Source organism: Syngnathus scovelli, chromosome 7 (assembly GCF_024217435.2).
Source record: "Syngnathus scovelli strain Florida chromosome 7, RoL_Ssco_1.2, whole genome shotgun sequence".
In the NCBI taxonomy this organism is placed as follows: domain Eukaryota; kingdom Metazoa; phylum Chordata; class Actinopteri; order Syngnathiformes; family Syngnathidae; genus Syngnathus; species Syngnathus scovelli.
The window spans coordinates 19,377,989-19,428,732 of NC_090853.1; the positions used below are offsets into that span (position 1 = coordinate 19,377,989).

Genomic DNA, 50,744 nt, shown 5'->3' on the forward strand with positions numbered 1-50,744 from the left:
CATGCCGCACTGAACTCCTTTGTCCCCCAAGCCATCAAGCTATTCAACTCCTCACTGGGGGGGAGGAGGTGACATGGACATGAACAGGGACATGGAGATGCTTGTAATAACTGTACGCATTCTTCACGTCAATATACAATGTGCAATATTATGGCAACTACTGTGTAGTGTTTTTACCTCCCTCAACACGACGCCGCACTGAACAACACGACGCCGCACTGAACAACACGACGCCGCACAGAACAACACGACGCCGCACAGAATAACACAATACCGCACAAAACAACACAATACCGCACAAACAGTTTTAGATAATATTATGTCGCAGTCATGTGACGCGGACATGATGTCAATAGGCGGAACTCACGGCAAAATTATAATCCGTGGGCGTGACTTGCAACAGGAAGTAGGAAAGCGGCAATGCTGGCAAACAAGACACAGCGGTTAGTAACACGACGACTAACAAGACAAATATTTTTGTTTTCAGCTTGCAACTTGACCGTCTAGAGCACATATGTCAGAGTCAAGGCCCGCGGGCCACATCCGGCCCGCGAGAAGGTTTTTTACGGCCCCTGGGATGATCTTGATTTATTATTAGAACCGGCCGGCAGACCGCAGCAAGCCGGAAGTCCGCAGATCTTTTACACGCACCAATACTACATTTCCCACAATGCAACGGTGACGCACCGAGCAGTACGCTGCTTCATTTCAGTGTTTATTATTAGCACAGCAGTCGTCAGCATAACTGTAAAATTAACTTTCAGATACCCATCAAAAATGGCAAAAAGGAAGGTGGACACTGAGAACCGGGGGGTTTCAAACAAGGTGGGAGTTGGAGTATATGTTCACGGAGGTAGCTGGAAAACCTGTGTGTCTTCTGTGTGGAGAAAGTGTGGCGGTACTGAAAGAGTATAATCTGAGATGACATTATGAAACGAAAGACGCAGATTTTTTTTTCTTTGAAGTAAATTTAGCCCACTTTTGCTAAAATAGAAAGTTTAAAAGTTAAAGTTTAATATTTGTTTTCACTGCATGTTACTTCTCCTTGAGGAAAGTTGTTTTTGATTAATAGATTTTTGCACTTTATTTTATTGTATTTCAATCCAATTATATTTTAAAAATATTTCAGTTGAGTGGATGATAGAAAATTGCTATTATTTTTTTCTTTGAAGTAAATTTAGCCCACTTTTGCTAAAATATAAAATATAGGTTACTGATGGTGCCTTAAACAATACAGGTTTCTTTCATTTAATGTTCATGTTATGGGGATTTTTTATATAAAGGAAATTTGTCTTTTTTGTCTGTTGAAAATGAAAGATTACTGACAGAGCCATAAGAAAATATTGCTTTATTTATCTGATCATATTGGAATATATTTGTTAGGTTTTCAGTAGGTTCAATTAGGTTCACTAGACTATATGCGTCATTTAAAAACATTTCAATGAACATTCAATCAATCCGGCCCTCGGCTTGTAGCTAAATTTTTTATTTGGCCCTCCGTCCATTTGACTTTGACACTCCTGGTCTAGAGCGTACAAGGTAATTACAACTCGTTGTTTTGAAAAATATGTTTTTTTTTGTGTAGCCCTGAAAAGCGAGGGAGTGTGGCGTTTGGGAGGAACGTCGAACTCGGCGTCTGCTTCCAGCCACAGACGACAAATTTCGACGATTATATCGACTGGTCAACGGTTGTAAATTATTGCGTTGATTAAAAACTTTAACTCTACTCTTAACTTTGCCGTTTCAGATATGCGGGTACTACACCGCGGAAATGACGTCAATAGGCTGAACTCTCGCCAAAATTCAAATCTGTGGGCGCAATGGCCTTGAGCGAGACAACGGATACAAACACGACGATTATCAACAGAAATATCTTTATTTTCTGCTTGCAAGTGGACCGTCTAGATCGTACACGGTAAGTACAACTCATTGTGTTTAAAAAGATTTACGTTTGTGAATGTTGGTTGAGGCTAAATGTTAATGTTTAATTTCATTCCTTTAGGTTCCACGGTGTTTGTTGGCTGTATGTTTTCCACTGCAAGAAGAGGCTCATATCATTGACCAGCAGGAGCTACAATGGTGAGTACCCCTTTCGTCGTCCATTTATGTGAAACACTTCCTATTTCATGTCTAACAGTACTCGATTTAACAAATAACCATAAATAAATACAGTGTGGGCAGTCAAGTTAACATATGTGATTATCCTGCCTAATATGTTTATTACAAATATGTCACTAATCACTAAAGTGTTTATTTGTTTATCACAACACCTTTGGACCTTCAGCAATCGATTATTTCCCTTCATCTACATAGAGACAGAACGATGGTGTCTTAAACATCTCATTCATTTCACCAAATAACTTCACGCAGGTGGATAACGGCCGTCTCGGTCACGCTATGTTGCGTGATGCAGTTTTGAAGAACCAAATGCATTTATTCAATGAATAAGTCAAGCTAGATCTATGTTTATGATGTTGTACGTTACGGTACCGATTGAAGTTGAGTCCGAAGCCAGTGGAAAACAGCGCTGCGTTTGTGCTCTCCAGGTACAAATGTTGTGATCTCTGACTGACGACCGGGCGAGATTCGAGTAAGAGATGTCCAAACGAGCTCCGGCAGGGCGGGTCAAGGCGGAGCGAACGGACGCCTTTCAGGCCGCCAATGACGAGCTGAGAGCCAAACTGATGGACGTCCAGTTATAACTTCAGCAGGAGAAGAACAAGGTGAAAACCTCAACAGACAGACACTGCCTTCCTCCCTGCCTGCTTCCCTGCCTGCCTCCCTGCCTGCCTCCCTGCCTGCCTGCCTCCCTGCTTGCCTCCCTCCCTCCCTCCCTCCCAGTTTCCCCGATGTAGATTTGACATGCGTGTGCCATGACTGTGTCAGCCTACGTCAACAAATGCACGGAGGACGTCAGCACCACTAAGAATATCACCCGGGGCAACCAACGACCCTGGATGACTGAGGAGGTACGTCAAACGCCACGAGCGCGGAACTCTGCCTTCAAGTCTGGCGACAAGGAGACACTGAGGACAGCGAGAGCCAACTTGAACCGTGCCATCAGGGTAGCGAAGCGAGACCACAGTCGAAAAATTCAGGATCGTTTCCACGACGCCAACAACACCAGGAGTATGTGGCAAGGCATACGGGCGATTACAGACTACAACTCACCCTCCCCCCCCGGTGGGTGAAGTTGATGCTGACTTTCTAAATGGTCTAAATAACTTCTTTGGGAGGTTCGAGGCACTAAATGGCACTCCAGCAGTTAAAACTGTCCCCCATCAGGAAGAGGAGGTACTCTGCCTTGACTCCGCCGATGTGTTGAAGACCCTGAGGAGAGTCAACCCCCGTAAGGCCCCTGGCCCCGACAACATTCCTGGGCGTGTGTTCAGGGAATGTGCAAGTCAGCTGGCTGGGGTCATCACAGACATTTTTAACACCTCGCTGGGCCAAGCCACAGTGCCAGTGTGCTTTAAGACTGCCTCCATCATTCCGGTGCCGAAGAAACCTCAAATCACCTCATTTAATGATTACCGGCCTGTTGCACTGACTCCGGTCAAGATGAAGTGCTTCGAAAGGCTGCTTAAAGATCACATCGTTTCCAGACTCCCCCCATTATTTGACCCGTTCCAGTTTGCCGACCGGCAAAACCGCTCCACTCAGGACGCCATCTCCTCCGTTCTTCACCTGAGCCTGGCTCACCTGGAGGAGAAGAACACCCATGTTCGGATGCTGTTCCTGGACTTCAGCTCAGCGTTTAACACCATCATCCCACAGCATCTAGTAGGAAAATTGGAACACCTGGGCTTCAACACCCCCCTTCGCAACTGGCTGCTAGACTTCCTCACCAACAGACCTCAGTCAGTCCGGGTCGGACAGAACACCTCTGATGTCATCACCCTCAGCACAGGCTCCCCTCAGGGCTGCGTCCTGAGCCCCCTGCTGTTCACCCTGATGACACACGACTGCGTCCCCAGGTTCACCACCAATCACATCGTGAAGTTCGCAGACGACACAACGGTGGTGGGGCTCATCAGAGACAACAACGACCTGGACTACAGAGAGGAGGTGGAGCAGCTGGTGGGCTGGTGCAGAGACAACAGCCTGATCCTGAATGTGGAGAAGATGAAGGAGATCATCGTCGACTTCAGGAAAAACCAGCCTCACCACGCTCCACTGATCATCAACAGCTCAGCTGTGGAGGTGGTCAGCAGCACCAAATTCCTGGGGGTCCACATCACAGAAGACCTCACCTGGACTATGAACACTACGGCACTGGTCAAGAGGGCACAGAAGCGCTTGTACTTCCTGCGGAGGATGAGGAGAGCCCACCTGCCCCCACCCATCATGAGGACGTTCTACAGGAGCACCATAGAGAGCATTCTGACAAGCTGACTCTCTGTGTGGTGTGGAGGCTGCACCGCCTCCGATTGGAAGAACGTGAGGAGAGTGGTGAGGACAGCAGAGAGGATCATAGGGGCTCCTCTTCCCTCCATTCAGGACATTTCATCTCAGCGCTGCATGTCCCGTGCCCGTAACATCATCAATGACCCATCACACCCCCACCATGGACTGTTCTCCCTGCTGCCCTCTGGGAAGAGGTTTCGAACAATCCGCTGCAGGTCCACCAGGTTCTGCAACAGCTTTTTCCCTGCTGTCATCAGACTGTTGAACATTAGAACTGTTGAGCTCTAAACTGAACTCTGCATCACACATTCACAAAACTGTACTTTATGACACTACGGACCTCTATCTTGCACTATCTCGCACTACCAACTTTACTGAACTTGTGTAAACCCTTTAAATAGAAGTTTAATACATGGTTTAGCATTCCTCTGCACACTCTTGAATACTGTTTTGCCTACTTGCACTATTGCATAATTAGCACTGCTGCACTTTATACTTATTTGTAATATATATACACAGTATATGTATATATATATTTTCATAGGATATGTTACTTCTATTCAACTGCAATATCACTACTTTGTTGTAAGCCGTGTGCAACAAAATTTCGTTTTGTATGCACCATGTGCAGACAAGATGACAATAAAGTTTGTCTAAGTCATGTCAGGTCAGCTGTCTGGAGAGAGAGAGAAGTCAGGACCTGCGGGCAGAGCACCACCGTGCCACCGCCGCCATGACGGAACTCAAAAGCAAACTCCATGAGGAGAAGCAGAAAGAGTTAGCCGTTACCAGGGAGACATTACTGCGGCAGCATGAAATGGAGCTGATGAGAGTGATCAAAATCAAAGATGGAGAGATCCAGCGACTGAATGCCTTGGTCCTCAGCCTGAGGGACGGCTCCATGGACAAGGTGATTCGCTCAATCCGTGTCTGACTATCCGCACGCCACGTCGGACTCCGATGCGGCCGCTACCGTATTGTGTAGCTTGTCCCCAGTAAGCGTCGCGGCGCTCCGTTGCGGTCTCAAGCCCCGATGTGGCGCAATGTCTGCTCAGGTGAGGAGCGGGGGCGCTTTGCTGGCGGAAGTGGAGGAGACGCGGCGGTGTCGGGAGACCGAGCGGTGTCGCCTCCACCAGGAGCGCGGAAGAAGCCCTGGCAGCGGCCCAGCAGGCCTGGCAGTCCCGAGCGGCCGAGCTCCGATCGGCTCATCACCAGCATCGGGAGGAGCTGAGCCGAACCAAGAGAGACTGCGAGAGGGAGATCCGCCGACTGGTAGGACTGATCAGATGCGCGGTGCGTGGCTATGTTCCCAATTTCGTTGTATACCTGCAGTGCAATGACACCTAAGGCATTCTATTCTATTCTATTTCACAAGAAGAAAACGTCCGGTTGCTCGCTTCGCTTTTGTCACAGCAATGGTGTTCTAGTCGATTCAAGATAAAAATTGGCCGGTTGCTCTCTTTGTTTTTGTCACAATTCTGGCAAATGAGTTTGCCCGCCTGCCTGAGCGCTCCCCGTTTGTACATCCAGATGGATGAGATCAAGCTGAAAGACAGAGCGGTTAGTGTTTTGGATAAATCCCTGGGGCCGGCCACGTCCACCGCCTTCAGCTGCAGACTCAGGCTGCCGAGCAGCAGATCGCTGCCCTGAGGGATTCCCAAAGGGCGGGCCTAAACTACCCTGGAAGTGGGGTCAACGGCGCTACTAGCAATCCTCTTCATAGCGTAAGCCACCTCATCACACACTTGCAGTACGCATGACTTAGTTCGTTGCTGGAGGAAGGTAGCACAAAAACAGTTTTGAACTTTGAACGAGTGGTTGTGTGTGTGTGTTGCGGGGCGTTTTCAGTCTCAGGAGGATCGGGACACGCGAAGGTTTCATCTGAAAATCGCTGAGCTCAGCGCAGTCATCAGGAAACTGGAGGATTGAAACGCCCTGCTTTCTGAAGAGCGCAATGAACTGGTAATTTATTGACGGCACGCTTGAAGGTTTGCGCTACGTTTGATGCGCGCCATCCAGCGAGGCACCCATTGCGCTTTCTTATTAGTTGAGCGGCGCGGCGAGTCGGTTGCCTGGTAGATGTCTTTTATTGGAAGCCAAAGCCACGATTCCGTTCAAACCGATGCAAAAGGAATGGATACGTTCTGGCCCGCGTGTTGTGCGTCTTTCGCATCCCGCACTTCATGCTTGCAGCCTAAGCGACTGAGAGAAACAGAAAGCCACTTTCTGCCACTCCTGTACAAAAACAAACGCCTGAGCAGGAAGAATGAAGAACTCTCGCTGGTGCTGTGTCGCCTTGAAAACAAAGTGCGCTTTGTCACCCAGGAGAACGAGGAGATGGCAAGCTTGGTAAGTCGACGCGGACAACGGCGGCGTGCCAACAGAGTCCACTGCATTTGTGTTCCACAGAGAAGGCCTAGTTCGCTCAATGACCTGGAGCGCGGTTGCGGCCAGCAGGACGGTGAAATGGAGTTCCTTCAAGTTGTGGAGCAGCGGCACATCATCGACGACTTGTCCAAGGTCTTCAGGCAGGCGACTCGGTGCACGTACGGCAGCGCCGCGCTCGCTCGCTGTCGCCAGGAAACCTTTTCCGTCCAAAGCTTGGCCGGCGGCCGCCATCCAAAAAATTGGCCCCTTAAATTCCGACCTTTCAAGCAGGAGCATTGTGCGCACGCGTTTGAACACGCTTTAGACTTGTTTTGCCGTTTTCAGCAGCTCAAAGCTCCCGTTTTGTCAGCGCCTTTGCCACTCGCTGTGCGCTGAAAACGACGGACTCGCCCGGCTGCTCAGCCCGTCAACCATGAGCCGCGAGCGCAACGTCATTGTCCGTAGGCAGCTAGTGGCAAAATGCACCCTGTTAGAGTTGCGCTCGCTCCAACTTATTTTGCAAGAACCACACGGGAGACAAGTAAGTTCTTTTGGACACCTGCAGGTGGAGAGTCCATCCGTTGTACGAATGATGGTGTGACGTTCCTTCAAAGTTCTGAAACACTTCCGGGTTGTTCTGACAGATCGTCGCTCTTCGGACACAAAGTATGGCAGCGGACCAAGAGGTATGTACGGCTTCGTGCACCAACTGCACCCTTCTCTTAGAGAGGTTGTCTCTGCTAGAGGGACGTGTCCGCCAGTTAGAGCAGAATAGTGCGATAACAGTAGTTGCGGCGGACACAGACGCGGGCTGTAGTCAGCCCGCTAGCCCGGTTAGCATTAGCCCCAAGCGGCTTGCTAATCGCGATGAGCCAGGTAAGACGCATAGCCGTCCAAAGTCATCTCGGTCTGCTGGCCCTCGCACTTTGGTCATAGGCGACTCCATTACCCGCAACATTACGCTTAAAAATCCAGCCACGGTAATGTGTATTCCTGGGGGCAGAGCACCCGACATAGAAGCTAATCTTAGGGAGCTGACTCGCAATAGGCCTAGTCAACAGCGTAGTTCCAACAACACTAGCTACTCGGACATAGTGATACACGTCGGCTCCAATGATGTTAGGATGAGACAGTCAGAGATCACAAAGAAAAACATAGCGAGGACTTGTGATCTTGCCAGAAAGATGAGTCGGCATCGAGTATTTGTCTCTGGCCCCCTGCCTGGGAGAGGCACTGATGAGAGGTTTAGTAGATTAGTCTCCCTTAATCGATGGATGGCTGGGTTCTGTAAAAAGCAGGGACTGTATTTTATAGATAACTGGTCCTCCTTCTGGGGCCGCCCCGACCTGCTGAGGAAGGACGGCCTTCACCCTAACCGTGAAGGCGCCTTCACTCTTTCTAGGAATATAGATTACTGTTTGAGCCACTCATGACAGGTCACTTTAGAGCAGGTCAGGGCACAGGTGATTAGACCACCTGTGAGGATGGGTTTGGAGTCTGTTAAGTTAAAGTTAACTAGCGCTAGGCTAGACTTTCAGCATACACATAGCTCCTCGTGTAGACTGGAGCGCGACAGTTTAAATAGTGCTGCAGTACACATAAACACACTTTCTACTGGGGTAGTAGACAAATCCAATCACTCCGTCCCGACCGGTCTTGCTGATGAAACGGTGCCTGTTTTAGATAACTTCACATGTGTAACAAATACTCATCATCAAATTCCCACGGTCGTTTCATCCCACCGCCCTAATAAACTTTTGAGAGGTGATATTAGGCCTAGAGAACACAATTTTACTCGCATCCCGTTTAAAAATCCTTCGATAGATACGCACCCTGATCAACCAATTACACTTAAATTCGGTTTTATGAATATTAGATCACTTCATACGAAAGCAGTTCTCGTTAATGACCTTATCACGGAACATAATCTAAACGTTTTTGGTCTTTGCGAGACCTGGTTAAAACCTAATGAACTGCTGCCACTTAACGAGGCCTCGCCTCCAAATTTTGTGAGCTCGCATGTGGCTCGTCCTCGAAAAAAGGGTGGGGGTGTCGCCCTCATCTCAAATTCTGAGCTTAGATTTAGGCCTCGCTCAATTCACGTATTTAAAACATTTGAAGTTCTCATTGTGCGATCCACTGCGTTACCGTCATTCTATCTTGTTGTTATTTACCGCCCACCCGGGGCTTACTCTGGCTTCCTGGATGAATTTTCAGAAGTTGTGGCTGATCTAGTGACAAATGCAGATAATATAGTTATCATGGGTGATTTCAACATCCACATGAATTCACCGTCGGAACCACTGACTTCGGCATTTCAAACTTTAATCGATACGTTTGGTTTTGCGCAAGCTGTACAGGCAGCAACGCATAAGAATGGAAATACCTTAGATCTGGTATTATCCCGAGGACTAACAACCTCAAATATAACAGTACTGCCATACACTACTGTTCTGTCTGATCATTTTTGAATAAAATTTGAAATTTTAGTTCCTTGTCAAAGACAAGAGAGCAATCAGAATTATAGCAGCCGTAATTTTAACTCCATGACTGCAACTGTGCTATCTGAGTTACTGTCGCCGGCAACCGCCATGTTTCCCGCGTACAGTGGCTCTATCGATAATCTTACAAATGAATTCAATGCGACATTATTAAAAGCCATCGACTCTGTGGCACCGCTACGTCTGAAAACTCGCCGTAGATGGCCAACTCCGTGGTTCACAGATGAAACACGTACGTTTAAACAATTATGTAGAAAGCATGAGCGCAGATGGCGTTTAACCAAACTTGAAGTTTTCCATCAGGCATGGAAGGACAGCCTCCTGAAATATAAAGATGCGCTTATTTTAGCAAAAACTCGTTATTTTTCGCAAGTCATTAATCTTAATAAAAATAATCCTAAATACTTATTTGATACAGTGGCAAAGCTAACTCTGCGCCAGCCGACCCCCGATAGCTCCTTCCACTCAGCTGACGAGTTTATGAAATTTTTTGCTCAAAAGATTGAGTCCATTAGGGACGAGATCAAGAATACCATGCCAATCGCTCCGCCGGTTACTAGCGCTGGGGATCATGCAATAACCCTCTCAAATTTTAAAAGCGTGTCCCTTGAAATGCTTACAAAATTGGTTAGTACGGCTAAACAAACAACATGTTTACTCGACCCGCTTCCAGCCAAACTACTTAAAGAATTATTTCCAATTTTAGGACCGTCCATCTTAAATATTATCAATCTGTCTGTTTCCTCTGGGATAGTGCCAATGGCCTTTAAAACCGCTATTATTAAACCACTACTTAAGCGAGCAAATCTTGACCCGGACTGTCTCAGTAATTATAGGCCAGTTTCAAACCTCCCATTCATAGCAAAACTTCTCGAAAAAGTAGTAGCACAGCAGCTTATTGATTACATGGTCGATAATAATCGATATGACTCTTTTCAGTCTGGTTTTAGAGCCAATCATTCTACAGAGACAGCACTTGCTAAAGTGACTAATGATCTCCTCATAGCTATGGATTCAAATACGTCGTCTGTATTGTTACTACTTGATCTTAGTGCTGCCTTTGACACTGTAGACTTCAATATTTTATTAGGGCGTCTTAAAAGTTGTGTTGGTATCTCAGGGTCAGCACTAAGCTGGTTCAATTCCTATCTATCAGGCAGGACGCACCGAGTGGTCCATGGTAATACGTCCTCTGAGCTTTATAATGTTACTTGTGGTGTCCCACAGGGATCGGTACTCGGACCGATTTTATTTAATATTTATATGATTCCGCTTGGGGGCATAATACGTAAATATAATATTAGTTTTCAATGCTACGCGGATGACACCCAATTATATATGCCGTTATCGATGACAGATCCACAGGACTGCTGTAATCTCGAGGCGTGCCTTGCGGAGATTAAGCAATGGATGTCTCTCAATTTCCTTCGTCTTAACCCGGATAAAACTGAGATGTTGATAATTGGTCCTACTCGTTATCAACATTTATTTAAGCAAACCACTATAACTATAGATAACCGTACTATCACTCAGAGTGATACGGTAACTAATCTCGGGGTAATATTTGACCAAACGCTCTCCTTTCAAAAACACATTAAGAATATAACCAGGATTGCGTTTTTTCACCTTCGTAATATTGCTAAGATTCGTCCTATCCTCTCGACTGGGGATGCGGAAACTATTATACATGCGTTCGTCACGTCGCGCCTGGACTACTGTAATGTATTGTTCTCTGGTCTTCCTAAATCCAGTATTAAAAGTCTACAGTTAGTCCAAAATGCCGCTGCGAGGCTGCTATCACGGTCAAGAAAATTTGATCACATTACCCCAATATTAGCCGAATTACATTGGCTCCCGGTCCATTTAAGATGTGACTTCAAGGTTCTTCTACTAACCTATAAAGCACTGCATGGCTTAGCGCCTTCATATCTCGTCGACCTAGTCGTTCCTTATGTTCCGTCTCGTAACCTTCGTTCGCAAAACGCTAGTCTTTTAGTTATACCGAGGGCCAAGAAAATGTCTGCAGGGTCTAGAGCATTCTCTATTCGGGCTCCAGAGCTTTGGAATGCCCTACCAATGGATATTAGAACTACTACCTCAGTAGAAACATTTAAGACACGTTTAAAGACACATTTCTATGAGATGGCCTTTAACTAACTTGTGATGGCCGATTTGGCCGGAGTTTGTTCTGTTCTCTCTGCCCACCTCCTCCCCGGCTGGGGAGGGGGTTAGGTGGCTCGAAAGCGGATAGCGGCTGGCTGGATTCTCGGGGACCAGTTCGGGATGGAGGAGCTGCGGCTCGGCCCCCTTGAGGACACTGCCAGGACAATCGAGGACACCTCCGACATCCATTTTTTTCATTGATTTTCATATTATGTATTACTTGTGTACTCTCTGCATCCATTATAACCTGGTGATCCTGAAAGGGGGATCCTTCCATCTGTGGTCCCTTCTCAAGGTTTCTCATTTTCCCCTGGTAGGGGTTTTTTGAGTTTTTCCTTGCCCTTTTGGGAGTTTATGATCAGGGGATGCTTTGAGATTAATTGTCAATTTTGGCTATGTGAAGCCCTTTGAGACTGTTTGTGATTTAGGGCTATACAAATAAACTTGACTTGACTTGACTTGAAGTCTGACTCTCGGCTCCTGCACGAGCATTTTTATTAAGAGAAACAGGGTGGGTGTAAGAGTGGATTGAATAGAGAAAGCCCTTGACCTCTAGTCAAAACATAGCAAGGGATGTTTTACGACTTTGTGTAGGAAGGGATAAGCGATAGGGATAAATAAGGGATAAATAATATTATTTATTACAGGTTGCAGTCAAAGTCAAAGCAACATAATCATACGATAAAGATAATCTGGAAAACCCTGACACACCCTGTAGTTGTCACTTTTGGAAAAGACGAGCGTCCCTCCAATCATCGCCGGTGACGGGTTTTTCAGGCTCTGGAGACAGGAGCTCATGTCAGAAATGTCATCGTGAGTCGCGTTTGTTTCTGCGCCGGAGCCGTTCGTTCCCTTTGCATCCAAAGAATCTCAAAGGCGGATTATTTGTGTCGACAGGAGAGAGATTTGCTGCTACGATACCGACGTCGAGAATCTCTGAGGAGGAACAAAGCGTGAGGTCCTGCAAGGTGAGTCTGTTTGTTTGCGGCTGCTTGGTGTTGCGCAAGATGAAATGGCCTTTTTCTCGCTATCGTTCCTCTCGTCGATTCATCGTGAGGTGTCGCTTCAGTTTGTTCAGAGAGATGTTTGCTTCCGCGCCCGCAGGTCATCGAAACATTATACGGCTACGACGAAGACGTGTTGGTGGACTCGGACGGATCGTCCTTGTCTTTTCACACCGACAGAACCCCCGACACGGAACCCGAAGAGGTAGCCCGCCATTTCTGCCAGCGTATTGGCGCCAAACATTCCTCTTCAGCCTGGAATCGGACTCGTCTTTGCGTCGCGGGTGCTTTGTCGCCGGTCTGACTGATTCTGGTACTAGTGCTGTGTTGCATTGGTGTGTGCATGAGGAGGCGGAGCTTCGCTACCGCCAGCTGACGCAAGAATATCAAGCGCTGCAACGAGCCTACGCTCTGCTAGCCCAGACCAGCGGAGGGGACTACGACGCCGAGAAGGAGATCAAGGTGGCGCCCCTTCCCGCAACCCCCGGCCGGGTCGCAGCCTCCCCGTTCTCACCCAGCCTCGGGTGTTCTCTGGTCTGAAAGGAGGAGGAGGAGCCTCCCTCCTCCTCCTTTCAGACCAGAGAAAAGCTGATGGTAGTGTCAAACGCACCTCTTTCAACAAGGTGCCCCCGGCTTCCCGGTAACGGGTTTGTCTTAGCCGGGTTCGGAGATTCGTCCGTAATCTAACCACCCGAGTTAAATTAACTCCACCGGAATCAATCTAATTTCTGTACGACGCCAATCCCTCTCAAGTCACCCTAAGCTCGAGCCGAGTAACTCAATTCGAGGCAAGACTTCGAAGTGACCGCATCGTATTGATGGCTCCCCGCTAATGTTCGAAGTTCTTATTATGTTACGGATATTTTTAGATGTCTTTGTTAAGACCTCAGGGATTCGTTTGTATAGCGCACCCTAGCACTAGTTTTGCCGAAGTAAATGTTGATATGGGTCCGTTCTACTTGGTCGCTCAAGCAGCGAGCCGACCAACTTGTTTATTCGAAAGAGAATCGAATTAATAAAAGTGTGACAATAATAGCATTTAAGGAGAAAATTAATGCACTTTACGTTATTAATTCTAACTTCTTATATGTAGATCTAGCACTTAACTGTCGGTGTGCTTCACCCCACTTGATTGCTTTAAAAAGAATAACAACTTTCTTAAAACGAATAAAAATGTCTTACTCTATTTAGATTTGCCCAGTAATTAATTTGGAAGGCAAGTCTATTTTTCGATCGTGTCCTGTTTAACTTTTGACGCGGCCCGACAAAATTAAGAACTGGGCCGCGCCCGACGGACAATCGAAATACTTTTATCCTTCACCAACTCAAATGATCTATTTTAACCATCGTCGTTATTTTATTTAGAGGAAGTAAATTTTCAAACGAATTCACTTTTGACGAAATTCACTCTTCCCTTAAATATCTACGAAAGTTATTTAATTCTCTAACATGTTCGGAGTTACTTTTTACTTTTTACTTTTTACGCGGCCCGTCAAAAGGGGAAACGGGCCTGCGCCCTTCAAATAATTAAATTACTTTCAGTTCTACACCAAACCAATAATCCGATTCAAACACTTCCGTTAATTTATTCAGACGAAGCAAACTTTCAAACGGATTGAAATTCACTCGTGTCTCAAATAACTACGAAAGTTATTCAATTCTCTAAAATTGTCTGATGTTACTTTTATTTATTACGGTCCTATGTTATACCATAATAACCCCCCGCACATTAATCAAATTGTCAAATCAACCCCGAACCATCGATTGTACATTCAGTACAAATCAGCGCACAACAAAGTAGATGAATATACACAACACATTTATTGAAGAAACATGAAATAGAATTACAAATCTTAATCACTCCAGAAACCGAACAATTTCACCCACTGATACCCGTGTTAATAAAATCATTCAATCCCAGAACAATTCGATTGCAAAACACAGTTCATGAAAGAGGGAATCAATTTTTAGCCAAGCAAAGAAATCAAGAAGTAAAAATCACATTTGTGCTTCTCCAAACAATTTATGTCACGCCACTATTCTCATAGTGACGGGTCCCTTGATCGAATTGACTAACAATATTGCTTTAAGCTGTTACAGAATACATTTTTAGCCAAGCAAAGAAATCAAAAAGTTAAAATCACATTTGTGCGTCCATGAGTGACTCACAATCCGACACCGTGTTCCTGTTTTATTTCTATTTTAACTTGCTTAGCTTATTTTGGCCCCTTTTTTGGTCTCATGTTTTGGTCTGGCGCCATCTTTTGGACAAATTTGGAATTTCAGCTCTGCCAATTTATTCCTGTGAACAATCCATATTTTACCATTTGCACCATCTCTTCCCCCCATGTTACATGACAGTAGAAATGGGTCACTATCAAAGCAGAGTAGCAGATCTGGAGTCAGCGCTGAAGCAACAAGGACAGGTAAGCTTATCAATGAGCACACCTTTTTCTCAGACAAAATAGCTACATTCTTCAGTCACTCATTCGTCTGGCATTACTGGACCAACCCCCCCCCCCCCCCCCCCCCCCCCCGAACGTGGCTGGGAAAATGCGGAGAAAAGCAAATGTCATTTTCCAGTCAACCAAAGAATTTGTGGATGAAAATGACACAACATTCCAAAGCTGTCCACGCGTTTGTCTCTTCTAGAATGTCAAGTGGGTGGAGGAGAAGCAGCTGCTGCGTCAGAGCAATCAGCAGTTGGCCGAAAAGGTGACGGAAAGAAAGGCGCTGGGCGGAGTCGCTTGGCGTCACACCCGTCCGGAAGCCCCGCAGATGAGGTCTGACTGTCTTTTCAGGTCAGGCGGATGGAGGCGGAAGAAGCGCGTCTGAAAGAGCACATCCAGGATATCCGAGACCAAAACGAACTGCTTGAGTTCCGCATCCTGGAGCTGGAGGTGGGAAGACTCGCACAAGCGTGTTGAGGCCAGAGATGTGACAGACGGACGGACGGCCGGATGCATGCCTCTGCCTTTCAGGAGAGGGAGTGTTCATATCAACATTTGTGTGTGTGTTTGTGTGTGTGTGTGTAGGTGTGTGTGTGTGTGTGGGGGGGGGGGGGGGGGGGGGGTGCGTGTTGGCTTCACTTGAGTTCAATTTAGTATTTTCGTCAAAAGCGCATGTGGTGAAATTCCACAAAGTAGGATGGGCAAACACATTCCAGTAAACTATTAGTGTCAATTGGGCTCTCGAAATGGCAGGGAAAAGATGCACAGCAAAACGAAAATATGTAGATGAACACAGGACGTTTTTATCAGAGTGGGAAAGTTTCTATTTTTTGTTGAACGTGATGGCAAACCATTCTGCCTGATACGTCAGACCTCAGCGCATTTCAAAGATTCAAATCTTCAGCGCCATGCACTTCAGCTCACTCCATGCTAACATTGATCAGGCGTCGAACCCGCAACATCATGCTTAAGAGGTGGACATGCTAACCAGTGCGCCATTATGTCAACGCATAACAACTGTAAATCTACTAAACAAAACAGCGGTTGCTATATGACATCTGCCGCGTGTGGTCACGTGACAGACGTCACGTGATGGGCAGAACTTCCGCCGGAATTCAAATCCGCGGGGAGAGTTAACTTGTTTAAAAGGGAGTGGGCAGAAGAATTATTTAATTTATTTAAATCTATTTGGAGTGTGCGCCATTATGTCAATGCATAACAACTGTAAGTCTACTAAACAAAACAGCGGTTGCTATATGACGTCTGCCACGTCGTGGTCACGTGACGCGGACGTGACGTCGACGCCTACTTTACATCCCACCGATCACAGGACCCCTCGGCTGCATAACCGCGCCCCCTTCCCAACCAATCGGATTTGCTATACGCGAAAACTACGCCAATGGGCGGAACTTCCGCCAAAATTTAAATCCGTGGGCGTGGCTCGCAACAGGAAGTAGGAAAATGGCGATGTTGACAAAGACACAGCGGATGGTAACATACGACTAACAAGAGAAATATTTTTATTTTCTGCTTGCAACTGGACCGTCCAGAGCGTACACGGTAAGTACAACTAATCGTTTTTAAAAAGAAGTACTTTTGTTGCCCTGAAAAGCGAGTGAGTGTGGCGTTTGGGGGGAACGTCGAATTTCGACGATTCTTTCTGGTCAACGGTTGTAAATGATTGTGTTGATTAAAAAAGAAAACTTGATGTAACTCTACTTTTAACTGCCGTTTCAGATAAGCGGGTATTACTTCGCAGTCATGTGCCGCGGATATGACGTAATTGGCTGAACTTCCACCAAAATTCAAATCTGTTGGCGTGATGGCCGTGAGCCACTGAGCAACGACGAATATCAACAGAAATATCTTTATTTTCTGCTTGCAACTGGACCGTCTACAGCGTACACGGTAAGTAACACTCATTGTGTTTAAAGAGATTTACGTTTGTAATAGCAACGTGTAGCTGAGGCGCTAGCAGAAGTGTAGCCGCGTTGCGTTGTACGTGTGAATATTGGTCCAGGCGAAATGTTAATGTTTAATTTCATTCCTTTAGGTTCCACGGTGTTTGTTGGCTGCAAGTTTTCCACTGCAAGAAGAGGCTCGTATCATTGACCCGGAGCGAGCTACAATGGTGAGTAGCCATAACATTTATGTTAAACACTTCCTATTTCATGTCTAACAGTACTTGATTTAACAAATAACCATAAATAAATACAGTGTGGGCACTGAAGTTAACATATGTGATTATACTGCCTAATCTGTCACCGAGTATATTGTTGCAAAGTAATATAAGATCCAAAGTTGTAATTCAGATTAGTTTTCAAAAGAAGGCCATTAGAATTATATACAAGTCTGATTACCCTGAACATAACAACAAGCTATTAATTAAATCACAAATTCTTCAATTCAAAGATTTGGTAGATTATCAGAATAATAATGTCTAACAGTAATTGATTTAACACATCACGATAAGTAGATTGAGTGTGGGCACTCTCAAGTTAACATATGTGATTATGCTGCCTAATCTGTTACAGAGTATGTTGTTGCCAAGTAATGTAGAATAGATCCAAAGTAGTAATCCAGAATAGTTTTGAAATGGCCATTAGAATAATAAACAAATCTGATTACCTTGAACATAATAGTTAAGTGTTGAATATGTCCTATGAAGTCAAAATTGGGCACCATCATGTGGTGAAATTTGGAATTGCATCACATCCAATTTTGCCTGGGAACAAACAGATTAAATAAATCTTAGTCTTAAATAAGCCACTCCTTCTCAAACAAGTAAACTCTGCCCATTTTGCGCAGTAGATGTTCTGTTAATATCTAGTATTTATACAAAGTCATAATTTAAATTGCTTTTAACCTTCATTCATCGCTTCAACCAACATTACTCGCTCTTATTACCAACTTGTATCGATTTAACTGAGCGTTTAATACTTCCTATCAGGTCTCAAGTCAAGATTTGGCAAAATACAATTTCAGCAAATACAATTTTGCCAGGCAACAAAAATAAATTAAATAAACTAAATAAGTCTTCTTCCCATTAAATAAATCAGAAAAGTCTGTCTTGTAACCAGTCCTCTTCAAACAAGTAAAGTCTGCCCGTTTTGTGCCGTAGATTTTGTGTCTATGCCTAGTATTTATACAAAATCATAATTTAAACGACTTCATTCCTTCATTCACTTTGGAAATTTGGAATTGCAGCAAATCGAATTTTGCCAGGGAACAAAAATAGATCAATTAAACTAAATAGTGTCTTCTTCCCATTAAATAAATTAAAAAAGTCTGTCTTGTAACCAGTCCTTTTCAAACAAGTAAAGTCTGCCCATTTTGTGCCGTAGATTTTGTGTTTATGCCTAGTATTTATACAAAATCATAATTTAAAAGATTTCATTCCTTCATTCACTTTGGAAATTTGGAATTGCAGCACATCAAATTTTGCCTGGGAAGAAAAGTAGATTAAATAAATTTAATAAGTCTTACTACTTCCCAATAAATAAATTAAATACGTCTTACTTGTTCCCACTCCTTTTCAAAAAAGTAGTTTAAAACGAGGGCCCTTCACTCAACCTTTAACCTCAACCCCGCACGTCACATTGTGTTGTATCTGTGAATGTTGGTTGTGGCCAAATGATAGTTTTCTTTCATTCGTTTAGGTTCCACGGTGTTTGTTGGCTATATGTTTTCCACTGTCAGAAGGATGAAAATACAAAGTACAACGCTTGGACGTGGGCGACGACGTCACCGGTGAGTCCTTCCTTCCTATTTATTTACCTTCTAGGTGCTAGAGGCTAAGTGTTAGAAGCTAAGTGTTAGAGGCAACACAATACGAACAACACAACACAATACGAACAACTCAACACAATATGAACAACTCAACACAATATGAACAACACAACAAAATACGAACAACACAACACAATACCAACAACACAATACGAACAACACAACACATTACGAACAACACAACACAATACCAACAACACAACGATACCGCACTGAACAACACCATGCCGCACTGAACAACACCATGCCGCACTGAACAACACCATGCCGCACTGAACAACACCATGCCGCACTGAACAACACCATCCCGCACTGAACAACACCATGCCGCACTGAACAACACCATGCCGCACTGAACAACACCATGCCGCACTGAACAACACCATGCCGCACTGAACAACACCATGCCGCACTGAACAACACCATGCCGCACTGAACAACACCATGCCGCACTGAACAACACCATGCCGCACTGAACAACATTATGCCGCACTGAACAACACCATGCCGCACTGAACAACACCATCCTGCACTGAACACCATCCCGCACTGAACAACACCATGCCGCACTGAACAACACCATGCCGCACTGAACAACACCATGCCGCACTGAACAACACCATGCCGCACTGAACAACACCATCCCGCACTGAACAACACCATCCCGCACTGAACAACACCATCCCGCACTGAACAACACCATCCCGCACTGAACAACACCATGCCGCACTGAACAACACCATGCCGCACTGAACAACACGACGCCGCACTGAACAACACGACGCCGCACAGAACAACACGACGCCGCACAGAATAACACAATACCGCACAGAACAACACCATGCCGCACAAACAGTTTTAGATATTACGTCGCAGTCATGTGACGCGGACATGATGTCAATAGGCGGAACCCACGGCAAAATTATAATCCGTGGGCGTGGCTTGCAACAGGAAGTAGGAAAGCGGCAATGCTGGCAAACAAGACACAGCGGTTAGTAACACGACGACTAACAAGACAAATATTTTTGTTTTCAGCTTGCAACTTGACCGTCTAGAGCGTACAAGGTAATTACAACTCATTGTTTTGAAATATGTTTTTTTGTAGCCCTGAAAAGCGAGGGAGTGTGGCATTTGGGAGGAACGTCGAACTCGGCGTCTGCTTCCAGCCACAGACGCCAAATTTCGACGATTATTTCGACTGGTCAACGTTTGTAAATTATTGCGTTGATTAAAAACTTTATTTAACTCTACTCTTAACTTTGCCGTTTCAGATATGCGGGTATTACACCGCGGAAATGACGTCAATAGGCTGAACTCTCGCCAAAATTCAAATCTGTGGGCGCAATGGCCTTGAGCGAGACAACGGATACAAACACGACGATTATCAACAGAAATATCTTTATTTTCTGCTTGCAAGTGGACCGTCTAGAGCGTACACGGTAAGTACAACTCATTGTGTTTAAAAAGATTTACGTTTGTGTAGTTTGCGTTGCGTTGTATCTGTGAATGTTGGTTGAGGCTAAATGTTAATGTTTAATTTCCTTCCTTTAGGTTCTACGGTGTTTGTTGGCTGTATGTTTTCCACTGCAAGAAGAGGCTTGTTAGAGATTTGCTCACTCCAACTTATTTTGCAAGAACCAAACAGAAGACAAGGAAGTTCTTTTAGACACCTGCAGGTGGAGAGTCCATTCGTCGCTGTCTGAACAGCGATTATCGAATGAAGTCTGAAAGGTCTCCTTCCTGCAAGGGCATATTTATTAGGAGGAACAGAGTGGGGGTATGAGTGGGCTGAATAGAAAGCCCTTGTCCTCTAGTCTAAACATCTCAGGGGATGTTTTACGATCTTGTGATAATGAGGACAAGGTAAGGTATTTATTACCTGTTGCATTCCAACATAATCCTATGATAAAGATAACCTGGAAAACCCTAACAAGGCTCGTATCATTGACCAGCAGGAGCTACAATGGTGAGTACCCCTTTCGTCGTCCATTTATGTTAAACACTTCCTATTTCATGTCTAACAGTACTCGATTTAACAAATAACCATAAATAAATACAGTGTGGGCAGTCAAGTTAACATATGTGATTATCCTGCCAAATATGTTTATCACAAATATGTCACTAATCACTAATATGTTTATTTGTTTATCACAACACCTTTGGACCTTCAGCAATCGATTATTTCCCTTCATCTACATAGAGACAGAACGATGGTGTCTTAAACATCTCATTCATTTCACGAAATAACTTCACGCAGGTGGATAACGGCCGTCTCGGTCACGCTATGTTGCGTGATGCAGTTTTGAAGAACCAAATGCATTTATTCAATGAATAAGTCAAGCTAGATCTATGTTTATGATGTTGCACGTTACGGTACCGATTGAAGTTGAGTCCGAAGCCAGTGGAAAACAGCGGTGCGTTTGTGCTCTCCAGGTACAAATGTTGTGATCTCTGACTGACGACCGGGCGAGACTCGAGTAAGAGATGTCCAAACGAGCTCCGGCAGGGCGGGTCAAGGCGGAGCGAACGGACGCCTTTCAGGCCGCCAATGACGAGCTGAGAGCCAAACTGATGGACGTCCAGTTATAACTTCAGCAGGAGAAGAACAAGGTGAAAACCTCAACAGACAGACACTGCCTTCCTCCCTGCCTGCTTCCCTGCCTGCCTCCCTGCCTGCCTCCCTGCCTGCCTGCCTCCCTGCTTGCCTCCCTCCCGCCCTCCCTCCCAGTTTTCCCGATGTAGATTTGACATGCGTGTGCCATGACTGTGTCAGCCTACGTCAACAAATGCACCGAGGACGTCAGCACCACTAAGAATATCATCACCCGGGGCAACCAACGACCCTGGATGACTGAGGAGGTACGTCAAACGCTGCGAGCGCGGAACTCTGCCTTCAAGTCTGGCGACAAGGAGACACTGAGGACAGCGAGAGCCAACTTGAACCGTGCCATCAGGGTAGCGAAGCGAGACCACAGTCGAAAAATTCAGGATCGTTTCCACGACGCCAACAACACCAGGAGTATGTGGCAAGGCATACGGGCGATTACAGACTACAACTCACCCTCCCCCCCCCGGTGGGTGAAGTTGATGCTGACTTTCTAAATGGTCTAAATAACTTCTTTGGGAGGTTCGAGGCACTAAACGGCACTCCAGCAGTTAAAACTGTCCCCCATCAGGAAGAGGAGGTACTCTGCCTTGACTTAGTTTAATTGATCTATTTTTGTTCCCTGGCAAAATTCGATTTGCTGCAATTCCAAATTTCCAAAGTGAATGAAGGCAAGAAGTCGTTTAAATTATGATTTTGTTTAAATACTAGGCATGGACACAAAATCTACGGCACAAAATGGGCAGACTTTACTTGTTTGAAGAGGACTGGTTACAAGACAGACTTTTCTGATTCATTTATTGGGAAGAAGACTTATTTAGTTTATTTAATCTATTTTTGTTCCCTGGCAAAATTGGATTTGCTGAAACTGTATTTTGCCAAATCTTGCCTTGAGACCTGATAGGAAGTATTAAACGCTTAGTTAAATCAATACAAGTTGGTAGTAAGAGCGAGTAATGTTGGTTGAACCGATGAATGAAGGTTGAAAGCAATTTAAATTATGACTTTGTATAAATACTAGATATTAACAGAACATCTACTGCGCGAAATGGGCAGAGTTTACTTGTTTGAGAAGGAGTGGCTTATTCAAAACTAAGATTTATTTAATCTGTTTGTTCCCAGGCAAAATTGGATCCTCTGGTCCTCTGCACCTCCATCACTGTCTGGTTTGGATCGGCCTCCAAACAAGACAAGCACAGACTGCAACGGACAATAAGGACTGCAGAAAAGATAATTGGAATCAACCTCCCATCTATCCAAGACTTGTACCTGTCCAGGACCAGGAAACGTGCAAGTAACATCTCAACAGACCCTTCGCACCCAGGTTGCAGCCTGTTTGAACTACTCCCCTCCGGACGCCGTTATAGAGCTCTGCACACTAAAACCAGCAGACACAGAGACAGCTTCTTCCCCCAGGCTGTCGCTCTGATGAACTCACACCACTCTTAGAGTCTCAGAGTCATTACTGTGCAATAACATCCCGCTTGCCACACCTTTTTTGTCTACACTGTTTGTACTATGTGTCCTCTCTGCATCCATTGCAGCCTGGTCATCCTAGAAGAGGGACCCTCCCATCTGTGGTCTCTTCTCAAGGTTTCTCATTTCCCCTAGCTGGAGTTTTGAGTTTTTCCTTGCCCTCTTGGGAGTTTAAGGTCAGGGGGTGTTTGAGAATATCTTTCGTTCTTCACATGTCCTGAGTGTTGTTGTTAGTCACCTAAATGTTGAACAGAGGCTGTGATTTACCGAAGTCAAATTCCTTGTTTGGCACGCTCAAACATGGCGAATAAAAAACTCTTGAACTCTTGAACTCTTGATGTGATGCAATTCCAAATTTCACCACATGACGGTGCCCAATTTCGACTTCATAGGACATATTAAACACTTAGCTTGTTATTATGTTCAAGGTAATCAGATTTGTTTATTATTCTAATGGCCTCTTCAAAACTATTCTGGATTACTACTTTGGATCTATTCTACATTACTTGGCAACAACATACTCTGTAACAGATTAGGCAGTATAATCATATATGTTAACTTGAGAGTGCCCACACTCAATCTACTTATCGTGATGTGTTAAATCAATTACTGTTAGACATTATTTGTCTGATAATCTACCAAATCTTTGAATTGAAGAATTTGTGATTTAATTAATAGCTTGTTGTTATGTTCAGGGTAATCAGACTTGTATATAATTCTAATGGCCTTCTTTTGAAAACTATTCTGAATTACAACTTTGGATCTTATATTACTTTGCAACAATCTACTCGGTGACAGATTAGGCAGTATAATCACATATGTTAACTTCAGTGCCCACACTGTATTTATTTATGGTTATTTGTTAAATCAAGTACTGTTAGACATGAAATAGGAAGTGTTTAACATAAATGTAATGGCTACTCACCATTGTAGCTCGCTCCTGGTCAATGATACGAGCCTCTTCTTGCAGTGGAAAACTTGCAGCCAACAAACACCGTGGAACCTAAAGGAATGAAATTAAACATTAACATTTCGCCTCGACCAATTTTCACACGTACAACGCAACGCGGCTACACTTCTGCTATTACAAACGTAAATCTCCTTAAACACAATGAGTGTTACTTACCGTGTACGCTCTAGACGGTCCAGTTGCAAGCAGAAAATAAAGATATTTCTGTTGATAATCGTCGCTGCTCAGTGGCTCACGGCCATCGCGCCAACAGATTTGAATTTTGGCGGAGGTTCCGGCAATTACGTCATATCCGCGGCACATGACTGCGACGTAATACCCGCTTATCTGAAACGGCAGTTAAAAGTAGAGTTACATCAAGTTTTCTTGGAACCTAAACGAATGAAAGAAAACTATCATTTGGCCACAACCAACATTCACAGATACAACACAACGTGCGGGGTTGAGGTTAAAGATTGAGTGAAGGGCCCTCGTTTTAAACTACTGTTTTGAAAAGGAGTGGAAACAAGTAAGACGTATTTAATTTATTTAATGGGAAGTAGTAAGACTTATTAAATTTATTTAATCTACTTTTCTTCCCAGGCAAAATTTGATGTGCTGCAATTCCAAATTTCCAAAGTGAATGAAGGAATGAAGTCCTTTAAATTATGATTTTGTATAAATACTAGGCATAAACACAAAATCGACGGCACAAAATGGGCAGACTTTACTTGTTTGAAAAGGACTGGTTACAAGACAGACTTTTTTAATTTATTTAATGGGAAGAAGACTTATTTAGTTTAATTGATCTATTTTTGTTCCCTGGCAAAATTCGATTTGCTGCAATTCCAAATTTCCAAAGTGAATGAAGGAAAGAAGTCGTTTAAATTATGATTTTGTTTAAATACTAGGCATAGACACAAAATCTACGGCACAAAATGGGCAGACTTTACTTGTTTGAAGAGGACTGGTTACAAGACAGACTTTTCTGATTTATTTAATGGGAAGAGGACTTATTTAGTTTATTTAATCTATTTTTGTTCCCTGGCAAAATTGGATTTGCTGAAATTGTATTTTGCCAAATCTCGATTTGAGACCTGATAGGAAGTATTAAACGCTTAGTTAAATCAATACAAGTTGGTAATAAGAGCGAGTAATGTTGGTTGAACCGATGAATGAAGGTTGAAAGCAATTTAAATTATGACTTTGTATAAATACTAGATATTAACAGAACATCTACTGCGCAAAATGGGCAGAGTTTACTTGTTTGAGAAGGAGTGGCTTATTCAAAACTAAGATTTATGTAATCTGTTTGTTCCCAGGCAAAATTGGATGTGATGCAATTCCAAATTTCACCACATGATGGTGCCCAATTTTGACTTCATAGGACATATTAAACACTTAGCTTGTTATTATGTTCAAGGTAATCAGATTTGTTTATCATTCTAATGGCCTCTTCAAAACTATTCTGGATTACTACTTTGGATCTATTCTACATTACTTGGCAACAACATACTCTGTAACAGATTAGGCAGTATAATCACATATGTTAACTTGAGAGTGCCCACACTCAATCTACTTATCGTGATGTGTTAAATCAATTACTGTTAGACATTATTTGTCTGATAATCTACCAAATCTTTGAATTGAAGAATTTGTGATTTAATTAATAGCTTGTTCAGGGTAATCAGACTTGTATATAATTCTAATGGCCTTCTTTTGAAAACTATTCTGAATTACAACTTTGGATCTTATATTACTTTGCAACAATCTACTCGGTGACAGATTAGGCAGTATAATCACATATGTTAACTTCAGTGCCCACACTGTATTTATTTATGGTTATTTGTTAAATCAAGTACTGTTAGACATGAAATAGGAAGTGTTTAACATAAATGTTATGGCTACTCACCATTGTAGCTCGCTCCTGGTCAATGATACGAGCCTCTTCTTGCAGTGGAAAACTTGCAGCCAACAAACACCGTGGAACCTAAAGGAATGAAATTAAACATTAACATTTCGCCTCGACCAATTTTCACACGTACAACGCAACGCGGCTACACTTCTGCTATTACAAACGTAAATCTCCTTAAACACAATGAGTGTTACTTACCGTGTACGCTCTAGGCAAAATTGGATGTGATGCAATTCCAAATCTATCTGAAACGGCAGTTAAAAGTAGAGTTACATCAAGTTTTCTTTTTTAATCAACACAATCATTTACAACCGTTGACCAGAAAGAATCGTCGAAATTCGACGTCCCCCACAAACGCCACGCTCACTCGCTTTTCAGGGCAACAAAAGTACTTCTTTTTAAAAACGATGAGTTGTACTTACCGTGTACGCTCTGGACGGTCCAGTTGCAAGCAGAAAATAAAAATATTTCTCTTGTTAGTCGTATGTTACCATCCGCTGTGTCTTTGTCAACATCGCCGCCGTTTTCCTACTTCCTGCTGCGAGCCACGCCCACGGATTTAAATTTGGGCGGAAGCTCTTTCCATTGGCGTCGTTTTCGCGTATAGCAAATCCGATTGGTTGGGAAGGGGGCACGGTTATGCAGCCGAGGGGTCCTGTGATCGGTGGGATGTAAAGTAGGCGTCGACGTCACGTCCGCGTCACGTGACCACGACGTGGCAGACGTCATATAGCAACCGCTGTTTTGTTTAGTAGACTTACAGTTGTTATGCATTGACATAATGGCGCACACACCAAATAGATTTAAATAAATTAAATAATTCTTCTGCCCACTCTCTTTTAAACAAGTTAACTCTCCCCGCGGATTTGAATTCCGGCGAAAGTTACGCCCATCGACGTCACGTATGTCACGTGACCACGACGTGGCAGATGTCATATAGCAACCGCTGTTTTGTTTAGTAGATTTACAGTTGTTATGCATTGGCATAATGGTGTGCACTCAAAATAGATTTAAATAAATTAAATATTTCTTCTGCCCACTCCCTTTTAAACAAGTTAACTCTGCCCACGTCCATTGACGTCTTGTCTGCGTCACGTGACCACGACGTAGCGACGTCATATAGTAACCGCTGTTTTGATCAGTAGACTTACAGTTATTATGCGTTGACATAATGGCGCACTGGTTAGCATGGCCACCTCTTAAGCATGATGTTGCGGGTTCGACGCCTGATCAATGTTAGCATGGAGTGAGCTGAAGTGCATGGCGCTGAAGATTTGAATCTTTGAAATGCGCTGAGGTCTGACATATCAGGCAGAATGGTTTGCCATCACGTTCAACAAAAAATAGAAACTTTCCCACTCTGATTAAAACGTCCTGTGTTCATCTACGTATTTTCGTTTTGCTGTGCATCTTTTCCCTGCCATTTCGAGAGCCCAATTGACACTCATAGTTTAAAGAAATGTGTTTGCCCATCCTACTTTGTGGAATTTCACCACATGCGCTTTTGACCAAAATACCAAATTGAACTCAAGTGAAGCCAACACGCACAACCCCCCCCCCCCCCCCACACACACACACACAAATGTTGATATGAACATAAAAGAGCCGCATGCGGTTCGGGAGTTGCGGCTTGGCCAAACCTGTACTATACAACTTTATTTGTATAAAATTTTCACAACAGCTGTCACACAAACAAAGCGGGAAAAACCGAAGACGTGCGTGTTCCGCCCACGCTGGATTTATTTGCACCTTTGAAAAGACACCGTATTGCCGCAGATGTGGCAAAGAGTACTTTTGGGCATCTGAGACGGAAGGATGTCCAAAGCATCACGTCACCTGCTCTGGTAGGCATGGTGGTGGGACGTTGAGGTCAACCGCTTTGGGGTTGGCTGAATCTTTGATCGCAGGATGCCACACACTTGAAGACAGAAGCAGAAAAGCAGAGCTAAATGCAAAATGTACTCACCGGTGACTCCAATTTTTTTCCCCCCTGAAGAAACAGCTGGACGGGTGGCCCCGGCTGGCCAGTGGGACTCTTGTTATTCTGACCCTTTTTAGTGCGCGTTTGGGGCAACAACCGTTTTTTGTGGCGCTCTCTTCTGGTTCAAAAGTGCCCTGCATGTGAATTTGCTTTTCCTGCCTTCTGATTGGATGAGCGCCGGTGTGACGCGGTGCCTCTGTCACCGTGGCGGGGGGTATACGTTGGCATCGGAGCGTCTGCCAACGTCTGAGACCGGCTGGCAGTGTATCGGAGGTGTCGAGTGCGGTGCCGCTGGAGCTCACTCACCAGCTGGTGTTAGGGCCACAGAATGAAGGCCAAGGAGAAGAATAGAAAGAGAAACAGAAACTTCTCCTCCAATTGTTTGATTTGTCTCTTCTGAGCTTCGATGAATTCTTTCAGCTCTTTGTTCCTCTAGGACGGACAAATGGAAAGTGGCATTCAAAAGCCAGTAAGCGTGCAAGTAAGTGCCGGGCTGGCTTTGGGCCCTTACCTGTTGCGCGCTGTGCAGCAGATCCATTCTCTCTTGGAGGATGCAAGCGTCGCGCTCCCTCAACTCGCACATCAGGGCTCGCTTCCATTGGTCCACGGCGCTCCTAAGCTCTTCTCTCTGATCCGCCGTCAGCACGTCATTCACGCCAGCGTGGCTGGCTTTTTCGCCGTCCGTGGCGGGGCAGTCCCGCTGCGGTAGCGCCTCGTACAACATGGCCTCCAGCTCCAGGATCCTCTGGGCCGCAATCCTCGTCCATCAGTGGTCCGGCGGGAGATTTGAGGGCGGCTTACCTTATGAGCCTGGTCCATGGAACACTTCCTGAAGTCCAACTCTTCATCCAGGTAGCCCTTCTGCTTGCAGAACATATCCTAGCACAGCTCAAGGTCAGAATTGTTGGGGCACATTGCCGGAGTTCCCCTTGGCTGATGTCGCGTGTCTGTCTACCTTCTCACTTTCAATGTCCAACATCTTCTGTTGAAGTGCTGACTTGGTCACTTTGATGTATTCTAACCACTGAGGAAAGGCTGCTGTCACATAAGCAGAATGCGAGAGCGTGCGTGGACGTGCGCGTTACCTTCTCGGCTAGGGTGAGAAGGGTCCTGGCGTGAATCACGACCACCTGCTCCTCGTTGGTGAGATTCTGCAAGAGCCCAAAGGCACAGCGTCAACAAGCTTCTTTCAGCGCAAAGCCTTCCAAAAGTCACATTTGAGCCGCCGAGTCTCGTGGAGTGCGAACATAAGGAGTTCGACATACACTTACGGCGTTATAGCCCAGGATGTCCAGCTTCTTCATCAGATCACTGATGACGATGTCCGGGGGAAAGGCGCAAGGAGCAATGTAAGGTGTTCTGGGACCTCGGGTTAAGGTTAGGGTTGCGAGGGACGCCTTACGTACGCTCACGCCCTCGGCCTCGCAGTAGATCTGCAAAGGGCTGAGGCCGTCTGGGAAACGGACTTGCAGAAACTTCAAGACGGGGGAGCGCCACTCCCTCTCCTGAAAGGCAGAGGCATGCATCCGTCCGTCCGTCCGTCCGTCCGTCACATCTCTGGCCTCAACACGCTTGTGCGAGTCTTCCCACCTCCAGCTCCAGGATGCGGAACTCAAGCAGTTCGTTTTGGTCTCGGATATCCTGGATGTGCTCTTTCAGACGCGCTTCTTCCGCCTCCATCCGCCTGACCTGAAAAGACAGTCAGACCTCATCTGCGGGGCTTCCCGTCAGGTGTGACGCCAAGCGACTCCGCCCAGCGCCTTTCTTTCCGTCACCTTTTCGGCCAACTGCTGATTGCTCTGACGCAGCAGCTGCTTCTCCTCCACCCACTTGACATTCTAGAAGAGACAAACGCGTGGACAGCTTTGGAATGTTGTGTCATTTTCATCCACAAATTCTTTGGTTGACTGGAAAATGACATTTGCTTTTCTCCGCATTTTCCCAGCCACGTTCGGGGGGGGGGGGGTTGGTCCAGTAATGCCAGACGGATGAGTGACTGAAGAATGTAGCTATTTTGTCTGAGAAAAAGGTGTGCTCATTGATGAGCTTACCTGTCCTTGTTGCTTCAGCGCTGACTCCAGATCTGCTACTCTGCTTTGATAGTGACCCATTTCTACCATCAGCTTTTCTCTGGTCTGAAAGGAGGAGGAGGGAGGCTCCTCCTCCTCCTTTCAGACCAGAGAACACCCGAGGCTGGGTGAGAACGGGGAGGCTGCGACCCGGCCGGGGGTTGCGGGAAGGGGCGCTACCTTGATCTCCTTCTCGGCGTCGTAGTCCCCTTCGCTGGTCTGGGCTAGCAGAGCGTAGGCTCGTTGCAGCGCTTGATATTCTTGCGTCAGCTGGCGGTAGCGAAGCTCCGCCTCTTCATGCACACACCAATGCAACACAGCACTAGTACCAGAATCAGTCAGACCGGCGACAAAGCACCCGCGACGCAAAGACGAGTCCGATTCCAGGCTGAAGAGGAATGTTTGGTGCCAATACGCTGGCAGAAATGGCGGGCTACCTCTTCGGGTTCCGTGTCGGGGGTTCTGTCGGTGTGAAAAGACAAGGACGATCCGTCCGGGTCCACCAACACGTCTTCGTCGTAGCCGTAAAATGTTTCGATGACCTGCGGGCGCGGAAGCAAACATCTCTCTGAACAAACTGAAGCGACACCTCACGATGAATCGACGAGAGGAACGATAGCGAGAAAAAGGCCATTTCATCTTGCGCAACACCAAGCAGCCGCAAACAAACAGACTCACCTTGCAGGACCTCACGCTTTGTTCCTCCTCAGAGATTCTCGACGTCGGTATCGTAGCAGCAAATCTCTCTCCTGTCGACACAAATAATCCGCCTTTGAGATTCTTTGGATGCAAAGGGAACGAACGGCTCCGGCGCAGAAACAAACGCGACTCACAATGACATTTCTGACATGAGCTCCTGTCTCCAGAGCCTGAAAAACACGTCACCGGCGATGATTGGAGGGACGCTCGTCTTTTCCAAAAGTGACAACTACAGGGTGTGTCAGGGTTTTCCAGATTATCTTTATCGTATCATTGTGTTGCTTTGACTTTGACTGCGACCTGTAATAAATAATATTATTTATCCCTTATTTATCCCTATCGCTTATCCCTTCCTACACAAAGTCGTAAAACACCCCTTGCTATGTTTTGACTAGAGGTCAAGGGCTTCCTCTATTCAATCCACTCTTACACCCACCCTGTTTCTCTTAATTAAAATGCTCGTGCAGGAGCCGAGAGTCAGACTTCATTCGTACAACGGATGGACTCTCCACCTGCAGGTGTCCAAAAGAACTTACTTGTCTCCCGTGTGGTTCTTGCAAAATAAGTTGGAGCGAGCGCAACTCTAACAGGGTGCATTTTGCCACTAGCTGCCTACGGACAATGACGTCGCGCTCGCGGCTCATGGTTGACGGGCTGAGCAGCCGGGCAAGTCCGTCGTTTTCAGCGCACAGCGAGTGGCAAAGGCGCTGACAAAACGGGAGCTTTGAGCTGCTGAAAACGGCAAAACAAGTCTAAAGCGTGTTCAAACGCGTGCGCACAATGCTCCTGCTTGAAAGGTCGGAATTTAAGGGGCCAATTTTTTGGATGGCGGCCGCCGGCCAAGCTTTGGACGGAAAAGGTTTCCTGGCGACAGCGAGCGAGCGCGGCGCTGCCGTACGTGCACCGAGTCGCCTGCCTGAAGACCTTGGACAAGTCGTCGATGATGTGCCGCTGCTCCACAACTTGAAGGAACTCCATTTCACCGTCCTGCTGGCCGCAACCGCGGTCCAGGTCATTGAGCGAACTAGGCCTTCTCTGTGGAACACAAATGCAGTGGACTCTGTTGGCACGCCGCCGTTGTCCGCGTCGACTTACCAAGCTTGCCATCTCCTCGTTCTCCTGGGTGACAAAGCGCACTTTGTTTTCAAGGCGACACAGCACCAGCGAGAGTTCTTCATTCTTCCTGCTCAGGCGTTTGTTTTTGTACAGGAGTGGCAGAAACTGGCTTTCTGTTTCTCTCAGTCGCTTTAGCTGCAAGCATGAAGTGCGGGATGTGAAAGACGCACAACACGCGGGCCAGAACGTATCCATTTCTTTTGCATCGGTTTGAACGGAATCGTGGCTTTGGCTCCCAATAAAAGACATCTACCAGGCAACCGACTCGCCGCGCCGCTCAACTAATAAGCAAGCGCAATGGGTGCCTCGCTGGATGGCGCGCATCAAACGTAGCGCAAACCTTCAAGCGTGCCGTCAATAAATTACCAGTTCATTGCGCTCTTCAGAAAGCAGGGCGTTTCGATCCTCCAGTTTCCTGATGACTGCGCTGAGCTCAGCGATTTTCAGATGAAACCGTCGCGTGTCCCGATCCTCCTGAGACTGAAAACGCCCCGCAACACACACACACAAGCACTCGTTCAAAGTTCAAAACTGTTTTTGTGCTACCTTCCTCCAGCAACGAACTAAGTCATGCGTACTGCAAGTGTGTGATGAGGTGGCTTACGCAATGAAGAGGATTGCTAGTAGCGGCGTTGACCCCACTTCCAGGGTAGTTTAGGCCCGCCCTTTGGGAATCCCTCAGGGCAGCGATCTGCTGCTCGGCAGCCTGAGTCTGCAGCTGAAGGCGGTGGACGTGGCCGGCCCCAGGGCTTCATCCAAAACACTAACCGCTCTGTCTTTCAGCTTGATCTCATCCGTCTGGATGTACAAACGGGGAGCGCTCAGGCAGGCGGGCAAACTCATTTGCCAGAATTGTGACAAAAACAAAGAGAGCAACCGGCCAATTTTTTTCTTGAATTGACTAGAACACCTTTGCTGTGACATAAGCGAAGCGAGCAACCGGACATTTTCTTCTTGTGAAATAGAATAGAATAGAATGCCTTAGGTGTCATTGCACTGCAGGTATACAACGAAATTGGGAACATAGCCACGCACCGCGCATCTGATCAGTCCTACCAGTCGGCGGATCTCCCTCTCGCAGTCTCTCTTGGTTCGGCTCAGCTCCTCCCGATGCTGGTGATGAGCCGATCGGAGCTCGGCCACTCGGGACTGCCAGGCCTGCTGGGCCGCTGCCAGGGCTTCTTCCGCGCTCCTGGTGGAGGCGACACCGCTCGGTCTCCCGACACCGCCGCGTCTCCTCCACCTCCGCCAGCAAAGCGCCCCCCCTCCTCACCTGAGCAGACATTGCGCCACACCGGGCCGTTGAGACCGCAACGGAGCGCCGCGACGCTTACTGGGGACAAGCTACACAATACGGTAGCGGCCGCATCGAAGCCCGACGTGGCGTGCGGATAGTCAGACACGGATAGAGCGGATCACCTTGTCCATGGAGCCGTCCCTCAGGCTGAGGACCAAGGCATTCAGTCGCTGGATCTCTCCATCTTTGATTTTGATCACTCTCATCAGCTCCATTTCATGCTGCCGCAGTAATGTCTCCCTGGTAATGGCTAACTCTTTCTGCTTCTCCTCATGGAGTTTGCTTTTGAGTTCCGTCATGGCGGCGGTGGCACGGTGGTGCTCCGCCCGCAGGTCCTGACTTCTCTCTCTCTCCAGACAGCTGACCTGACATGACTTAGACTTAGACTTAGACAAACTTTATTGTCATCTTGTCTGCACATGGTGCATACAAAACGAAATTCCGTTGCATACGTCTTACAACAAAGTAGTGATATTGCAGTTGAATAGAAGTAACATATCCTATGAAAATATATATATATACATATACTATATATATATATATATTAAAAATAAGTATAAAGTGCAGCAGTGATAATTATGCAATAGTGCAAGTAGGCAAAACAGTATTCAAGAGTGTGCAGAGGAATGCTAAACCATGTATTAAACTTCTATTTAAAGGGTTTATACAAGTTCAGTAAAGTTGGTAGTGCGAGATAGAGGTCCGTAGTGTCATAAAGTACAGTTCTGTGAATGTGTGATGCAGAGTTCAGTTTAGAGCTCAACAGTTCTAGTGTTCAACAGTCTGATGACAGCAGGGAAAAAGCTGTTGCAGAACCTGGTGGACCTGCAGCGGATGCTGCAAACCTCTTCCCAGAGGGCAGCAGGGAGAACAGTCCATGGTGGGGGTGTGATGGGTCATTGATGATGTTACGGGCACGGGACATGCAGCGCTGAGATGAAATGTCCTGAATGGAGGGAAGAGGAGCCCCTATGATCCTCTCTGCTGTCCTCACCACTCTCCTCACGTTCTTCCAATCGGAGGCGGTGCAGCCTCCACACCACACAGAGAGACAGCTTGTCAGAATGCTCTCTATGGTGCTCCTGTAGAACGTCCTCATGATGGGTGGGGGCAGGTGGGCTCTCCTCATCCTCCGCAGGAAGTACAAGCGCTTCTGTGCCCTCTTGACCAGTGCCGTAGTGTTCATAGTCCAGGTGAGGTCTTCTGTGATGTGGACCCCCAGGAATTTGGTGCTGCTGACCACCTCCACAGCTGAGCTGTTGATGATCAGTGGAGCGTGGTGAGGCTGTTTTTTCCTGAAGTCGACGATGATCTCCTTCATCTTCTCCTCATTCAGGATCAGGCTGTTTTCTCTGCACCAGCCCACCAGCTGCTCCACCTCCTCTCTGTAGTCCAGGTCGTTGTTGTCTCTGATGAGCCCCACCACCGTTGTGTCGTCTGCTGACTTCACGATGTGATTGGTGGTGAACCTGAGGACGCAGTCGTGTGTCATCAGGGTGCACAGCAGGGGGCTCAGGACGCAGCCCTGAAGGGAGCCTGTGCTGAGGGTGATGACATCAGAGGTGTTCTGTCCGACCCGGACTGACTGAGGTCTGTTGGTGAGGAAGTCTAGCAGCCAGTTGCGAAGGGGGGTGTTGAAGCCCAGGTGTTCCAATTTTCCTACCAGATGCTGTGGGATGATGGTGTTAAACGCTGAGCTGAAGTCCAGGAACAGCCTCCGCACATGGGTGTTCTTCTCCTCCAGGTGAGCCAGGCTCAGGTGAAGAACGGAGGAGATGGCTTCCTGAGTGGAGCGGTTTTGCCGGTCGGCAAACTGGAACGGGTCAAATAATAGGGGGAGTCTGGAAACGATGTGACCTTTAAGCAGCCTTTCGAAGCACTTCATCATAACCGGAGTCAGTGCAACAGGCCGGTAATCATTAAATGAGGTGATTTGAGGTTTCTTCGGCACCGGAATGATGGAGGCAGTCTTAAAGCACGCCGGCACTGTGGCTTGGCCCAGCGAGGTGTTAAAAATGTCTGTGATGACCCCAGCCAGATGACTTGCACATTCCCTGAACACACGCCCAGGAATGTTGTCCGGGCCAGGGGCCTTACAGGGGTTGACTCTCCTCAGGGTCTTCAACACATCGGCGGAGTCAAGGCAGAGTACCTCCTCTTCCTGATGGGGGACAGTTTTAACTGCTGGAGTGCCGTTTAGTGCCTCGAACCTCCCAAAGAAGTTATTTAGACCATTTAGAAAGTCAGCATCAACTACACCCACCGGGGGGGGGGGAGGGTGAGTTGTCGTCTGTAATCGCCCGTATGCCTTGCCACATACTCCTGATGTTTTTGACGTCGTGGAAACGATCCTGAAATTTTCGACTGCGGTCTCGCTTCGCTATTCTGATGGCACGGTTCAAGTTGGCTCTCGCTGTCCTCAGTGTCTCCTTGTCGCCAGACTTGAAGGCAGAGTTCCGCGCTCGTAGCGTTTGACGTACCTCCTCAGTCATCCAGGGTCGTTGGTTGCCCCGGGTGATGATATTCTTAGTGGTGCTGACGTCCTCGGTGCATTTGTTGATGTAGGCTGACACAGTCATGGCACACGCATGTCTAATCTACATCGGGAAAACTGGGAGGGAGGGAGGCAGGCAGGGAGGCAGGCAGGGAGGCAGGCAGGGAGGCAGGCAGGGAGGCAGGCAGTGTCTGTCTGTTGAGGTTTTCACCTTGTTCTTCTCCTGCTGAAGTTCTAACTGGACGTCCATCAGTTTGGTTCTCAGCTCGTCATTGGCGGCCTGAAGGGCGTCCGTTCGCTCCGCCTTGGCCCGCCCTGCCGGAGCTCGTTTGGACATCTCTTACTCGAGTCTCGCCCGGTCGTCAGTCAGAGATCACAACATTTGTACCTGGAGAGCACAAACGCAGCGCTGTTTTCCACTGGCTTCGAACTCAACTTCAATCGGTACCGTAACTTACAACATCATAAACATAGAACTAGCTTGACTTATTCATTGAATAAATGCATTTGGTTCTTCAAAACTGCATCACGCAACATAGCGTGACCGAGACGGCCGTTATCCACCTGCGTGAAGTTATTTGGTGAAATGAATGAGATGTTTAAGACACCATCGTTCTGTCTCTATGTAGATGAAGGGAAATAATCGATTGCTGAAGGTCCAAAGGTGTTGTGATAAACAAATAAACATATTAGTGATTAGTGACATATTTGTGATAAACATATTAGGCAGGATAATCACATATGTTAACGTGACTGCCCACACTGTATTTATTTATGGTTATTTGTTAAATCGAGTACTGTTAGACATGAAATAGGAAGTGTTTAACATAAATGGAAGACGAAAGGGGTACTCACCATTGTAGCTCCTGCTGGTCAATGATACGAGCCTCTTCTTGCAGTGGAAAACATACAGCCAACAAACACCGTGGAACCTAAAGGAATGAAATTAAACATTAACATTTAGCCTAAACCAACATTCACAGATACAACGCAACGCAAACTACACAAACGTAAATCTTTTTAAACACAATGAGTTGTACTTACCGTGTACGCTCTAGACGGTCCACTTGCAAGCAGAAAATAAAGATATTTCTGTTGATAATCGTCGTGTTTGTATCCGGTGTCTCGCTCAAGGCCATTGCGCCCACAGATTTGAATTTTGGCGAGAGTTCAGCCTATTGACGTCATTTCCGCGGTGTAATACCCGCATATCTGAAACGGCAAAGTTAAGAGTAGAGTTAAATAAAGTTTTTAGTCAACGCAATAATTTACAACCGTTGACCAGTCGAAATAATCGTCGAAATTTGGCGTCTGTGGCTGGAAGCAGACGCCGAGTTCGACATTCCTCCCAAACGCCACACTCCCTCGCTTTTCAGGGCTAAAAAAAAACAGTTGTAATTACCTTGTACGCTCTAGACGGTCAAGTTGCAAGCTGAAAACAAAAATATTTGCCTTGTAAGTCATCGTGTTACTAACCGCTGTGTCTTGTTTGCCAGAATTGCCGCTTTCCTACTTCCTGTTGCAAGCCACGCCCACGGATTATAATTTTGCCGTGAGTTCCGCCTATTGACGTCATGTCCGCGTCACATGACTGCGACGTAATATTATCTAAAACTGTTTGTGCGGTATTGTGTTGTTCTGTGCGGTATTGTGTTATTCTGTGCGGCGTCGTGTTGTTCTGTGCGGCGTCGTGTTGTTCAGTGCGACGTCGTGTTGTTCAGTGCGGCATGGTGTTGTTCAGTGCGGCATGGTGTTGTTCAGTGCGGCATGGTGTTGTTCAGTGCGGCATAATGTTGTTCAGTGCGGCATAATGTTGTTCAGTGCGGCATGGTGTTGTTCAGTGCGGCATGGTGTTGTTCAGTGCGGCATGGTGTTGTTCAGTGCGGCATAATGTTGTTCAGTAAGCCATAATGTTGTTCAGTGCGGCATGGTGTTGTTCAGTGCGGGATGGTGTTGTTCAGTGCAGGATGGTGTTGTTCAGTGCGGCATGGTGTTGTTCAATGCGGCATGGTGTTGTTCAGTGCGGGATGGTGTTGTTCAGTGCAGGATGGTGTTGTTCAGTGCGGCATGGTGTTGTTCAATGCGGCATGGTGTTGTTCAGTGCGGCATGGTGTTGTTCAGTGCGGCATGGTGTTGTTCAGTGCGGCATGGTGTTGTTCAGTGCGGAATGGTGTTGTTCAGTGCGGCATGGTGTTGTTCAGTGTGGGATGGTGTTGTTCAATGCGGGATCGTGTTGTTCAGTACGGGGTGGTGTTGTTCAGTGCAGGATGGTGTTGTTCAGTGCAGGATGGTGTTGTTCAGTGCGGCATGGTGTTGTTCAATGCAGGATCGTGTTGTTCAGTGCAGCATGGTGTTGTTCAGTGCAGCATGGTGTTGTTCAGTGCGGCATGGTGTTGTTCAATGCGGCATGGTGTTGTTCAGTGCGGGATGGTGTTGTTCAGTGCGGCATGGTGTTTTTCAGTGCGGCATAATGTTGTTCAGTGCAGCATGGTGTTGTTCAGTGCGGCATGGTGTTGTTCAGTGCGACATAATGTTGTTCAGTGCGGCATAATGTTGTTCAGTGCGGCATGGTGTTGTTCAGTGCGGCATGGTGTTGTTCAGTGCAGGATGGTGTTGTTCAGTGCAGGATGGTGTTGTTCAATGCGGCATGGTGTTGTTCAGTGCGGGATGGTGTTGTTCAGTGCAGGATGGTGTTGTTCAGTGCGGCATGGTGTTGTTCAGTGCGGAATGGTGTTGTTCAGTGCGGCATGGTGTTGTTCAGTGCGGCATGGTGTTGTTCAGTGCGGGATGGTGTTGTTCAATGCGGGATGGTGTTGTTCAGTGCGGGATGGTGTTGTTCAGTGCAGGATGGTGTTGTTCAGTGCGGCATGGTGTTGTTCAATGCGGCATGGTGTTGTTCAGTGCAGGATGGTGTTGTTCAGTGCGGCATGGTGTTGTTCAATGCGGCATGGTGTTGTTCAATGCGGCATGGTGTTGTTCAGTGCGGCATGGTGTTGTTCAGTGCGGCATGGTGTTGTTCAGTGCAGCGTAATGTTGTTCAGTGCGGCATGGTGTTGTTCAGTGCGGAATGGTGTTGTTCAGTGCGGCATGGTGTTGTTCAGTGCGGGATGGTGTTGTTCAGTGCGCCATGGTGTTGCTCAGTGCGGCATGGTGTTGTTCAGTGCGGGATGGTGTTGTTCAGTGCGGCATGGTGTTGTTCAGTGCGGCATGGTGTTGTTCAGTGCGGCATGGTGTTGTTCAGTGCGGCATGGTGTTGTTCAGTGCGGCATAATGTTGTTCAGTGCGGCATAATGTTGTTCAGTGCGGCATAATGTTGTTCAGTGCGGCATAATGTTGTTCAGTGCGGCATAATGTTGTTCAGTGCGGCATAATGTTGTTCAGTGCGGGATGGTGTTGTTCATTGCGGCATGGTGTTGTTCAGTGCGCCATAATGTTGTTCAGTGCGGCATGGTGTTGTTCAGTGCGGGATGGTGTTGTTCAGTGCAGGATGGTGTTGTTCAGTGCGGCATGGTGTTGTTCAATGCGGCATGGTGTTGTTCAGTTCGGGATGGTGTTGTTCAGTGCGGCATGGTGTTGTTCAGTGCGGCATAATGTTTTTCAGTGCGGCATGTTGTTGTTCAGTGCGGCATGGTGTTGTTCAGTGCAGCATAATGTTGTTCAGTGCGGCATGGTGTTGTTCAGTGCGGAATGGTGTTGTTCAGTGCGGCATGGTGTTGTTCAGTGCGGCATGGTGTTGTTCAGTGCGGCATGGTGTTGTTCAGTGCGGCATGGTGTTGTTCAGTGCGGGATGGTGTTCAATGCGGGATCGTGTTGTTCAGTGCGGCATGGTGTTGTTCAGTGCGGCATGGTGTTGTTCAGTGCGGCATGGTGTTGTTCAGTGCGGCATGGTGTTGTTCATTTCGGCATAATGTTGTTCAGTGCGGCATAATGTTGTTTAGTGCGGCATGGTGTTGTTCAGTGCGGGATGGTGTTGTTCAGTGCGTTATAATGTTGTTCAGTGCGGCATGGTGTTGTTCAGTGCGGCATGGTGTTGTTCAGTGCGGCATGGTGTTGTTCAGTGCGGCATAATGTTGTTCAGTGCGGCATAATGTTGTTCAGTGCGGGATGGTGCTGTTCAGTGCGGGATGGTGTTGTTCAGTGCGGCATGGTGTTCAATGCGGAATGGTGTTGTTCAGTGCAGGATGGTGTTGTTCAGTGCGGCATGGTGTTGTTCAGTGCGGCATAATGTTGTTCAGTGCGGCATGGTGTTGTTCAGTGCGGCATGGTGTTGTTCAGTGCGGCATGGTGTTGTTCAGTGCGGCATGGTGTTGTTCAGTGCGGCATGGTGTTGTTCAGTGCGGCATGGTGTTGTTCAGTGCGGCATAATGTTCAGTGAGGCATAATGTTGTTCAGTGCGGCATAATGTTGTTCAGTGCGGCATGGTGTTGTTCAGTGCGGGATGGTGTTGTTTAGTGCAGGATGGTGTTGTTCAGTGCGGCATGGTGTTCAGTGCGGGATGGTGTCTTTCAGTGCGGCATGGTGTCGTTCAGTGCGGCATGGTGTCTTTCAGTGCGGCATGGTGTCGTTCAGTGAGGCATGGTGTTGTTCAGTGCGGCATGGTGTTGTTTAGTGCGGCATGGTGTTGTTCAGTGCGGGATGGTGTTGTTCAGTGTGGCATGGTGTTCAGTGCGGCATGGTGTTGTTCAGTGCGGTATCGTGTTGTTCAGTGCGGTATCGTGTTTCTCAGTGCGGTATCGTGTTGTTCAGTGCAGTATCGTTGTGTTGTTCGTATTGTGTTGTGTTGTTCGTAATGTGTTGTGTTGTTCGTATTGTGTTGTGTTGTTCGTATTGTGTTGTGTTGTTCGTATTGTGTTGTGTTGTTCATATTGTGTTGTTCATATTGTGTTGAGTTGTTCGTATTGTGTTGTGTTGTTCGTATTGTGTTGCCTTTAACACTTAGCCTCTAACACTTAGCCTCTAACACTTAGCCTCTAGCATCTAGAAGGTAAATAAAGAGGAAGGAAGGACTCACCGGTGACGTCTTCGCCCACGTCCAAGCGTTGTACTTTGTATTTTCATCCTTCTGACAGTGGAAAACATAGCCAACAAACACCGTGGAACCTAAACGAATGAAAGAAAACTATCATTTGGCCACAACCAACATTCACAGATACAACACAATGTGACGTGCGGGGTTGAGGTTAAAGGTTGAGTGAAGGGCCCTCGTTTTAAACTACTTTTTTGAAAAGGATTGGGAACAAGTAAGACGTATTTAATTTATTTAATGGGAAGTAGTAAGAGCTATTGAATTTAATCTATGTATTATATTCTTTTGTATTGTAATCTGTTGTATTCTTTTGGATTGTATTCACACTAACCCCACTAAAACTTCAGCCCACAAAAACTCGCCTCTGGCGCCTAGCCTCTGGCACTTAGCCTCTAACACTTAGCCTTTAACACTTAGCCTTTAACACTTAGCCTTTAACACTTAGCCTTTAACACTTAGCCTAGAAGGTGAATAAATAGGGTTAAAGGTTGAGTGAAGGGCCCTCGTTTTAAACTACTGTTTTGAAAAGGAGTGGGAACAAGTAAGACGTATTTAATTTATTTAATGGGAAGTAGTAAGACTTATTAAATTTATTTAATCTACTTTTCTTCCCAGGCAAAATTTGATGTGCTGCAATTCCAAATTTCCAAAGTGAATGAAGGAATGAAGTCCTTTAAATTATGATTTTGTATAAATACTAGGCATTAACACAAAATCGACGGCACAAAATGGGCAGACTTTACTTGTTTGTAAAGGACTGGTTACAAGACAGACTTTTTTAATTTATTTAATGGGAAGAAGACTTAGTTTAATTGATCTATTTTTGTTCCCTGGCAAAATTCGATTTGCTGCAATTCCAAATTTCCAAAGTGAATGAAGGCAAGAAGTCGTTTAAATTATGATTTTGTTTAAATACTAGGCATGGACACAAAATCTACGGCACAAAATGGGCAGACTTTACTTGTTTGAAGAGGACTGGTTACAAGGCAGACTTTTCTGATTTATTTATTGGGAAGAAGACTTATTTAGTTTATTTAATCTATTTTTGTTCCCTGGCAAAATTGGATTTGCTGAAACTGTATTTTGCCAAATCTTGCCTTGAGACCTGATAGGAAGTATTAAACGCTTAGTTAAATCAATACAAGTTGGTAGTAAGAGCGAGTAATGTTGGTTGAACCGATGAATGAAGGTTGAAAGCAATTTAAATTATGACTTTGTATAAATACTAGATATTAACAGAACATCTACTGCGCGAAATGGGCAGAGTTTACTTGTTTGAGAAGGAGTGGCTTATTCAAAACTAAGATTTATTTAATCTGTTTGTTCCCAGGCAAAATTGGATGTGATGCAATTCCAAATTTCACCACATGACGGTGCCCAATTTCGACTTCATAGGACATATTAAACACTTAGCTTGTTATTATGTTCAAGGTAATCAGATTTGTTTATTATTCTAATGGCCTCTTCAAAACTATTCTCGATTACTACTTTGGATCTATTCTACATTACTTGGCAACAACATACTCTGTAACAGATTAGGCAGTATAATCATATATGTTAACTTGAGAGTGCCCACACTCAATCTACTTATTGTGATGTGTTAAATCAATTACTGTTAGACATTATTTGTCTGATAATCTACCAAATCTTTGAATTGAAGAATTTGTGATTTAATTAATAGCTTGTTGTTATGTTCAGGGTAATCAGACTTGTATATAATTCTAATGGCCTTCTTTTGAAAACTATTCTGAATTACAACTTTGGATCTTATATTACTTTGCAACAATCTACTCGGTGACAGATTAGGCAGTATAATCACATATGTTAACTTCAGTGCCCACACTGTATTTATTTATGGTTATTTGTTAAATCAAGTACTGTTAGACATGAAATAGGAAGTGTTTAACATAAATGTTATGGCTACTCACCATTGTAGCTCGCTCCTGGTCAATGATACGAGCCTCTTCTTGCAGTGGAAAACTTGCAGCCAACAAACACCGTGGAACCTAAAGGAATGAAATTAAACATTAACATTTCGCCTCGACCAATTTTCACACGTACAACGCAACGCGGCTACACTTCTGCTATTACAAACGTAAATCTCCTTAAACACAATGAGTGTTACTTACCGTGTACGCTCTAGACGGTCCAGTTGCAAGCAGAAAATAAAGATATTTCTGTTGATAATCGTCGCTGCTCAGTGGCTCACGGCCATCGCGCCAACAGATTTGAATTTTGGCGGAGGTTCCGGCAATTACGTCATATCCGCGGCACATGACTGCAACGTAATACCCGCTTATCTGAAACGGCAGTTAAAAGTAGAGTTACATCAAGTTTTCTTGGAACCTAAACGAATGAAAGAAAACTATCATTTGGCCACAACCAACATTCACAGATACAACACAACGTGCGGGGTTGAGGTTAAAGATTGAGTGAAGGGCCCTCGTTTTAAACTACTGTTTTGAAAAGGAGTGGAAACAAGTAAGACGTATTTAATTTATTTAATGGGAAGTAGTAAGACTTATTAAATTTATTTAATCTACTTTTCTTCCCAGGCAAAATTTGATGTGCTGCAATTCCAAATTTCCAAAGTGAATGAAGGAATGAAGTCCTTTAAATTATGATTTTGTATAAATACTAGGCATAAACACAAAATCGACGGCACAAAATGGGCAGACATTACTTGTTTGAAAAGGACTGGTTACAAGACAGACTTTTTTAATTTATTTAATGGGAAGAAGACTTATTTAGTTTAATTGATCTATTTTTGTTCCCTGGCAAAATTCGATTTGCTGCAATTCCAAATTTCCAAAGTGAATGAAGGAAAGAAGTCGTTTAAATTATGATTTTGTTTAAATACTAGGCATAGACACAAAATCTACGGCACAAAATGGGCAGACTTTACTTGTTTGAAGAGGACTGGTTACAAGACAGACTTTTCTGATTTATTTAATGGGAAGAGGACTTATTTAGTTTATTTAATCTATTTTTGTTCCCTGGCAAAATTGGATTTGCTGAAATTGTATTTTGCCAAATCTCGATTTGAGACCTGATAGGAAGTATTAAACGCTTAGTTAAATCAATACAAGTTGGTAATAAGAGCGAGTAATGTTGGTTGAACCGATGAATGAAGGTTGAAAGCAATTTAAATTATGACTTTGTATAAATACTAGATATTAACAGAACATCTACTGCGCAAAATGGGCAGAGTTTACTTGTTTGAGAAGGAGTGGTGTTAGGTTCAAAGTGCTAACTGAATATCTGAATAAGAGAAAAGGGTCAGCAGACAAAAAACAAGTGAGGCAGAATATTGAGTCTTTTCTCGCGAGGAGTGCAATCAGACTTACAGCAATCCGACTACACTAAAAATCTGTTTTACACTCCTCGCTCTTTTTATTTGGAATGCCCTACCCACAGTGTGAGACGATTAGCCCTTAAGGGGGGGGAAAGAGATTGTGGCTTCGTCTCGTAAGAAACAAAAAGTAACGCACAAAGTGTTGCGTGCAGATATGGCTATATCAGCAAAACAGTTTAAGCGATATTCTGAGAGATAAAAAGAGAAAGTGACGTTCTTTAAGGAAGATCAGAAGGTTCGTGACGCATTGTTTGACGTGTTGTTTTCACGATCTGTTCTGGTGGACGCTGAGCTGTCAGCAGCATCTTGTTTGACACAACCGTCATCTCGCCCCTGACCCAGCCGTAATCCTTCTGTTCTGTTGTACAAGATAAGAATAAGCAAGGCAAAGCAGCAAGCATACTGAACAGTAATATTGTGAATAAGTACTCATTAGAGAACGCATGATAACATATATATACAATTTTTCTAACAATTCCCCCCTGTTTATCATAAGTTCTCGGGGACTAACTTATCACCCATATGGCCACTTCAAAAGATTTTCAGCCAAGGGATCACATTTCGCAAGAACTAACTTACACTTGGGAGGAAATTGAGTCTTAATCGTCAAAGCCAGAGTCACGAAACAAATCGGACAGGTTTACCACAATGGATTCGCTGACAGAGTCGTCACTAGAGAAAGAACTCCCGTCGATCGAAAGGTCATCCCTTTGGAGTAACGGAAAAGTCTCAGCTGGTGGAGAGATAGCAGTTGTAATTAGCTTAATAATTAAGGATCGGAGACAAGGAATGCAGCAACATCCACACAGGGTTAAAATGGCAGAGAAAACGGCAATGGAGACCAGGACCGAGGAAACCAGGGTGCGGTACTTTCCGAACACGTTCAACCAGTCGGTCCAAACCTCCGTGTTCACCCCACTGTGTTCCTTCATCCTCCCATTCAAGGTCCTCAGACCCTCAAGGGCCCGGGACAGGCTTCCGTCGGCTGCAGTATTATTTGGAATAAATGTGCAACATTGCTCACCAAACATGGCGCAGACACCGCCCTCTTTTGAGAGTAGCATGTCAAGGGCCATTCGATTCTGGAAAGCCATGAGGGAAGTAGCGGCCAGTTGGGAGTGGACCGCCTTGAAACCCGCCTCGGTCCAATTTCCAAGCCTCTGCACGTTGTAGTGGATGTAGTTAATCCTGTCAACATTTTTGTTAAGAGTACACCACCAACACAGGGCGGATTCAAAACCAGCTGCTATCTGATTCACCAGCTTATACTCAGCCGGTACTCCTCTAGGAACACCAATGGCATCTATGTAAGTTGGATTAGCTGCGCCCTGCCATTCGGCGTTTCGCTTCGTTCTCGGCCAGTATTTGGGCACTACGGACTTAGCAACAGATGTTAGATCATAAGAGGACATTGGTATCAAATGAACAGGAAACAATAGGGTTACCAAAGCGCAAATTCCAGAGCTGTTTAAAGGTAACCTATCATAAAGTTTGTTACTATTACACCAAAACCAAATATCACTACGAGCAATGGGCAAAAAAGGGGCAGTGACATTGGTCATGGACTCACACCATGGAGTAGGTAGGGCGCCGAGCTTCTCACCAGTACCAGGTAATCTAATGCATGTAAAATTACCCTTAGCTACATCGGACGAAAAAAGGGGTTTATATTTTGTCATAGAGGCAACAGGGTAAACCTTATCCCATTTAAAACAATCATGAGTGGGTGAAATGGATGAGTTTAACATTAAAACAACAGCACACTTAGGAACTATATTTGCAGGTATGATTTTCAAAAGAGGTCTTGGACCCATACATGCAATGCAACTGGTGTTAGCCATTTTTGCGGCTTGCTCAGCCATAAGAAGCCAGTTGTTGGTTTGACCGCTTATTCCTGTGGAGGCTACAAAATAGCTGTCTATATCAGTGAGGGGCATACTTGTGATTTTTGCTCCTGCTGACAAGGTGTAATTATTTGTAACGGGACGGTCTACGATCGACATTGTTTTGTTAATGCAAATAGCAATAGGAAAGTGGGGATCAATTCCAGAGGACCAAGCCCACAGTTGAAAACCCCAACAAGAAGTGTTAAACAAAGTGGCATTTGGAGGACGAATTTGACCATCAGGGAGTGTAAGAGTCAAAAGGAGGCTTGTGCCCTGATTTTTCAAAGTTACTCGTTTAGCAAAGAACACAGCCTCTTCACTGGAACCAGAGGGCCAAAAATCTTGCGTTTGTGTGGTGACAAGGGTGCCCCAGTCGGTGCTAACTGGGTGACCAGTTAAATACCACCAATATCCGAGCCATTTATCCCCAGTAGTGGGGTGACCATTTCGAAAACCTTTCAAACTTTTCATTGGTAAAATAATAGAAGAAGATGTATTAGGAGCCACAGTAAACATTAATGAGTTATTGTAAGTCCAAGACAAAAGCCATGGTACGCAAGTTGGAACGCGGACGGTTTCTGGTGTACAAACAACATGATCGAAAGGGGATTTTGTGTTGCGCTTATGTCTAGCAATTTTTCCCCATGAGCCATATTGATTAGAACCAGTGTTGGTAGTTGCCTGAGAGAAGAATGTTCGAGGCTCATGGTACTCTATCCATACGAATAAAATAACCCCCGAAAAAAATATAATGGTAACACAAATCAGCAAAAGCAACCAAAAGCGCATGGTAGACTTTGCGCAGGCTACAGCCCGATTAAAGCACTCACCAAATGACTCTCTAATGCTCATGTTTTTGGATCTCCTCAGAGTCAACACCCTGAGCTTCGGGTTGGTGTCTTGGAAATTGGCTTCTGCTAGCTTTCGTGTCAACCCTGGATCTTGGCACCAGGATCAGGCACTATTACCAGACTTTGCTCACCTTCCGTACTTAGGTTGGGTCTGCGGAGATCACCTTTTTACAATGAGATAAATGAATCCATGTGTTGCGTTCGGCTATTTTCAAAGCATTAGGTGTCGTGAGTAGTACCAAAAAGGGACCTTCCCACTTGGGTGAATGCCAATTCTTCCTCTTGATACTCTTGATCAAAACCCAGTCTCCCGGTACCACTTTGGGGTCTTCCTGCGGAGAAATGGGTTCATCATCAGTGTTATTGGTTGGATTCTTTTGACGTTCCAACATTTTTCTCATGTAATCAGCTAATGTGGCTTCCTCGGGGATCTCCCATGTGTTCTTGAACTGAGGAAGCCTGTAAGGTCTTCCAAACATAGTTTCATAGGGAGTTAGCCCTGTTGTACTTGTAATATTTATGTACATTTTGACCAGGTCTAAGCACTGAGTCCATGGTCGTTTGGTTTCCTCCATACATTTCTTTAATCTGTTTTTTATAGTCGCGTTAGATCTCTCAACAAGGCCAGCTGATTGTGGATGATAAGAACAATGGTTCTTTAAATTTATGTGGAACATTCTCCCAATGTTATGCACTACTTGATTTACAAAGTGTGGACCATTGTCGCTGTAAATTTTTTCTGGAATACCGTACCTTGGAATGATGTCTTTGCATAAGGCTTTTGCCACTGTGAGTGCATCAGCATGTTTGGTAGGAAATGTTTCTACCCATTTAGAAAATGCGTCTATTATGACCAAACAATATTCTTTCCCTTCACATTTATGTAATTGAATATAATCCATATGTATTGTCTGAAACGGATACAATGGAGTCGGGTATTTCCCTCTCTGAGGTCTTAAATTGCCTTGTGGGTTGTGTTTAGCACAGATCAGACAGGCTCTGCAAAATTGTTGTGAGAAAGCTGCAAAGCCGTATGTTGTATAAATAGCTTCAACTTGTTTCACCATACCCCCCGTCGAGACATGGGTGACCCCATGACTCGAAATAGCAGCCCATTTGAACAAGTTACGAGGCAAGATAGGTTTGCCCAAAGGTCACACAAAAAGACCATCAGTGTTTTTAGTTGCACCCCGTTTTTCCCAAGAGAGTCGTTCCTGGGAGGGGCTCTGAGACTGCATGTCAAGCAACACATCAGGGGAGATGTGTGACATCGAATCATGATTAGTGAGAGACGAGAGGACATGGAGCAGGCCTTCTGCAGCGGCCTTAGCAGATTTGTCAGCAAAAGCATTACCAAGAGAAACAGGATCAGATCTTGCAGTGTGAGCAGCACATTTGCAAACAGCCACCTTTAAAGGTAGCTGGACAGCGTCCAAAAGTTGAGTTAGTAATGTGGAATGGGTGACGGGCTTCCCTGTAGAAGTTATCATGCCACGGTTGCTCCACTGCTGAGCAAAAACGTGCACTGTAGCAAAAGCATACTGACTATCAGTCCAGATAGTGACGGACTTGTTTGCAAACAATTTGCAGGCCCCAGTCAAAGCAATGAGCTCAGCGGCCTGTGCTGACATATAGGATGGCAGTTTAGCAGCCTCCAAGACTTCGTCGGCAGTAACAATGGCATACCCAGTAAGGGTCACTCCAGATTCATTTTTCTTAGAAGACCCATCAACAAAAACCACATCACCATCTGGCAGAGGCGTATCTTTCAAGTCAGGCCGAGCCTTTGCAATCTGTTGGGCAGCATCGACACAATCATGGAATTCACCGTCGTCAGGAAGGGGAATGAGAGTGGCAGGATTGAGTGTCGTGCATCTTTCAACGGTCAGGTGCGGCTGAGACAGTAACGTAGCCATGCAAGAAAGATGACGTGCAGGCGACAGAAAAGTCATATTAGTCTGTAGCAGAAGGGCCGAGACAGCATGAGGAACTTTCAGTGTTAAAGGATGAAACAACACAACACCAGCACTGCTCTCCACAGCCATGGAGGCCGCCACCACGGCCCTCACGCATGGTGGGAGAGCACATGCAACACTGTCCAGTTTAGAGGAATAAAAAGCAATAGGTCGCAACTTTGAGCCATGTGATTGGAGTAAAACAGAGGTCATGTAATGACCTTTGCAGTCAACAGTTTGGACAAATGCCTTATCATAGTTGGGTAAGGCTAGAGTGGAGCTGGATACCAAAGTCTGTTTGATCAACACAAAAGCCTCCTCAGCTTCAGGAGTCCATTTTAAGTGAGTGGACATTGAGATGTTTTCCACATACATCAATTTGGACAGAGGAGCAACAATTTGGGCATAATCAAGTATCCAGCTTCTACAATAACCTGTGAGACCCAAAAAAGACATCATTTGTTTCTTTGTGAGTGGCTTAGGAGCTTGCAAAATAGAGGCCTTTCTGCTCTCAACTATAGATCGACCTTGGGAACTTAGATTGTGGCCTAAATACTTAATTTCAGTGGACCACAGTTGAAGCTTGTCCTTGCTGACCTTGTGGCCTTCACTTGCCAAGTGATGCAGCACTGCAAGTGTGTCTTTCTGGCAAGAGGCAAAATCAGGAGATGCTATTAAAATGTCATCAACATAGAGCAAGATTTGACTTCCCATTGGCGGGACAAATTTAGCCATGCTGGCTGCCATCACCTGCGAGTAAATTGTCGGGCTTTCACAGTACCCTTGTGGTAACCTTGTAAAGGTGTACCTTGAGCCAGCATATGTAAATGCAAACCAAAACTGACTCTCTTCTGCAATAGGGACAGAGAAAAAAGCATTGCTAATGTCAATCACTGTAAAGATTTTCGCATCAGGTGTCAATGAATTCAACAAGGTATGCGGGTCAGGGACACAAGGTGCTCTCTGAATAACAGCATTGTTTACAGCTTGCAAGTCCTGCACCATTCTCCACCCCACAGAAGGGGGCGCCTTCTTTACAGGGAAAATTGGAGTATTGCAAGGAGAATCAGGGCAAGGAACAATGACACCTGCTTTTAGCAAATCAGAAATAACAGGTGCAATACCCTGTAAAGCATCAGGTTTTAAAGGATACTGCCTCACACAAGGGCGGTATTCAGTTCGAGGTCTTATGACAACAGGAAGCGCACCTTTCACTAAACCAACGTCAGAAGGACCCGTAGACCAAAGATGACTTGGGACCTCAGCGAGGATGTGCTCGTCATCAGACGTCAACACATAATCTCAAAATGAGGGTGTTTGCTCAACACCAGGATCAGCGTGAATTCCACTAATGAATGACAAGTCTTGAGTCATATTTTGTTTGAAGAGCTTGGTGGAAGGACTATAAAAGGAGTCAGGATTAACCTGAGTCCAGTCAGAAGCTGCCAAGGCCTCACCAGCCATAAATCCTAAACTTTGCCACGTTGCGGTGTGAGGCCTGTAGAGAGAGATGTGGAGCGGAGTGGGAGACACGTGTAACTTCTGCACAGCAGGGGGAGCCGTTTGTATGACTACACAAGCACGGCTCTCACCATCATGCAGAAGGAAAGATGTCGTCAAGGTGGCAGGTGTAGCAGCCTCAAGCATGTTCTCGCAGTTGTGATCAGGACCAGGCGTGTCTTTATGCCACATAGTTATGTGTAGTTCATTGGCTTCCATTGCCTGTTCAGGGCAGCGCAAAAGGGTGGCCACATGGGCCAAAAGAGGGGAACCAAATTCCATCACTTCTGCATCAGCCAAATCCAATGAATAAAAATAGTAGCAGTGAAATTGACCAAAAATCTGTAACTGGTGTCGCCTTTTGACAACAATTTGATCGTTAAGAGACACAAGGGAAAGCCCAAGGGCAGTGAGAGCATCTCTACCTAGCAAATTAATAGGGCAACCGGGCATCAGCAAAATGGGAATGCAACAACTTCCCCCTTCTGGGTCCCGTATCCAAACTGGTCGAGACTGGGGAACTGGGGTTGCCAGCCCATTTGCTGCTCTCACCCAAAAAGTTTTACCGCTTTTTTGCACATCTGGAGGTATGTCACGACATGTGGTCACACATGCCCCTGAGTCACACAAAAAAGTTATTGGAGTCCCGTTTACCATTAGAGTTATCACTGGCTTCTCAATATTGTTCATCAACAAATCTTGAATGTTCAAATCTACATCAACAGGGGGAGCTGTTGGCCAGGCAGTTGTTTCAACTGTAGTTTGACTGTCGGCTAGTCATAAGGGAGGTTTACTCTCGCCCTTGCCTGGGCAGTTTCTTGCTATATGGCCTTTTTTCCCACATGACCAGCAAATAGGAGGTTCAGCATTGTATCGTTTTGACTGACCT

At 45.6% G+C, this 50,744-nt stretch overlaps 2 protein-coding genes, 1 long non-coding RNA gene and 1 pseudogene across 16 annotated transcripts; 2 read left to right on the top strand and 2 right to left on the bottom strand.

Moving 5' to 3' along the window:
* Positions 1-5,968: 5,968 nt before the first annotated feature.
* Positions 5,969-15,395, top strand: LOC125971910 (janus kinase and microtubule-interacting protein 3-like). Of its 14 annotated transcripts, XM_068651415.1 has the most exons (8): positions 5,969-6,131; positions 6,256-6,369; positions 12,336-12,406; positions 12,543-12,647; positions 12,791-12,904; positions 14,804-14,868; positions 15,095-15,157; positions 15,244-15,395. In XM_068651415.1, exons 6-8 carry the CDS (start codon positions 14,809-14,811, stop codon positions 15,367-15,369), a joined length of 249 nt encoding a protein of 82 aa, XP_068507516.1. In that variant the 5' UTR covers positions 5,969-6,131; positions 6,256-6,369; positions 12,336-12,406; positions 12,543-12,647; positions 12,791-12,904; positions 14,804-14,808; the 3' UTR covers positions 15,370-15,395. The 14 variants fall into 14 exon arrangements, 13 of the variants coding, with proteins under 13 accessions (XP_068507516.1, XP_049581036.1, XP_049581034.1 ...); XM_049725079.2 differs by lacking the exons at positions 5,969-6,131; positions 6,256-6,369 and adding an exon at positions 6,387-6,953 and having other exon boundaries at positions 12,794-12,904; positions 14,807-14,868; XM_049725077.2 differs by lacking the exons at positions 5,969-6,131; positions 6,256-6,369 and adding an exon at positions 6,389-6,953 and having other exon boundaries at positions 14,807-14,868.
* An 858-nt stretch (positions 15,396-16,253) lies between these two features.
* LOC137840463 (uncharacterized) lies at positions 16,254-21,934 on the top strand. The gene is made up of 9 exons (XR_011087122.1): positions 16,254-16,452; positions 16,630-16,800; positions 16,946-17,023; positions 18,552-18,642; positions 19,717-19,746; positions 19,953-20,120; positions 20,233-20,647; positions 21,115-21,291; positions 21,455-21,934. It is a non-coding gene; the product is annotated as an uncharacterized lncRNA (long non-coding RNA).
* A 5,397-nt stretch (positions 21,935-27,331) lies between these two features.
* LOC125971918 (janus kinase and microtubule-interacting protein 3-like) lies at positions 27,332-29,772 on the bottom strand. Its single transcript, XM_049725090.2, has 10 exons — positions 29,659-29,772; positions 29,383-29,445; positions 29,198-29,296; positions 29,015-29,112; positions 28,879-28,933; positions 28,693-28,758; positions 28,563-28,631; positions 28,409-28,486; positions 28,119-28,352; positions 27,332-28,039 (listed from the first exon to the last, which is right to left on the bottom strand). Exons 1-10 carry the CDS (start codon positions 29,725-29,727, stop codon positions 27,923-27,925), a joined length of 948 nt encoding a protein of 315 aa, XP_049581047.1. The 5' UTR covers positions 29,728-29,772; the 3' UTR covers positions 27,332-27,922.
* Positions 29,773-29,856: 84 nt separating this feature from the next.
* Positions 29,857-32,673, bottom strand: LOC137840453 (janus kinase and microtubule-interacting protein 3-like; annotated as a pseudogene).
* Between the last annotated feature and the right edge of the window lie 18,071 nt (positions 32,674-50,744).

Excerpts from the sequence above, each read along its gene's own strand:
- LOC125971918 (XM_049725090.2), bottom strand. The coding sequence starts at position 29,727 with ATGGTAGAAATGGGTCACTATCAAAGCAGAGTAGCAGATCTGGAGTCA. Across the intron at positions 29,446-29,658 it reads CGCTGAAGCAACAAGGACAG|AATGTCAAGTGGGTGGAGGA; the intron begins GTAAGCTCATCA and ends TGTCTCTTCTAG. Across the intron at positions 28,759-28,878 it reads ACATCCTGGGCTATAACGCC|AATCTCACCAACGAGGAGCA; the intron begins GTAAGTGTATGT and ends GGGCTCTTGCAG.
- LOC125971910 (XM_049725077.2), top strand. The coding sequence starts at position 6,836 with ATGACCTGGAGCGCGGTTGCGGCCAGCAGGACGGTGAAATGGAGTTCC. Across the intron at positions 12,407-12,542 it reads AAAGCGTGAGGTCCTGCAAG|GTCATCGAAACATTATACGG; the intron begins GTGAGTCTGTTT and ends CCGCGCCCGCAG. Across the intron at positions 12,905-14,806 it reads ACGCCGAGAAGGAGATCAAG|AAATGGGTCACTATCAAAGC; the intron begins GTGGCGCCCCTT and ends ACATGACAGTAG.